Raw genomic sequence first — 52,055 nt, 5'->3', positions numbered from 1 at the left:
ACACACTCGCTCGCTCGCAAACTTAAACTTTCACGCACCTGTGCATGGACGAGCACCCGCATGCACGCAGGGTGAATTAATTCATACTGAAGAGGAATGAAGAAACATAGGGGGGTGGGTGGAGTGTTGTTAAGACTAACACAGTTGGCGGCCTGATTTCTTTAAAACACTCCCTGAAGAAGGCAAAGCACAGATCTCTAATTAACGATAACACAATTCAGTGATGGCTAGCTCGGTGTGAACCCAGGTGGATCAGTGAATCATGTCAAGCACTTCTGACGAATCAGGCTGAGCACATGTATTCTGATGGGAGACAGGCAAGACAGACAGGCAGGCAGGGCCCGGGATATGTTAGGGAAATTAGGACTAAATGTACCAAAAGGAATGAGAGGACAGACTCAAACCAGCAGAACCAAGCACTTCACCCACCCCAACCACACACACACAGACACACACACACACACACCTCCAAATCAAGGACAGAATGATAAATACTGCCAAATATCAGCCAGTGCCATGACTGCCATAAAAACCAGCCATTCCTTAGAAGACAGGATGGAGAATTTAAAAATAAATAAACAAATAAACCAACCAGGGACGATCAACCCCCCTCCTCCTGCCCCCCTCTTTCTCCAAATAATAGGAATAAAAATCAAGCAAAGAAGAAGAGGAACAACATCAAGTTGTGCAAATCAAACAACAGCCTGCTTAGTTTTCCTTTTTCCTAAAATTCTGGTCCCCAGTTTCCATATGTGGTCCCTAGACCTTTCTCCGGCAACAGTGGAATTCTGCTACAGGGGGACACGGGCAGCGGTACCGACGGCACACCGCGGAGAGAGGGGCGCATCCAGGCGGAGAGGCCGAGCATCACCGGTCACACAGCCGGTCGCAGGCAGGAGGAGGACAAGGAGGCATGGACGAAGCTTCCCGGAGCGTCAGAGCCTCTGCCTCCCGCATCCAAACGGTCCTTAGATGGTTATATCACGGTCAGCCGGAGAACATCGAGGGCACACAGACACACACACACGCACACAGCCGTTTACTGTCATCACATGAAAAAAGATCGGAAATCATCAAAAAAAAAAAGGGGGGGGGGAAAGCAGCAATTATTTTATGGCAAGGCTGTCGGGCGTGAGGAGGTGGTGGGGGGTGGGCAGTGTGCGCAAAAAAGGAAGAGGCAAATTTCAAGTCGAGCAACACATCAATCCTCGGTTCCCTCGGTTTCCTTCTTCGCAGCGCCGAGATAGAAGTGGAGAGAGGAGAAAAAGAAGAGGAGGAGGAGGAGGAGGGGGTGGATGATGGTTAGGAGCACAGGATGAAAAAAAAATCGACACAACCAGAAAGCGAGAGAGCGAGGGGGGATGTTCCGTGCGCAGCAGCAGCAGTACTTTACGCAAAAACAAGCGCACTGCAAAAAAAGGAAGAAAAAAACATGCCCTTTACCCACGTCAGTACATCCATCACTTTATTATTTGTCTGAAGCAGTGTGAAAACATGTGCATGTTCCATCAACTCGTTTCTAGAAAGCTTTTCTTTGCACTCCTCTAAGGTTGGGCAACTTACTGACGGTATGACACGGACATGACACTGAAAGTGTACTAAGGAGCACGAGTTTAAAACAAAGGTCAGAAAAATTAGCTGGTGTAGGATAAAACGATAAAAAGTAGATTTTAAAAAAGTAGATATAGGCACGTGTGGTAAAGTAATGAAGCATTTTTGAGTTGTAAGTTTTAAATTTTATGAAGCAACAAAATAATAATAATAATTAGCAGTCTGGAGAAGCAGATGGTTTCTTCCCAGATACCAAAGAATATAGCGTGAACTAGACACGCATGCAGAAGCCACGTTACCAGCAGGGGGGGGGATCATTAAAGCCAAGAGTTCGGTTGTGAGCGAAAGAGAGACAAAGTACATCCCAGGATCCTTAATCGCTAAACAAGATTAAGCTAGGTGGCTAATATGTATTTACATGTAATTACGTTTTCATAATGTCTGTTTAAATGTTTCCCCGTGATTATTTTCAAGTTGGTTTGAAATAAAATATCTCCCTCTGCTGTTACTGCAACTTCTGCATGCATGTCCTGTCACACCGGCTCAGTGATGTCAGTTTGAAATAACCAATTACTGAAGTGAGATTCCTTCCGTTTTAGCTGAAATCCTCCAAATATGTAAAGTCTTTAACTTCAATGATAGCAAGGACACTGTTAAAGTAACAAATGACAATGAATTACAAAAGCAGTCTGTAGCTTTTTTAGCACTCGGGGTCAGATGCCATTTAAAAAGAAATGTTATTGTTGTTTTTTTTCTGCCATATTGTAACTCCCCCACCCCCCATACACACACACACACACACACACACACACACACACACACACACACACACACACACACACACACACATTTCTATAGTAAATGTTGGAAAAACAGGACATCTCACATCACCTCAGGTTTATCCATTACTTCATTACTGTGGTGTCATATGACTGGTGACAGGGGAAGTCTTTGTCAGTAGAAAAACTTGTAAAATGTGTTAAAATATATTTAACAAAATGTATCCTCTCTTTCACGTTTTCTAAAGCCATCCAGTGGGCCGGATTGAAGTCTTTGGCAGGCTGATTCTGGTCCCCGGGTGGCATCACAGTGGCTGTATTTCATCAGGCAGCGTATGTTTGTGTGTTTTTATTTTTTCTTTAAACCAAGTTCATGTCCTGCAGACCCAAAAGCCTCTAGTTTACTGCAGGAGTGCTGCTGTGATGTGACCTCCACCTTCTAGCCTTTTCTATGAGCAGGGGAAGCGAGAAAAAAAATCTGACAGGGATCAATAAAGTGTCACATTATTGTCATCATCAGTGCGTTATTATTATTATTTTCCAGCGAGCTGGTGTGCTCATTCATTTCCTGGGGAGAGGCAGATTCGAGACACAAATGATGAAAGGGGTGAGCAGAGTGTGTAAAACACCTGAGCGAGCAGTTAAGAGCTTGGATGGTTTCTACAGAAATAGATTGGTTAGGTTGTAAAACTCACTGATCCGTGGTCAGTATGTCTGACTCTGTCATATGTTTCACATCCCCTCGCCTTGCAGAAACTACAGTGATTCTAATGCTGTCAGAGCCACTCGTATATACATCATGTTATATGTAGCTGCACGTTAAAAATACCCTAACGAAAGGAGTTTTTCAACACAGGTCATGAAAGCTTTAAAGGCCAAATACTTTTGAGGAATTCCTGCAAATAGGTGGCTGAAGGCCACATATAGCAAGTGGAAATACAGTGCAGTACGTGGAATCTTAGTAAACATATCTAATGTTTTGTTTTATATTATCCACCTAAATATGGAACGTTTCAATAGGAACATCTGTGGCTTCTGCTGCCTCATCGTGGTGCTGAAATGGACAGCTCCTCCAGTGACTCCACAAGCACGGCAACTGTCTCCCTCTTGTGATAGGCTGCACTGTATCCACATGGTATTTTCATGGGTACTGCTAGTAAATAGACACAGATTCATGTGTATATACACACAAACACACGTAGAAAGAAAAAAAACTGAGTGTTGCCTGAAGGCAGCAGGAGTTTTGTTCCTCTGAGAAGGCGAAGGAACGGATGCTTCTCTTCTTGGCCAGGATTTTCTTCAAAAGGCGATGTTTAATCTCAAAACTGATTAACTGATTAAAGCGAAGAGAATCCGTATCTTCGGATTCACCTGGATTTCATTGGATTGGACATTATTTCTCAATGCTAGATTGAAAAGGCATCACACAGAACATCACGACGCACACTAAGATGAAGCTGATGATATCGGCAGTACTGTGTTTTTTCTAACTTTGGAAAGTTTGTGAACTTAAGGGGTGCAATCACATCTGCTAATTACTGCCATGTAAGAAACTGATAAAACAAAACAATCTCACTTGCCAGAACTGAAAACACCAACTTTTAGGACAGACTGTACCACACAGCAGCCCATAATATCAGATCGTTAAAGTAAATAAAATGCTCCAAAAAGCACAGAGAGCACAAACACATTAGTGAGGTGGGGTTCATGGACTCTAATTTAGCAGAGTTGAAGCCCAGCAGACTTCTATTAGCTAAAAGCTGCCAGTGTCGAACACCTGCCAATCAATGCTATTATCCAGATGGATGAGTCAGAAAAACAAAAATAAAAACTCTCCCATTGTGCACTGCAATGAAGAGGAAAACTATCAATAAAGGCCAAATTAGTTTTTTGCCCAAGGCTGTAAATATGCTTCTTTAATTGTCTGATTTGGGGCATTTCAAAATGTTTATATCTGCAGCAGAACAACCATCATCTATCCATCCTTTCATTTTCTGTTGCTTATTTAATTCAGGGTCACCAGGGTGGCTGGAGCCAATCCTAGCTGCCGTAGGGTGAAAGGAGCGCATCCTCGATAGGTTGGCAGTCTGTCCCAGGGCTAACACACAGAGACTATGGATGAGAATCAAGAACTGCTTCTTGCAGAAAACCAGTTCCCAGTAGTCCAGTTCTTTGGAATTGTTAGTCTACCTGCATATCGATCCCGCTCATCGGTTCTTGCATTTGCCCTACAATCAGCTGATTTTAGTTCGCATGTCAGAGGAAAATAATGACACAGTCCAGAGCATGGATATGAACATTTATTTTATTGCAAAAAAGGACAAGATAAATGGTAAAGTTGAAATCTGCATCCATGATGGAAACAACTGCAGTATGTTGCTAACACAACTTTGGTTCTTTGCATGCAATTGCACAAACAGCATGCTAACGCTAAGTTAGCCAACAAGAAAGTGCTGAGTGCAGCAGCCAGACCCCGAACTTCGACAGATAACAAGCAGATGAACAGTCGGGCTGCAGCCCCGCTTTCTCCCTGTTCATGTCTCTAAAGCAGAATCACTGTGGTGATCGCTATTTTGTGCTGGTTCTCATCTTTGCTTTGCGCGGTCAGCTTTGTATTCTACTAAGAGAAAGATCTTCGAGATGTGTGTCCTCATTAGGGATTTGTGTTGGTGTGTGGGGTTGTAGCCTCAGGTTTCTGTTGTTAATTGGTGATTACAAGACAGTGTACTTCAACCCGCCAGCTATGATTGACAACAAATTGATACCACGGGTGCATCTTCTTAAATTCTCGGACGAGCTCCAATCTCAATGATCTCGACCAGAGGTCAAGTTTTCTGAAACTCAATAACTCCTGTAGGTAGTCACCAAAGATTTTTATACCATACTGTAGGTTCATCAAGGTATATTTTTATATAACTAGCATGTTAAAGCACATGAGAATTTACAGCTATATACATTATATACATTATTAGGGGCACAGTTACTCTGAGTGACATGTTGGTCCTGACTAGCCCTCTACCTGTCTGCTAATCTGGACCTCAGGTAATGTTTCACTAAACCTCACAACCGTCTCCAGTGTTACCATAGTGATTTACTGCATATAATATGGTTTCCCATGTGGTTTATTGGAGAAATAGAACAAACTGATGCAAGAAGCCTGTCCAACACACACATGCAGTCAATGAATCCTGGTTTCTAACCAGAATTTTCTCAGGTGAGATGAATTCTGAACTTTCAGATGGATACAGCTGAGCTATGTGGTGCAAAGGCTAGCTCACAGAGTGCCATATGAAACATTTCATGATTTGTAAGTACATTAAGACTTTTTATAGTGACCCTCCTATATGTAGAGTTATTTGCTGCAGCGTTAGCTAAAAGGGCTGTAGCTGTTTTAAAGCCTGAAAGAGGCATTTAAAAGATTAGTGTGAATGTATATACAGTGTAGCAAATGGTTCCACCTATATATACATTTCTACATATATCCAGCATGTTTCAGGTGATGCCAGAGACACACTACTGCAGAAAAAACTTGGAGCAATGGTCTTTGACACGGTTCCAGTATTTTGAAATTATAATAAGCTGCCTGTTGGGGATTCTCAAATTAAATGTCAAAACTTCAGACGCTGAAAGGCCATACACTGCAGCACTAGTCAGATCTGGATGTAATGAGGGAAGCTCTACCTTCTTGCTGATCCCCCTGCAGCTGCCTGCACCATTTGTGGGTGATGACATGCACAGTATGCTTCTTTTGTCTTTCTCCACAGACAGTCCATAGATTATGTGCTCCTGTCAAAGTCTACAGCTTTAGTATGCATGCAACAGTGCTGGCACCCCACGTTAGCTTATGTTCTACTCTGGAAATCCACTGCATTAGTATACCTCTGATTTACTATGGAGTAAACAAACAACACGTTACATAGCTGTTTGAGAGTCTGGGTTGTTTTTTTGCCTTTGCCTTTTACCAAAGCAAACCAGCTGCTGGTTTTAGCTTCATAATCTGTACAATCTACATATGAAACAACAAAGGACTGAACCGTTGGTATTACCAGGATTTCTGAACTGATTACTGACATAATCTGGTCTGATGTTCATCCAAGTTAGAGTTACAGACAAACATAATGTACCTGATTGTCTATGTGTTGGTACAAGTGACACAAATAGTTATACACCAACCAGGCATAACATTATGTGGCTGACAGGTGATGTGAATAACACTGATTATCTCTTCATCATGGCACCTGTTAGGAGGTGGGATATATTAGGGAGCGAGAAATCATTTTCTCCTTAAAGTTGATGAGTTAGAAGCAGGAAAAATGATCAAACATAACGATATGCCTTGGCCAGTTTTACCTTTGCCAGATTGTAATTGTTAGATGACTGGGTCCAAAACTGCAGTTCTTGTGGGTTGTTCCCGCTCTGCAGTGGTCAGTATCTATCAAAAGTGGTCCAAGAAAATAACCAGCGTAATGGTTGAGGACGCCCAAGGCTCAGTGATGATGTGTGGAGTGAAGACTGGCCTGTGTGGTCCAATCCAACAGACGTGCTTCTGTATGTCAAACTGCCCAAAAAAATATGCTGGTTCTGTTAAAACGGTGCCAGAATACACAAAGTATTGCGGTTTGTTATGGGGCTGCATAGCTATGACCAGTCAGGGTGCCCATGCTGACCCTTGACCACCTGAAAGTGCTAACACGCATTAGAACTGGATCACAGAGCAATGGAAGAAGGAAGCCTGATCTGATGAATCACATCTTCTTTTGAATGAGCATTGCTTACCTGGAGAACACGTGGCACCAGGATGCACTATGGGAAGAAGGGAATCCAGCAGAGGCAGTGTGATGCTTCGGGCAATGTTCTGATGGGAAATCTTGGGTCCTGCACCAGCTACTTAAAAACTGTTACAGCATTGTTGTACACCCTTTAATGGAAACAGTATTCCCTGATGGCGGTGGCCTCTTCCAGTAGGATAATGCTCCCTGCCAAAAAGCAAACGTGGTCCAGGAATGGTTTGAGGAGCAGAACAACGAGTTTGAGGTGTTGACTCGGCCTACAACTTCCCCAAATCTCAATCCAATCAAGCATCTGTGGGAAGTGCTGGACAGACCATGGCCCTACCTCGCAACTTCCAATATTTAAAGGATCTGTTGCTAACATTTTGGTGCCAGGTATCACAGCACACCTTCAGGGATCTAATGGAATTCATACCTCAACAGGTCAAGGCTGTTTTGACATCAAGTGGGGCCAACACAATATTCAGCAGATGGTCATAATGTTATGACTGATCAGTGTAATCTGCATATCAATACTGAACACACGGGATAATAACTGTACATGATCAGCTTCAACAGTGACAACCCCCATTAGGGCATTACCTTGAGTAGGTTGTGTGTATTAATGGCGTTAGGTGCTTCCTAACTATCACATTCACATGTCAGTGGATGCAATTGTAAGGTTTAGTATCTTGCTTAAGGACTATTTGATATGCAGACTGGAGTAGTCATGGATTGAACCACAGAACCTTGCATTAGTAGATAACCAGCTCTACCTCCTGAGCTGCAGCTGCCCATCAGTAGTCTTGATGAAACAGCTGCCTCCAAGCCAGTGCATCTAAATGTGTCTATGGTAAGGACTCTGACATTTCCAAAACACAACTGTTTTTCCTTTTTCCAAAAGTTCTGTTGTTGATTTGCTTGTGTACTTTGTGTCACTGCATATTTGCATCAACCAGATTCTCCTAAGCTTCAGGTCATGGACTGCTGCCCTGACATTCACCTGTAAAATGTCTGGATACGAGCTTTAATTAACCGTTTCTATGACAATCTAGGCCCTGAGGTAACGAAGCAGCACCAAACCACAAGGCTCCATGCTTCAAAGTGGTTTCCTTCACGGTGTCTTTAAAGTTACATGATCGTTATTTTTTTTCTATTTTTAAACACAGTTTTTAGATTTTTTTGGGTCTAGATTTTTAGATTTTTGCAATTCTGTTACCACCGGGTTGCCGCTAGTCTGCTGTGATCTTTGATTCTCAATGTGTGGATAGTAGCAGCAATACCGAGGGGCACTTCTTATTATCCACACTTCCAATATGACTGACTGAAAATGGCTTTTGAAAAAGTTGTTAGCAAAATTGACTTTTTTTCAGCCTGGACTGTGAGTTGTCTGTAAGTATTAAAGCCAAATCACATTTATCTGCAACTATGTCACAAAACACACACTTTGATCAATTGCTGCAGAAATTCTGATGCATGTTTTGATATAGCTGACATTCTTAAATTGTATTAAGGAACAACGGTGTGTACATTTAGGGGCATGGTTGCTTTGAGTGACAACGTTACAGAAATCCTGTTAATATGCAAATGTTTTCTTGCACTAGTTCCCAAAATGTAAAACCATGCCTTTACCACTAAATGTAAACATTTAGTTTATAGCAGGACTACAAGTGTTATGTGGTTATTAATATGTTGTTCTTTTCCACAATGTGTCTTTTGTCATGACACGCTGCCCCTCCCTGATCCTGGTCTGCTGGAGGTTTCTTCCTGTTTAAAGGGAGTTTTTCTCTCTCACTGTTGCCAAGTACTTGCTCATAGGGGGTCATCTGATAGTTGTTTTTTAGTGATAGTTGTCTGATAGTTGTTTTTTCTCTGTATTATTGCACTGTCTTTACCTTACCTTACAATATAACTACTGTTGTTGTGATTTGATGATATAGAAATAAAACTGAATTGAACTGAAATTGCTCAGCATCAACAGCAAACATACGTGATATCAGGTTGTGACTGCGATTTAGTTTATTTCCATTCTTTAAATCATGTTACAACAATCACTGCAGTCTAATCTCTACTGGGTTAAAGTTTGCCTCGGAGGCCTGTTAGTAATATAATACTGTGCAAAAGAAATTGTGATTTGTTAAATTAAGGCATGTAACTTTCCTGACCCATTCAGAAAGAACAGCAAGGTATTATGGTATTGCACTTTCAGTCATTCTGAAAGAATAGAATGAGCATTACCTCATTTGGTGACGCAAATCCTAATGCCTAATAACAGCTGGTACACTGACTGAATTACAATAAGAGTGACAAACAAAATTTGAGCGATTCAGAGCAACTCACAGGGTGACAAGTATGAACGGTTTCCAAATTAAAGACAAAAAATCTCCAAACAAGAGATAAGAGTGGGAGGAAGAAAGTGAGGGAAAGTGATACAGAGGGATGGAGACTGAGCCATAGAGGCACAGAACGAGCAGTCTGCCATGTTGGCCGCCCTCCCTCCTCCTCCTCTGGGGTCTAGAGGACATGTTTAACATTCCGCTCTACTCCTCCTCCTCTCCTCTCATCCAGCCACAGCCTCAAGTCCCTGCTGCACTCGGGTTACTGATGGCCAGAGACGAGAGGAGCGGCACAGAAAATCCCTTAATCATGACCAGCACGGCATTGTTACTGCATTGTTGTTGCTGCATCTCATGAACCCTCTCTGCACAGGCAACAGCCGACTCCAGTTTGGCATTTTCATCTTAAAAGACCTTTAGATCAAAGCTTGTTCTGCCGAGCAACGGATTCAATGCGGCACCAAATATCCAGCATAAATCTAAAGATTTGTCCCTTTTGCCAGTTAATGAAGACTGCGTTTTGTGTACGTGTGTGTGTCTTCAGATTCTGGAGATCAAAGTCTTAGTGTGTTTTCACATTGCGGTAGGGTCTGGACTGTGAACACGTCCACTTGTTTTTCTGGGCTTGGTCACTCGGAAAGTGGCGCAGGAGCTAAATTCTTTCACGCGTTATTGCATTTATGCGCACCAAAATCTTGCAAGGTTGACAGCCTAATCAGGAAACACAGTTACACATCTACATAATCGTGGCTGCACAACTGATCTCTAACCACGTCCCAATGCGTTTGTACTGGGACTTAACCAGAGAAGTGACAACATCAGCGTTGCTATATCAACAGTTCTTATAAACCACTATAAAAAAGTCAAACCAGAAACTGTATATAAAGACACATTAAAAATGTTTTCAAATGTATTTCTTTACCATTTCAGAAGAGGGTGACTCCTTTGATTGCAAAAAGAATTCAGATTCTCTGTGGGGAAAGTGACCCCATTGCTCACTTGATGTATGACCTCAGTAAACACTTTCCTGCTGACTTTATGATCTCAATCAATAGCAGATGGGTACAGAGGGATGCACACTGCATTTAAAGTGCTTTAATGTGACCCTGATTCCAAAACATTTGCTTTCTGTGTAGATTTTCCTCTGCAAATCATCTAAACTCTATTATTAGAGTACTGGATTGTATAAAGTACAAGGAATTTCCAAGAAAGTTGATTCGGTTCATCTGGAAGTGGGTTTTATGAGAGTGGAAAATATAAAATAATAAGTTTCCTTTTTGTTTGATGGAAGGCTTAAAAAGAAGAAGCTGGTTCAAAGACATCTTTTTTCACGTCTTTTAACAACACTCTGATTGGGAACTGAGGAAACCATCTCTGTAGATTTACAAATGTTTCCCATTCTTCCCAGACAGGATTTCAGCTGAACCTCTGTTTTCATTTCATAATGCACCAAATGTCTTCAGTGGGTGACAGGTCCGACCTCCATGCAGGCCAGTTTAGCACCCAGACTCTTTTTCTGCTGAGCCATGTTATCGGAGTACATGTAGATAACACGTGATGCAGCTTTGTCTCGCTGAAATAAGCAAATCCTGCATAAGAAGTGCAACGCGCGTTTGCGTACATAAGATTTTCTGGAGGAGGACAGACATTTGCTTAGAACTCTTAAAGATGTCGAAGAAGCTCCTTTAAGCAATTACTTTGGTGTTCCTCCACCTCCAAAGAAATGTCAGAAGGAGTGCGAACCCCAAGCGCGTATTCTTGGAAAAGTGGTTGCAGGAAGTGAGCTGGCTTCAAAAAAAGGATGAACGCACAGAGATGTGGTGCAGAATGTGCCGTGAAAATCCCACTCCAGCGGACAAAAACACTGCCTTTTATATGTATGCGAACACGCGTTGCAGCTTCTTATCTGGTCCACTTATGTGCACCCCTGACTGTAGAATCATATTTGATTATAATGCAGTGTCTCTACAGAGCCCAGGATTACAAATAATTAGTATTGGTTTTGGGACTTTTCCCTTGAGTTCTGACATTTCTCTAGATTCATGGTTTTTTTAATGATATAAGTGCGATTGAAAATGAAGTCCACTAATTAGAATAAATTGTTGAACCCCTGGGCAGCAGTGTGGCAAGGCAAGGCAAGGCAAATTTATTTGTATAGCACAATTCAACAACAAGGTGATTCAAAGTGCTTTACAGAGACATTAGAAACAAAAACAAATAAAAAGCATGATTTAAAATTGATTAAAACAAGCAAACAAACAAACTAACTAAACACACACATTTCACACCTGTTCGTGCGATCTGAACCCTTATCGTAAGGGGAGCTACCAGTCCTTCTGTGGACGAGCTACTTTCTATTTTAAATTCCCTGAATTTAAAATACTCTCTAGACCCAGTCTAGACCCAGTTGGGGAGCTACCCAGAGCTCTAATCCCACACCTGTTCGCGCGATCTGAACCCTTATCGTAAGGGGAGCTACCAGTCCTTCTGTGGACGAGCTACTTTCTATTTTAAATTCCCTGAATTTAAAATACTCTCTAGACCCAGTCTAGACCCAGTTGGGGAGCTACCCAGAGCTCTAAACCCACTTAACAAACAAACAAACAAACAAACAAACAAAACAGTATATAAAATCAAAACAGATAAAATCAGAACAGTAGATAAAATCAGTAGTTAATGTAAGTTTTGAAATTTAAGCTTAACAAACAAACAAACAAAACAGTATATAAAATCAAAACAGATAAAATCAGAACAGTAGATAAAATCAGTAGTTAAAATGTAAGTTTTGAAGTTTAAGCTTAAAAGTGTGGATTTGGTGCTTTATTCAAATACAGCTGAGAACAGGTGAGTCTTCAACCTGGATTTAAATAAACTGAGTGTTTCAGCTGATCTGAGGCTTTCTGGGAGTTTGTTCCAGATATAAGGAGCATAAAAGCTGAATGCAGCTTCTCCGTGTCTGGTTCTGACTCTGGGAACTGATAAAAGACCGGATCCAGATGACCTGAGGGATCTGGAAGGTTCATACTGGGTCAGGAGGTCACTGATGTATTTTGGTCCTAAACCATTCAGAGCTTTATAGGCCAGCATCAGAACTTTAAAGTCTATCCTCTGACGGACAGGCAGCCAGTGTAAAGACCTCAGAGCTGGACTGATGTGGTCCACTTTTTTGGTCTTAGTGAGGACACGAGCAGCAGAGTTCTGGATGAGCTGTAGTTGTCTGACTGATTTTTTAGGTAGACCTGTAAAGATGCTGTTACAGTAATCAAGCCTACTAAAGATGAATGCATGGACTAGTTTTTCCAGGTCCTGTTGAGACATCAGATCTTTTATCCTTGATATATTCTTGAGGTGATAGTAAGCTGATTTTGTTATTGTCTTAATGTGTTTTTCTAAGTTTAGGTCTGCATCCATCACTACACCCAAATTTCTCGCCTGGTTTGTGGTTTTTAGATGTATAGATTGAAGTTCTCTGGTGACCTGTAATCGTTTTTCTTTGGCACCAAAGACTATTACTTCAGTTTTGTTTTTGTTTAGTTGGAGAAAATTGTGGCACAACCAGTCATTAATTTCCTCAATGCATTTACCAAGAGCCTGTACAGGGCCTCGGTCTCCTGGTGACATTGTGATATATATTTGTGTGTCATCTGCATAGCTGTGATAGTTTATTTTGTTGTTCTTTATAATCTGTGCCAGTGGGAGCATGTAAATGTTAAACAGAGGGGGTCCCAAGATGGAACCTTGGGGAACTCCACATGTGATGCTTGTCTGCTCAGATGTGAAGTTACCTATTGATACAAAGTATTTCCTGTTTTCTAAGTATGTTTTGAACCAGTTTAGTACAGTTCCTGAAAGACCTGCCCAGTTCTCCAGTCGTTTGAGTAATATGTTGTGGTCAACTGTATCAAATGCTGCACTGAGATCCAGTAGAACTAAGACTGACATTTTCCCACTGTCTGTATCACTCCCTCCAGTTAATACACGACACCACGGTTCTTCATTCACAGATGGATTTATTCTTCTGTCACACTTCTCCTCAGAAACACCATAAAATCCACCGTCAAACTGTTATTACATAAAAGTACAGAATGACCAACATAAATATTACAAATAAACATTTAAACCCAAGTTAACAAATACGCGATAAACAAACACAGTTAACGTACCTCGCTGGCTGCACGTAACCGTGAGGGAATGAGTCCGCTTCAGGAACAAAACTTAACAAAAATAATTCCCAATTTCTTCTTCTTTGCAGCTTTCTTTTACTTTAAACTGCTTATTTATTCCTTCTTCTGCCTTAGTTAACTTATTAACTTAGCTTCTTGCACATGCTTTTTACTTCCCTTTACGTCACTTAAAAAGGCCTGTGTGCAACACAGAATGAACCTTAGTTCCTACCCCAAAAGGAACAATAAATAAAGAAAATAAATAACATAAATGAACACAATAAATTAAACAAACTGACATAATTTACATTTATGGCAGTTAAAGTCTGTATTCAGACATATGTCATTAAACACTTTGGTCAGAGCGGTTTCAGTGCTGTGGTTCTGTCTAAAACCTGACTGGAAGGCATCGTAGCAGTTATTCTGTTTTAAGAAGTAACTGAGCTGTTGAGAAACTGCTTTTTCAATGATCTTACTTAAAAATGGGAGATTTGAGATCGGCCTGTAGTTGTTCATTTGTGTCTTGTCAAGATTGTCCTTTTTCAGTATAGGTTTGATTACAGCAGTTTTTAGTGATTCTGGAAACACACCTGATATTAAAGAAAAGTTGACGATCTGTAACAGGTCTGACTCTAAAGTCTTTGAGACCTTTTTGAAAAAACTTGTTGGCAGGACAGCTAAACAGCAAGAGGAGGAGTTCAGTTGACCTAAGATGTCCTCCAGGTCTTTGCTGTTAATAGGGTGAAACTTTTTCATGGTGTTTAAACAGTTTTTCGGTGGACACAGTACATATCCTGGATCTGCTGTTGATGTACCAATTGCTTGTATAATCTTTTGGATTTTGTCTGTGAAGAATTTGGCAAAGTCATTGCAGGCCATGGTTGAATGAAGTTCAGCTGCCACTGGCACAGGAGGGTTTGTTAGCCTGTCAACTGTAGAAAATAAGACCCGAGCATTATGACTGTTTTTAGTGATGATGTCAGAGAAGTAGGACCTTCTTGCACTCCTCAGTTGTAAATTATAATTGTGAAGTTTCTCTTTATAGATGTCATAGTGAACCTGGAGGTTTGTTTTTCTCCATCTGCGCTCAGCTTTCCTACACTCTCTTTTTTCATTTTTCACCAGTGTGGAGTTTCTCCATGGAGACTTTTTCCTTCCAGAGATAACCTTCACCTTAATGGGGGCAATAGTATCCATTACATTTAACATTTTTGCATTAAAGCTATTGACGAGCTCATTGACTGAACCTTTGGACAGGTCAGGTGTTAATGGGAAGACCTGGTTAAAGATCTCACTACTGTCTTCAGTTATACACCGTTTTGTGATCACTGCTGTTGATATATTTGTGTGGGCTGAGATTTTACTTTCAAAGAAAACACAGTAATGATCAGACAGGCCCACATCAGACACAGTAATGTTTGAAATGCTCAGGCTCTTGGAGATCAGTAGGTCAAGAGTGTGTCCTCTATTATGTGTGGCCTCTGTTACATGCTGAGTCAGCCCAAAGTTGCCCAGAGTGTTACTCAGGTCTTTAGTCCCTTTGTCCTGAGGGTTGTCCACATGGATGTTAAAATCCCCAGCAATAATTACACAGTCGAAATCAACACAGATCACAGACAGCAGTTCACTGAGGTCATTGAAAAAGTCTGTGCAGTATTTGGGAGGCCTGTAAACATTAAGAAACACAACTTCAACTGTAAAGCCACATATTCAAAAGACTGAAAACTTCCAGGAGATAGCTGCTTACATTGAAATGATTCATTAAATAAGACAGCAACCCCTCCTCCTCTCCTGCTCACCCTGGCCTCACTGATAAAACTGTAGTTAGGAGGGGTCGTCTCGATGAGAACAGCTCCACTGTTATTTTGGTCCAACCAAGTTTCAGTTAAAAACATAAAATCAAGGCTGTGCTCAGTGATTAAATCATTAATTAAAAATGTTTTCCCAGCTAAAGATCTAACGTTTAATAAAGCCAACTTAAGTGTTTTAGAGGCATTACTTGTCCCCTCGTGTTTGGGAGCAGTCTGTGGCACACAAGGTATGTTTACTATGTTTAAAGATCTTTTAGAGTGCAGCTCTCTGTGTTTTGACCAGGCCACATGTCTCCTTCTGTCACCTAAAAGTACAGAAATTTTAAAACCTTCTAGTAAACAGGGTCCCAGCTTCTCCTGGGAAAAGTCACCACTGCCATAATCCTCGCAGCCCGGACCCTCCACACATCACACATCAGACTGCGGAGACAAAGCATGAAGGTGGTAAGGAGGAACTAAGGGGGGCGAGGCTGGGCAATGTGACTTCGATTGCTCTGTTGAGGGTGGGGCTCGGTGGCGAACCTTTGGCTGCTTTGGTGGGGGGTTTATGGGGGACAAAGAGGGATTGGGCCGGGGGGTAGATCTGAGCCCAGCATTGACCCGCTCCATCATCTCTTCAGTGAATTTCAGGTGTGGGGAGGAGGGAGAAAGGGAGGGGGAGGAGGGTGATGGGGGTGATGGCCTGTCAGGGGTTTGGGGGACTGGGGAAGATCCTGGTCCTGGTCGTTGGTGTTGTTGAGAGAGTTGGAGGCAAATAGGGACCCCTCTTCTTGCCTCTTCTTGCCTCAGATGTCTCTCCTTTCTGAGGCTCTTCCCGGGTGGGGGCAGATGGAGCTCCTCCTCAAGGTTTCTGCTGGGCTTTGTCTGTTCTTGGAGTACTGTTTGTTCCTCTTTATGAGATAACTCCTCGTTTATCTCAGCCTTGGCTCCAAGCACAGATGGATGATGTATGGAATAAAACAAGTTGGAGGTGAACAGTTTCACCCCTGACTTGTTAAAATTAAATCCATTTGCTTTAAACAGATGCCTGCGTTCCCAAAAAATATTAAAGTTGTTGATAAAATGCACTGAGTGGTCAGCACATGCTGATATAAGCTATTTATTCAGTGTAAACAGCCTGCTGAATCTCTCATCTCCTCCTCTGACCGGCGGTACAGGTCCACTGATGAATACAGCTGCATTCAGAGAGTTTACAGTGTTTAATAATCCAATAAAGTCCCGTTTCAGAACCTCCGATTGTTGTTTGGACACATCGTTTGACCCTGTATGCAGGACAATGTTTGTCACAGTTGGATATTCATCTGCAATTTGAAGAATTCTCTCCTTCAGGATGTTGACCATATCGTTAGGAAAGCAGAGGACTTTAGTGTTCTTACCGCACATGCTTTGTACATCCTTTACAGCAGAGTCACCCACAATCAGCGTTTCAGGCCTAGCCTTTAGCTTTCCCCGTGGATTTTCAGGCCTTACTTCGCTACTTTTAGATGGATGGTTGTCTGATATAGATCCAGGGTCCTTTGATAGTGGAGCAAATCTGTTCTGCAGTTTCACATTCAGTTGTTTTGAAGGTTTGTTGTTAACCTTCCTATTCACGGTTGTCCAGTCCTGTTTCCTCTCGTATACAGGGGTAGAAGAGCTTCTCTGTCTCGTAGGAAGTGAAGGCCAGTCGGTTTCAGAGATTTCAGCTCGCTGTGCCCTGCCTGTGGTACGTCCTCCCCCTTCCAGGAGACATGATTTATGTCTTGGTTTTGCACCAAGACAGTCCAAGGGGGGATTATCGCTTGAGGATTTATAGTAGTGCACAAAGTCTACTTTCTTGGTCATGTTATCTGTGCTCCTTAGCTGTGTGCTAGCTTGCTCATCGCCATTGTTTTGAGTCAAAGGCAAGGTTGTTTCATTTCCACACAGTCCATTTACCTCCACGTTTACTTCTAAGCGATGAATTTTTGTCTCCAGTGCTGCAATCTTCTGCAGGAGGCTGTGGTAGTCATCTGTGGAGAGGGAAGGCATCTTGTTGCTAGTTAGCCTAGCGGTTAGCACCTTTCTAGGCTATCGAGGCTGCTCGGTGCCCAGACGCTGTAATCAGGCTTCAGCTGTGTCTAGGTCACAGACACACGGAGCGCTGAGGATAAGGTAACTATAAAAATGTTGCTGTTTCTGTTAAGAACACTTTAGTCCTAATGATCTATAAGTGTCCAGAAGCTATCGCAGGTAAGCTCATATGGAAAAAAAGGGAAAAAATTAGCATAAAAATTGGTAAAAATCAATAAAAGAAGCAAAGCATTTAGAGAGCAAAGAGATGAAGCGTCCACACTCACAAAGGGGGAGGAGTAGGAGTGTGGTATTTGAAGTTGCTGCCTTCAATACAAGAAGGTCCTGGATTCACATCCACCAGTGGGCTGGGGCCTTTCTGTGTGGGGTTTGCATGTTCTTTGTGCCTCTGTGCATGGATTCCTCCCATAGACGTGCACGTAAATCACAATGATTATTCTAAACTGGCTGTGGGTGTGAATGTGTCAGTCTGAACTGTTGACCTATCTGGTCTGCACTCTGCCTTTTGCCTTATAATGCTTAGTATAGGGCTCAGCCCTGCAATCCTGAATTAGAAAAACAATTAAGAATTTTTTTATTCTTTAAATTTCTTTATACTTTGCTTGGAAAATAGGAAATAGGTACACTTGTACTTTTTAGGGGTGGGGGAACTCCAGGCCTCAAGGGCCGGTGTCCTGCAGGTTTTAGATGTGTCCTTGATCCAACGCAGCTGATTTAAATGGCTAAATTAAGTCCCCAGCATGTCTTGAAGTTCTCCAGAAGCCTGGTAATGAACAAATCACTTGATTCAGGTGTGCTGATCCAGAGTGATATCTAAAACCTGCAGGACACCGGCCTTGAGGCCTGGAGTTCCCCTTTACGGAGATCTGCAAACATAAATGAAAATGCAGTAAAGCTTCAAAGTCAATGTTTTTATTCTCCAATGCAGCCTGAACTCTCTTTGGCAAAAGCTATCTTCTCATTTCGTTGGGTAGTCTTCAGGAATAGTTGTCCAGGCTTCTTGAAAGACATTTAAAGCTTTTCTTTGGATGTTGGCTGCCTGTTGTTGCATCTCTATCAAGATACTATATCAGCAGTATGTTTGGGATCATTGTCATGCTGAACAGTGAAGCCAGTGCCAATCTACACTCTCCTTTGCATAGTGGATCAAATTAGACGATACATTTCTGTGTTTATAATCATCTCTGACAAACCATGACAGAGACTCCATCATGTTTTATAGATGGATGCAGATGCACCGCTGTACCTCTCTCCTGACCTGCTCTGTACATATTGACAGATAAACCAAAAATTTCAAATTTGGATTCATCACTCCATGAGACTTGCTGCCACTGATTTTCAGTCCAGGTTTTGGTGTAATTTTCTCCAGGTTTCTTAGAAAGCGCTTCTTCACAGCTTCCCTTCCACTGAGCCTGTTTCTGACGAGGCTTCAGTGAACAGTAGATGCACATCTCAGGTGCTGTTTTAGGTCTTTGCTAGATTTTTCCTTTTTCTTACAAAAATGACTTTCAGATACTGTACTCAATCCATCCATCCATTCTCTTCCACTTATCTGGAGCCTATCCTAGATGCCATAGGGCGAGGCGCAGAGTACATCTGGACATGTTTGCCAGTCAGTTTGCTCTCTGCTGTAAATACTTTTTTTTGACCGGCCACTTCTCTTGTCCTCAACTTGGAGTTTTCTCAAATATTTTTAAGGACTCACCACATAATGTGCTGAAATGTGGCAGGTTTTGACTGACAGCTCTTTCTTTTTCACAGTGTAGTGTGAAAATACCGTTGTATGTCTGTCAAACTGTTACCTTTAGCATTTTTCATAGATTCACCTGGAGAAATGGGAAAAAGTGATTCTTTTTTGCAATATTTTTCTAGCAATAAAGTTCCTAAAGCTACAATTTCAAGTTGGTCATGTGTAAACAAATGTGAAAAAGCAATCAATGTCCAAATAAACCCTGTGAACAATCTTCAGAAAGCCTGGAGTGCCAAAGACCACGTTAGAAAAGTGTCTCCTTGGAAACAAAACAAAATCAAAGAGAATTTTGCACATCTCTGAGTTTTTGATGAATTTGCTTAAATGAAAAGAAATTCAGTCTTTAAAACATCTGTATTTAAAATATTGAAATCCATTTTTCACATTTTCTCATAAAACCTCCCAAAATTTTTATGAAATAAACTCATTTCTGCACAAGTATTTTTCAAAAATGTGCATCCATGTGCCTTATTTGTAAACACCAAATTGAGACTAATGCAGCCACCTTCTTTCCTCTCTTTCCATCTCTCATTGCACTTTTTTCTCCTTTTTAACACACATTTTATACATTTCTTTTTGGCCACGTCCCCAAAGATTTCCACTATCCCATCTCCTGCTTTTCTTTCCCCCTGCCCTTCACCTCTTTCCCTTCTGCCTCTCGTTGCCCAAGGCTGATCCAGGGTGTCCTGTTCCTCTCGTTCTCATCACAAGCTTCCAGTTTGCATGAATGACTCTGCGTTACCTGCTGCAACCTGGCCTACTTTGAAAGTTCCTCCTCTGCTCTGTTCCAGCGCCACGAGCAAAGTCACAGGCAGACAGAGGGAGGCGGTGGGCTGGTGAATTAGCAATGTGGAGGGAGGAAGAGAGCGAAGAAGAGAGGAGAAAGGAAATAAAATGACACAAAACCTGGGTGAACTTCTCCCCAGAGCCGATGTAAGGAGCTTCATGCAGCAGCGACAAAGAAAAAAGAAAGGCAGAGGAAAGTTTCTTATCCACATCTGTTTGTCCATCTGTTCTTCTTTTTGACCTCTTCTTCGTGTTTTGGGGAGTAAAAAGGGCATAACATTATTATCATTGTTATCATTTACAGGGGAAACATCCAGAGTCCAATCATTTAAATAAACCATACTCTGTTTCATTTTCAGACATTCACACATTAAACCATCATTAAGATCACAGGAAGTCCTGCACGCTGAATTAAAATGGGTCGAAAACTGTGTGGAATCTGCTGCAGATCCCCAAAGTTTGCCTGAATTTAATATTTTAATCTCATCAGTGTTTTCTAACTTTACAGATGATGGGTGACTCATAACCTATAAAAAGCCTCGCATCCGCAGTCGGGGCTGTGGGTCAAAAAGCTAATCACCGGAGAACATGTATGCCATCCATCCTTAAGCCACGGGTGCTTTTTGAATAATCAGATAAGTGCAGGGATGGGCGTGATGAAGGGAAAAAAGGGAGAGACGGGCTAATTGCTGTGGATCTTCAGTCCTCTGAGGTATTGTCTCGGCAGACCCTGCTGTTAGTGAGGTGAAACTTCTCTCTCCTCTCATCTCCTGGGTGAAGGAGGAAGGTCCCAGGGTGGCTCTCTCTCTGCAGAAGTCATCATTAACGGTGCAGAGGAGAACAGAAAGAGAGCATTTTGGCCCCTCTTTCTCTTTCTTAATTTTCCACTCTTACTTCTGATTTCCTGTTGGAGTGTGTTTGTTTTTGCGGTGTGGTGGCGTGTTGGCGAGTCCTCGAGAGTGTGGATGATACTGACAAAACAGCACGCTCGTCCAAGAACACGAGCCTACACGGAGATTACGGTGCCTCATCCGCTGTCACCTGTTCATCCTTCGCTTTAATCACAGTTATTGTGCAGGAATGCGAGCATTTAAAAAGAAAGAAAGAAAACAGCCCGTCCTTTAAAGTTGCATAGCGGGTTATTTTGGGCTCCCTCGGTTCCATGAAATTCATTTTCGATTCATTTTCTGCATGAACAATGTTAGGTGACTAGCAGCTGGAGCGCATCCAAAGCTTGGCTGGGTACAAAGCTGTCCCCGCTGATTTATCAGCACAAATAATCAGCAGCTTTGCTAGAAAAATATCTAAGACACGGCTTAAGCAAAAGTACTAAGATGTGCACCGAGTACAAACATCAAAGAATCACAAGGCTAAAAATTCCTTATTAATGGAGGTATATGTATCTGGCAATCATTAGCAACGTGCAACTGTGAAGTGTTTAGGAAACACTACATTTCCATGATTCGCAGTTTTTGGCCGGCTTTGTCTTTACAGCAAGTGCAAACATGCAACACAAGACGGGAATAAATACAGTGGGGACAAATACATCTCAGATGTGTGGTGTTGTTTCTGTAGCGAGCGCCTGAATGCAAACCATTACAAATGATGGACGAGACATGGTGTAAATCAAAATACACAGTTTATTATTGCCATATTTTTGTGTCACCCCATAGGAAGAAGATCCTGGGGTTTGACTCCACCATCTGGCCCTTCTGTATGGAGTTTGCATGTTCTCCCTGTGTCTCCTGGGTTCTCTCTCTGAGTACTCTGACTTCCTCCCACAGTCCAAAGATATGCAATTAATGGGGTTAGGTTAACTGTTGATTCTAAATTGGTCATAGATGGTTGAAGGTCTTTGTGCGTTAGTCCTGCAACAGACTAGCGACCTGTCCAGGGTGTACCCACCTCTCACCCTATGGCAGCTGTAATAGGTTCCAGCCACCCTGAACTGGATAAGAAGATGGATGGCTATAAGGATGGAGGTTTGAGTTTTGGCCTTTGTTGATAGATTTCCTCTTTATTTCGATGCACAATGGGTGCAAACGAGACCCTTAATTGGAACAGCTGAAGAAAATGGATGGATTGATATTCTTACCGGTATGTCAGCAGTTGCATTAAGTAGAAAGATGCAAAGACAGCCAGTGATGAAGGTTGAGCAACATGATTGATATCAGTTTAACTGACTGACTGACCAACTTTGGGTCGATGCTGAATAAAGTTGTAAATGTTACATTGTTCCTCATTATTCCACAATGCTGAGTGGATTTGTAGAGGTTTAAGGGGAGATGAAAGACAAGAGTGAGAAATCACACCTTAGACAGCCTGGATTTGTCCACCTCGTGTGGTCTGCAATGAAACTGCAAAGACATGTTTCGCAGATTTTTCGTAGCTGCATATAGAAATCTTTAGCTGAAGTCCACGTTTACCCGCTTCTTCTTCTTCTTCCTCTCTCTGCTTCTTCCTCTGTCTCTCTCTGGAAGTTAAAGGGCCAGCGGAGGCTGATTAGAATGCAGAGGACGAAGGCTCTGCTGCAAATTGAAAACATATTGATTCTCCTCATGCTTCCGGGGAGAGAGAGACAGAGGGAGAGAGACAGAGGGAGATGGGAGCAAAGGGAGAGAAAAGAAGGATAAAAGCTGGTGAAGAAACGGAGGGAGCAAGACATGCTCCCACACCACCCCCCACCCCACCATGCCTGTAGCAACTTGTGTGTCTGGTGTCTATCTTTCTCACACTCCCTCTCTGTTTCACACTCAAACAAATATGAACTGTTTCACATGGGCTACCAAGATAACATCTCACACAGGCTGAGGTCTCTGTCGCTATGGCAATCAGGTCAGGGCAAGCAGTCGTACATGACTGCATGTGTGTGTTTGCGTGTGTTTGCGTGTCTTCTACATGCGAGCGCGTGCTGTCATGTCCAGCTGTGTTGGCGAGAGGCCGCGGGATGCCAATGAGAGAGGACAGCACACAACACGTACAGATGTGCTGACTGCACAGTTTCTATGGGAACCAGCCCCCACCCACCCCTCCCCTTCCCACTACCACCAACATATCCCTCCTCCTTCCATCGCTCCTCATTGCTCCTGCAAGAGCTTGACAAGCTCCTCTAATGCCTCTCGCTTCGTCTTTATGCGAGTCCAAGCATTCCTGGTGGAGCTCTCACATCAGCTACAGCTCAATCTGTCTCCCCCGCTTCCCCCCAAGTGTGCATGTCAAGTGCGTGTGCATGGGTAAGAGCCTGCGTGTGTGGATATTCAGTGGACACGTGCGACAGGCTTGTCTTCTTCTTTAATCAAGAATGGGGGTGAAGGCAGGCGAAGTGTGAAGTAGGTGGTGAATATTATCAAAGAGACTGGCCCTTCTGTCATCCGCACAGAAACAACGCACAAGCACAAATAACACACACATGGAGCAAACACAATTTGTGTGCACAATCGCAGACATTGCTGGCACCCTGTTGACAGGGCTTGATTTATTGTGCGTGTGTGTGTGTGTTATAACTACCAGAGCTGATCATAAACAATACCGCTGTCTGCTGAATAAAAGCTGCCATCATATGGCTGCCTGCTGCCATTGCATGTCTGATTGTTTCACACAAGTCTAGATTTCGGAATATTTGTGTGTGTGTATGTTACATACATGAGCAGCTGCTTAGAATTTCATGTTTCCGTCTGATGTTTTAAAAAAAGACACAAATCATGAAAAATTGGAAATTTTACAGCAAAGTAAAATAAACTACACCTTCCCAAAAAATTACATCTAAATTAAAGGTAATGAAAAAACTGCACATAAAAATGACATATGCTTTATGTGTGATTAAAAAATAGAAATGTCATTGACTTAAACATGCTTTTTGCCAATTTCAGATAATCTGGCAGGTTTTTTTTTTTGTTTGTTTGTTTGTTTGCCAAATCCCAAAGTTAAGTTATTGAAGTTTAAGTCCAGGCATTTTTTAAAATAAAAAGTCCATATGTGATTGCCTTTTGCAGTTTCCTGATTGACTGACTTTTGTTGCGGGGCACTTCCTGTACTTTAGCGTTTTAGCATGATATGCACTTAAGCAAACAATGCAAAACCATGGAACTATAAAATGAGCTTAGTGTAAATTTAGCTCTATGAGGATTTTTGACAAATACACAATTTTTGCAGTGTTGAATCTACACATCACCACAGTGGATTTTAAATGAAACAATCAATTGCAGATTGCAGATGTTCAGCATTAATTCAAGGGTCTAACAAAAGTATTGCTTTAAGAGTTTAGGAATTACATCTGCTTTTTGAAACCAGGTTTTCAGAGGTTCAGATGCAACTGGCCAAACGAACATAATTTTAAATGTGATTGTTTTTTATATATACTTAAATAAAAATCAATCAATCAAACATCATCACATGCTGTGTTTCCTACCTTGTGATGCTCTGCCAGGCCTTGACATATTTGAGGGTCTCTCTCCTTCTCTTCTGTCTTCAGTGTGTGAATGTGTGTGTGAATGGGTGGATGACAGGTTGTGTAAAGCACTTTGGGGTCCTTAGGGACTAGAAAAGCGCTATACAAATACAGGCCATTTACCATTTACCATTCAGTGACTGTAACTCTGTTGGGTTGAGACCAAGTGACTGACTTTGACACTGAAGAATACTCAGTTTCTTTGCCTTAAAAAACTCTTCTATTGCTTTTGCAGTATTCTTTGGGTCATTATCCATTTGAACTGTGAAACAGCATCTACATGAATCTGAGCAGAGTATAGCCCTGTTCATAAAGCTACTTCTATGAGCAGTCAAATCATCAATAAACACTATTATTTCATGGAACAAAACCTGAACAGCCATCATCTGACAGTTAAACTGCTTTCCATGCAACAGTCATGTGGATATAATACATACATATTCTTTTTTTTTTTTTTGGCCTGTCCCGTTTGGCTCTTTTGCCCTCAGAATTGTTGTCTAAAGGCAAAGAAAGATGCCCAACGGATTTACTTTACCAAACTGACCATCCCAGCCTTGCCGTAATGGTCCATTTGATTCACCTTTTATTGTTTATTTTATTTTCACTTACTGAATACGGGACAGACTTGACTGGGGGAAAGAAGGGGAGAAAGAAAGAGGGAAAGAGAAACAGCTGAGAAGAGGGACGGGGGAGAAGGGCAAAAGACAAAAACCAACAGAACGGGCAGAGAAAAAAAAATGCATATATCAATCACCTGGATCACCTGCTGAGAAAGAAAAAAGAAAGCAAGCAGAAGAGAACAAGAGTAATAATAAACAACATCACAATGATATATGGGAATATGACAGTAAATACTAAATATTAAACATTATTGTGCAGCACATAAGATCAACAGAACACAGTGTGCTTTGAGGTAGGAGCCAAAAAGGGTGTAGTTTGTGGGTGTGATCACCCGTGTGTACACCTGTGAGCATGGACGCGCTTGTTTTTTGTTTTTTAAAAGGTTCCTTCATGTAATAATCTGCTAGAGGGTGTGGGGGGGCCACAGCCCCGTCCTCCAGGGCGTGAAGCAGGTGTGGAGGAGATCAAAACTCCAGACATCCAGAGGCCCCCAGAACACAAGAGACCAAGGAAGACCAACAGAGGGGCAGCTGCGCCACTGTCCCGGAAAGAGCTGAGGAGAGTCCCAGATGAGGGCTCACTCAGCAGCCGCGGAGCAGAAGCCAGGGGGAGTTGCAGTGACGCGCAACATATTCAAGGTCAGGTACAACTATTAAATACAATATATTTAATATATATGGGGAATATTATAAGCTACAAGATTTGTTTTAGTTGTTGTTAAGTGTGTTTTCTGTCAGACGTAGGGGCTGTTGTGGCTCATTTGGCTGAGCATGTGGCCTACCTATGAGAAGGTTTCTTCCAGTGCATTCACTGGGGTAAATGCTTGTGTGTGAGTGTTAGATAAAACCAATGTGTGTGTAAATGATGAAATTAAACTTATAAGATAGTAGAAATTATAGAAAAGTAACTAATTAGAAATTATTATTTATTTATTTTCCCGAAATTCAGAAAAAAAAATTAATAAATGCAGAAATGTGAATTTGAATTCCAATTCCGTCTAGTCCGCTGTCACGCAACATGCATGTCAGGGGCTTTTATTTTGAAAGGTAGGGACAGGAAGGTTTACAGGAGGTTTCCTGTAGGGGTTGGGCAGTGACAGACTGCGGTTAGAAGGTAAGTTGCAAGGAATTTACATTATAGCAACACTTTGCAATCCAGCTGAACAACTTATCAGAGCGTTTTAGTGAGTCTGCCGTGCCGTGTTGCTCTTTCACACACTCACGAGCTTCTGCCGACGCCCAGCAGCTAACAGCTAACTGTGGTTACTAGCAGTGCAATGCTAAACACAACTCACCTGCAAGTTCAAACCCTAAGCATGCAACCCGGCTGCAGCATTTCTACAGCCCGTTCTCTTAAATTATGGTCTGCTTTGTTGAGTGGAGCGTGTTGAATGCAAAAGTGGGGAAGTTAACAGAGACTTTCATGGTGTTTGCATGGTGTGACAAGCTGCTTCAAGTACTAACCCTTATGTAACTCTGTTTAGACACATTACAACAAAGGGGGGAAAGCCTAAGCTTCGTGTGTCTCACCTGCTCAGGCAATGCGCATTGGTTTGCCCACAGCAGAGACACTACAGGGTGGATCCTTAAAAGCTTTGCTTTTGGTGAGTGTGCGATTTCCTCTAACACTTGGCTCATCAAGTTAGGTAAAATGAAAAAAGAAAACATGCTTTGCTCTAACGTTTATTCATTTCTCTCCTCAGACAGTGCTCCTGAGCCTGTTTATGTTCCAGCTGCTGAGGACCGTGGGACTGAGGGCCTTCTCCATGGCATCTGAGACGTACACATCAGGCACACACTCTGCTGCCTTTGTCACCTGTCCTAATGACACAGTTGCTAGAGATTTAGCCAGGTGATTCAAATGGCACAATAACAGTTCTGTTTATAATATATGCACACTAGACACTTTGTTAGGTACACCTTACAACTACTTGGTTGGACCTGTTTTTTTGGCAATAATTGAACAAGCTGCTGGAAACATTCTTCAGAGATTTTGGCCTGTGTTGACGAGATGGTTGCTGCAGAACATTCGTGCAAATTTCCTGGTCCACCACTTTCCAAAGGTGTTCTACTGGATCGATAGCTTGTGAATGTGGAGGCCTCTTGTGTACATTGAACTCACCGTCACCTGTTCAGTAAAACCATCTTGAGATGATTTGAGGTTTGTGATGCAGTTTGTTGCCATCAGGTGTCATGAAGGGTCTGAAATGGTCAGCTGCAATATTCAGGCAGGCTGTGATGTTTAAACCATTTCTTTTTGAAGCTAAGTGCTCCAGAGTATATCCCCCACACTATTAGACCACCACTAGTCTGAACCATTGATACAAGGCAGGATGGATCCTTGCACAAATGTGCACGTTCAAGTAAAAACTCTCTGTCTTCATTAGCTGGATACAAGGACCATGAGATGTTTTTCATCTGTGCTCATTTCATTCTTTTATTCTTTCTCACAGGGGTATTGTGGAAAAGAAGCTAGCAGCTTGTGTCAACATTGTCCCAGCGATCAAATCTATGTATGTTTCACATTAGCTATTCTTTAGTATCATGTTGCACTGAGCTTTCTTTGCCAGTGTTGTTTTTTGTAAATTATAGACTATATTTATACTGTTCTAACTAGCAGAAGTCTTCCTGCCTTTGAAGCTAGTACTTAATAACCAAAAATAATTGTGTGCTGTTCCTTCAGATATGAATGGCAGGGGAAGATTGAGGAGGACAATGAGGTGCTTCTGGTGAGTGCTTTCTGGGTACTGTTATATATTGCTTAGATGCAGCTAAAATCCATTTGTATGTCTTGGGGGCAAAATGTAATGCAAGACTGTTATTATTTCAGATCCTATTATTGATATAGTTTAATTTATTGGTGAAATATTTAAAAGAAAAAATTCCTAATTTACAGAAGTATTTAGACCCTTTGATGTGATACTCCAAGTTGTTGTCCGATTTCTAAAGTCTTGAGTGCTCCCCACAGCAAGCAGCATCAGTAATTGTGAGATGGAAGACGTTAAGAACCACAGAGACTCTTCCAAGAGTGAAATCAGTCACAAAATCATGTTGGTACTTGGTTACAGGGGCGATCAAGACTCTGTCCCTCCAAAAGAGTTTCAGAAGACCTCAGGAGAGAATTGTGAAACCTTTTGAAAGGTGGCTCAACTGAGCTCCAACAGTTAGTTGTTGTTGTTTTTTTTGGTTGAGTAGTTCAATGGAAAACAATATAAGTAAATGCTATTATCTAAACTTCAACCAAATGATTTGTAAGAGCAAAACCAAAAAAGACAAACTCTAATATTTTTTGCATTTAAGTCCAAATTCTGTTACCGGTGAACACAAAGCACTGATTATTGGCTACGGTATCATCCCTGCGATGTAGCATGGTGGTGGTAGCATCATGCTCCGGGAATACTTCACAGCAAACAGGGATGGGAAATGTATCACAATCGGGGGGAGAATGAAAGCTACTAAATAAACAGAGGTCCTTGAAGTAAACCTGCTGCAGAATGGGACGTGAAGGAGGGCAATGGTTCAAAAAAGTAGTGCGAGACACTTCTAGAGTAACTTGAGGACAGAAAATTGAACCTGGAAATAAGATTATTCTATAGAAGAGCTATAGTTTTTAAGCTTAGGTTGTGACTAAATGACTGTCAATATGAGCTGTTAGTAGATAGACTCAGTCCTACTTTCTGTAGTCACTGTTAGAGGGAACAGCACTGATAACCATTCTCAGCTGTGGGCAACATTTCAGTATTTAATATAAAGGCAAGTTTCAGGATAGATCCCATTATTTGTCTGCTTACTGTGACATATTAGGTCATGGTCTCTTAGAACATGGCAAACTATATTTTAAACTGTTCAGCATGAGCTTTCTCCTTCATGAAGTTGATTAAATGGAAAGGTAGTATGTCTGAAGTCCTGTTTGACACAGTGTCTTTCCAAATCTAGATGATCAAAACAAGAAGTTCCAAGGTACCCGCTCTTGCTGAATATGTCCGGTAAGTTTGTTTTAATATTCAACACATAAAACAGATTGCACTAGAACATTGCGTTCATCATTTGCTCCATTATGTCATGATTCATGCAGTCGCAGTTTTAAGTACTGGCTTTTCTCTGTTTATTTGACTCATAATGGATTGTCCTCCACAGCTCTAACCATCCCTATGAGGTGGCTGAGGTCATCAGCCTGCCTATTGACCAGGGTAACCCGCCTTACCTTAAGTGGATTGGAGACATTGTTCCTGAGTAAAGGTGGACAGTTAGATTAGTGGAAGAATTTTGGGATAATTGATGGATGTAAAAAAAATTATATAATACAAAAGTTCATTCTTTTCAAACACACCCCCGTTACAAAAAAAACCTGTCCAGATTTGTAATTATTATTACAAACTGCATTAAATGTTGGGATTAAAAACATGTTCTGAAATATTTGCAATGCTTCTTTCTCCTAGCAATGAGCTGAGGCTTGTAAATAACTGCCTTCCCTCTAGTATGTGGACCTCTAGAGGGCAGCAATGTTTTGTCCTTTTTCAAAGTTAAACTGGTGCAGAATTTAACTTTGTCTCGGTGAACCCTGAAATGTTTAATGTGAACAGACATCTGTTACATCTGTTATGTCTTTAATTAATTTTGCATTGTGAAATAAAGCCAACGGTTTTTCATTGGTTTTAAGCATTTTTTTGGTGAGCACGTTATGACGGCGTGACACTTACATACATGCTACATACATATGTTAGGCACATACTATATACATGTCCATATGTTGTGAAGTAGGTTACATGACTTTTTTTTCATACAATACCTTTTCTTTCTTTCTTTTTTTAAACATTCTAGTTGGTTACAGTAAACATTTATTTAGCCTACTGTCACTACTTGGCTTTAATACTTCACCATAGCATTAAAAACATCACTGATAATACAAAGTTTTGATAGTGGAAAAAAGACTTAAACAAGACGTAAAACACCAAGATCACAATAAATGACAAAACGTCCTAATTTTTCAATGTGACTCAGTTTCTTTACACTGACTAACACTGTGTAATGCTGAAAACTATGCTGCTCATTATGCTAAAGTTAAAGGAACACTGTAATCAAAGTACAAAATAAGGTTTTAAACTTGTGGGCTATTGATCTGGTTAGTTAAGCAACAGAGGGGGTTGTTCATCAGTTTCAGCTGCTTTGGTGTTAATAAAATTAACAACAGGTGCACTAGAGGGGTAACAATGAGGCAGGCACAAAAACAGGAATCTTGTCTTTGCGGACTGTTTTTCACTGGTTTTGCACCTGGAAAGTGTCAGTGTCACTACTGGTAGCATGAGGTGATACCAGGACCTAACAGAGATGCAGTCCAGCTCCTTCATAATGGCACAGTGGGTGTGGGGAGACATAACCATGGAGGGATGCACAGACCTCTACAGACTAAGCAACAGCACCCTGACTGCCTTTAGGTATCAGGATGAAATCCTTGGACCCACTGTCAGCCCCCACGCTGCTGCAGTAGGACCTGGGTTCCTCTTGCAGTGAGAGTATGCAGGCAGTTTCCTGACAGAATTAATACTCTTGACTGGTCCTATGCTTGGCAGAGCCTTTGAATTCAGTCCTCTGTAGGCTGATAATTTCCATCAATTGATATGGTATTCTTTATCTCTAACACGTTACCCAGTCCTTATCAGCTGAGATCTGATGTGCTTTCAAAGTGTTCCTTTATTTTTGAGCACTCTAAATATATAGCTTTACAAAATTAACAAAAATTGCACTTCGACTTATTAAACTCATTAAACATTCAAAGTTGAATAAAAATCACAATTAATGTAGAGATTTTTAACAACAGTCTATTTAGGTCACTAGCAAGTACATTTATTTTTACACTTGTTCTTAAGCTGCGACCTAAAGCATGGTTTTAGTTAACCTTAAAAAAGAAAAGTAATTGGTTGATCTCCACACATGTACACTAATTCAGGTGAAAATGATGCACACAAGCCTGACTGAGACGCGTGTTTTCTGAAAACAGTGCTAATTATCTTTGTGGGCTGCTCTCAAAAGCCAACGCAATAAAAGTAAACAGCTGACATTTTTTCATTCCACAGTGGGTCATTAGTCATGTGGTTTCCCACTGGGGCATGATTCATTTAGTGCATTAGCCATTTCAGCACAAGAAGTTTCAGAAGTAACAGTCTGGTTCAAAATAACAGCGATACTTACAAACAGTGGTCATTCAGGCATCTTTGTGTGTTTGTTGTGTCCTTCAGGTTTCATTGTGCCTGCCGCTATAGTTTCTCATGGTTAGATTAAGTTGTTACCCTTTTATTTTGTGGCAAAACACTTGCATTAATGATGCCAGACTGTTACCATAAACTGGCATTAAAACCAACTTCAAAGACGCTGTAATACAGCAGGTACCCAAATCCACTGAAAATGGGCAAATTTCTGTTACAGGTAGCTGATATCAAGCACAGAGTTTTGGTCCAGGAATTCTTCAGGTGACCTACTTCTCTTACTGGCCAAAGAGGACACTCCCTCAGCAGGATCAAAGCTTGCACCCTGGTCACGTGTACCCCTCTGTGTGACCTGTGTCCTTGAGTCCTCTTTCACTCCGTTCTGATTCCCATTCTGTGATGTCTTACAGATTTCTCTCATCTGTATAGCACCTTCTATCCCACCTATTTCCTCCTCTTCTTCATTTCTACTACTTTCTTTCCCATGCACGTGAGTGATTCCCTCACTTATTTGCTGTCGGAGAACAATGCCGCCCCACTCCTCCGTGGGCCTCTGGGCCTCGATGCCGGTTCTGTCGTTGCTGTTCACTCTGCGCGACGTGCGGCACAGCGCCTTCCTGAAGCCCCTCTTGAAGTTGTCAGACAGAAATCCGTAGAGTATGGGGTTGGCGCAGCTGTTGGCATATGAAAGAACAACAACAAAGAAGTAGAGGCCCCTGAAGTCTCCAGGCAGGACCACAAGGAGGTTGAGAATGTTGAGAACATAGAACGGCAGCCAGCAGAAGATGAACACCGCCACAACAACAACTACCATCCGGGTGATTTTACGCTCTGACTTCTTGCGTCTGGAGGATGTGGCCTGTGCCCGTTTTCCAACACTTCTTACCTTTAAAGGAGAGGAAAGCAAATACCCTCAATTTAAAAACAGGTTAATGAGAAAGTCTGTCCAAAATGTATGCAGGCTCAAATGAAACTGATAACACAAATGTTTGCAGACACAGATGTTTTTTTTACAGAAAGAAAGAGACTAGTGTACCAGATTAATCCTGTTTTCTGGCCTGTCCGAGGTCTACCCCGCCCTTTGCCTAATGACAGCTGGGATAGGCTTCAGCCTCCTTAATGACCCAGTAGTTAAAAAGATGGATGGAGGAATGGATGGATGAATAGATGGATGGATTTCCTGAAATAGAAAAGTCACTGAAATAACGTAAACTGTCAAACAGTATACAACTATGACAAACAGACAACACTATCTGAGATCCTGCTGGTGGTTAGAGAGGATAAATGGTAAATGGCCTGTATTTGTATAGTGCTTTACTAGTCCCTAAGGACCCCAAAGCGCTTTACACATTCAGTCATCCACCCATTCACACACACTGTTGATGGCAAGCCACAGCCACCCTGGGGTGCACTGACAGAGGCGAGGCTGCCGGACACTGGCGCCACCAGGCCCTCTGACCAGTAGGCAATGGGTGAAGTGTCTTGCCCAAAGACACAACGACTGAGACTGTCCAAGCCGGGGCTCAAACCGGAAACCTTATGGCGAACTCCCAACTCTTGAGACACGATCGCCCCATATACATGATTCTGTTTGTTGTTTAAACATATTTATAGAGTTAAGAGTTCAGATTGCTGGAAGAACAACATTCACGCAGTCTGATTGCTGTTTTTCTCCCAAAATGTAGAAACACCTGCTAACCATGGCACACTCTGCTTTTCCATTAGGTCTGTGCAAATACTACTTAAGTACACTCATCCTCCTGTGCCATTAGTGATATTAACAGAGTGTAGTCCATTTACGTTGGGCTTCAGCATCTACGCACATGTTGGCAGATTTTCTGAGTAATGTAAGTTTAGGAGGACGTCACTGTGGAGAGGAGTGAGGTTCTTTTTTTTAAACAAAAATAACCGAGACAGAGTTTTAGTGTGGAAGGAGCCATTATGTTCCCAAAGTTCATTTATGTTTCCCACAGATGCAGCAACATGATTCACAATGAGTCAACATGAGCAATGTTAATCATGACTGCAAAAAGATTAGCAACTGTGAAAGTGGAAGATGAAAAGTTATAACCTTGTTTACATATAAACAAGTTACAGTAACAGTGTACACACACACTCATGCAGATACCGATCAGGGATAACATTATGACCACAGGCCACAGGTCCCCCTTTTGATACCAAAACAGCCCTGAAGAATGGACTCCACTGGAGCCCTGAAGGTGTGCTGTATCTGCAACAAGATTCTAGCAACAGATCCTTTAAGTTCTGGAAGTTGCGAGGTGGGGCCTCGGAGCTTCTCAACCTTAAACATGTTGTTGTACTCCTCAAACCAGTCCTGAAACATGTTTGCTTTGCTGAAAGACGGCACAGCTTTAGAGGCCATGTATTTCTGTTGCTCCATGGTTCAGTTCTGATGCTCATGTGCCCATTTTCGGTGCTTTCATGAATGGACAGAGGTCAGCACGGGCACCCTGACTGGTCTGCAGCTATGCAGCCTCATGCGCTGCACATGACCCTGTTGCTGGTTCACCACTTTTGGATAGATACTACTGCAAGCCGGGAACCCCCCACAAGAGCTGCAGTTTTGGAGATGATCCAGCCATCACAATATTAATATTATTAAGCAGGCCCTAGCAGGGCCTCCTCCTGAAGGTGCCAGTGTGGGCGTGTCCCACCACCTCTTCTGCCTGAGGTGCCACCTTTCCCTCCTGTACAGCTGACTCCCATCAGCAATTAAGGGTATTTAAGCCCAGAGCAGGGTGAGCTCTGGGCCAGAGTGCCATTTTGTGTGTGTACAGCTAGTGAGCTGAGTGTTTGCGGTAGTTTCCAGCTAGTGAGCTGTGTAGTGTGTTGTCCAGCTAGTGAGCTGTGTAGTGTGTTGTCCAGCTAGTGAGCTGCGCTTTCCTTTTGACTTTTTGCTTTATTTGACCAACGCCTGAGTTTTGTTTGTGTTTTGTTGGTGTTTTATGGTGATAACGGCTTGTCCGTCTCTTTTAGTTGACTTACTTCAATAAAACTGTTTTATTTAAACTGTTTCGCCTCCTTGACTCCTTTTTCTGACCCGGTCACTTTTGTTACTTCCCCCTCACCGCCTAGACCCCCCCCAGGGGAACGTAACACAGACTCACTCAAATCCCTGTGCTCGCCGATTTTTCTGCTTCTAACTCATAAACTTTGACTACAAAATGTTCAGTTGCTCCGTAATATATCCCACCCACTAACAGGTGCCCCGATAAAGAAATAATCAGTGTTATTCACTTCACCTATCAGTGATCATAATATTAAGCCTCATTGGTGTATACTGTTAAAATTAGATACTCATGTTAAACATGGCCCAAATTTGTAAACCTTGTGGCCAATGCATGTGCAAGTAATCGCTGTGCACAGTGAGGTTTAGGACAGTGTTTACTGCTTGTTTATCTGTGTAATATGTGGGGACATCGTTAATATGGTCATCTCACAGCTCTGGCTGTGAACACAGCCACCGCCTGCTCTTTCAACCTGTTTATAATGAACAGAAGAAAGCTGGCGTAAAGTGAGGGTGGCTGTTATAACCCTAGCAGGCTCCCACAGGTTCAGCTGCTGCCCATTTCTCCTGAGGAGCCAGTGTATAGCTGGATACAAGCTTGTGGAGAGCTCCTCGGTGTACGCCAGTGTCAGTACTGTGGTGACCTTAGGTGTTTGTTTCCCAGCCTGCAGAGGCTTGTGTAGTGATGTGCTTTGACGTATTTGACGATGAGTTTAGCGCTGTGTTTGAGCTAGTAGTGAGCAGCCAGTGCCCTATGTGAGAGTGAAGTTTTTCTTTGATTACCCATTTCTTGTCTTTTCAGCAGATTCTAGTCTGTTGACATCCTTTGTTGGAGTGATATAACAGTATAGTTGACTCGTTATCTGTCCCCTGAGCTTATCATTGTTAATCCCCTCATCCCCTAGCCCTTTCCTGAGGGTGTAAGAGTGGCCTTAAAGGAAATGGCTTTTTTTAGACAGTGGATGAACAGTTAAATGTCAATCATAAAATGTCAATCAAGTACATCAACATTAGTTGACTGAAGCCACAATACTCTTAAAACAGTTTGCAGCCTCATACTTCCTCCTTTATCTTAAAAACTCAAATTATTTCAGTGTTACTCTAAAAGTCATACCTTGATGACGATCAGCAGGTAGCACAAGCAGATGACCAGCAGGGGGCAGAAGAATCCAACAGTGCACGTGTAGACAATAAACGATGTCTTCCACACTTCTGCTGGTTCAGGCCACACGATGCTGCAGTTCCCATCATCCTTCAGCACATCCGCGAACACCACTACCGGCAGCACCACCACAAAGGACCCCGCCCAAACGGTGCCACTGATAGCCTTAGCCACGTGGGGGCGCCGCCACCAAGAAGAGCGGATGGGATGCACCACAGCCAGGTATCGGTCCACTGACATCACAGTTAGACAAAAGATGCTGGTAAACTGGTTGATGGCATCCACTGTCATAACCACTCGGCACATCAGAGAGCCGAAAGGCCACGAGAGCAAAGCGTTCTGTACCGCCAAGAAGGGTAGGCCCAGCATGAAAAGCTCATCTGCAATGGCTAGATTGAGGATGTAGATGTTTGTGACTGACTCGTGTTTTGTGTAGTTGACAACAACATGGATGACCAGAGTGTTTCCCACCAAGCCAACGACACAAACGATGCCATAAATGAGTGGGATGAAGATTCCAGCCAAGCCAGGGAGGGATCCTGGTTTACTTTTGGTGCAATTTTGACAGGAGCTGTTAAGGAGAAACGAAGTGTCATCTTGGTTGAAGCTGTGAAGCGGTTCGGAGGGAGTAGAAAGGAGCAGGAAATGAGAGTAGGAGGGGGCAGAGGTGTTGCTCCAGGTAGCTGTAGGGACTTCCTGAGGCAGCAAAGCAAACTGGACGAGCTCCATCGAGGCGTTAACGACTATCAGGCAACAGTTGTTGGTAAGCTCACATCAGTAGAAGATCAGCAGCCCTACAGAAAGCAAAGTTAATTAATTTAGCACACTTCATGTGGACATGAAATATAAAGCAATTAATGCATTAAAGGTGTATTCTAACATTTCGGAGATGTCCAGTTAATCAACTCTTCCAACAAATCAGCCGTGTTGGTTGTTCGTCCACTGAAATGTGTCTGTAAAGCTATAAAGTTTCTTCTGGGACCTTTTCTGAGTTCTGTTTTCAGTTTCTGTTCGAGCAGATCTGTTGTTGGAGAAAATGCTTCATCCTTTGTAGCATCCTTTACATCAGGGGTCCCCAATCCCAGTCCACGAGGGCCGGTGTCCCTGCAGGTTTTAGATGTGTCCTTGATCCATCACAGCTGATTTAAATGGATAAATTACCTTCTTAACATGTCCTGAAGTTCTCCAGAGGCCTGGTAATGAACTAATCATGTGATTCAGGTGTGTTGACCCAGAGTGAGATCTAAAACCTGCAGGGACACCGGCCCCCGTGGACTGGGATTGGGGAACCCTGCTTTACATGGTGGAATAGACACAGCACACAGTTTGCATGCAATTATACACACTGCAGCAAACTTGTTGCTTAACTTTAAAATATAAATATAGTACATAATAATAGTTTTTGTCAAAGTATAGAATTTATGTAAAACCCTTAGGAGTAAGAAAGGTGCTCGGTGTTATTTAGCACCTGGATTATCGTTAATGTAACGTTAATCCAGGTCCATGAAACTTCAACTAAACTGCATTATAATTGTGTTTTAGAGTTTTAGAGGAAACATCTAGGCTGACTGTGTAAAGGTAACAGATTTCCCATCACGTCTTAGATTGTTCTTTGCTAGTATGGACTTTAAATTATTATTGGATAGACAGCAACTTGGGAAGTCTTGTTACCTTGAGGTTGCCTGGAGACAGCCGGCACTCAAGTGCTGTATTGTTCTTGGTTTCAAGTGGGCAGGAGACTTTTGCTGCATGTTTAGTGTTTATGTCTTCTCTGTAAAACTCACAAGTGACATTTTTTTGCATCTAGACAACAATACTATATAACTAGCTAATGTGAGCTTTAGGGGTATTTAAATGTTTTAACAGGCTTCTGTCAAAAATAGACGTGCAAGCACTATTACATTTTTCATCTGACTATTGGCAAGAGAATGAGTGAGCCAGTTTAATAAAATATTTAATGTCTCTAAAAGATATGTAGCAAAGAAAGATAAAACATAGAAAACAATGGCATACACAGCAGTAAGAGAGAATGAACAGGCAACAACATGTATTGACAAAGACACACTTTTCTATGTACACATAACGTTGACTGCTGCTGATGTTGGACAACACCTAAAAGTTTCAAAAGTTTGGCCATATCTGCCCAGTGGCTTGATGAATACTAAGCTATTAATAAACATAACAACCTTCCTTCCGTCACAACAAAGCAAGCGAGCACCAGAACACAGACATAAGGTATTTAGTTTTATTAGTACGAGACTTGTTTATGAAGCCATCCCAGCTTCTTAATCACCACTGTTCCACACACAGGCACACCCTCATCCCTCACAGCGATGGTTAATAATTGGTGGAACAAAATGCACTGACCTATGGGGGAAAAATAGCAGAGGCATATCTTCTGCGACCTCAACTGAGTAAAGTACATTAATGCAGATGTGAAGATGAGCGGAAGAGCGGGGAAGGTAAGGTGAATTATATACACCACTAAAGAATCCCCCAGAGACAGTTACTTTAGATTAAAATAAGTACAAATATTGGCAGCACACAGGAAATGTACACACTTTGAAGCATGACTGAATTCTCTTTCAGTGTTTGGAGATTTTTTTTGCTTTGCTTTAATTACATTTCATTCATTACAACCTAAAGGGCACCAGTACCACCAGTGGAGAATAAGACCACAGTGTTCACTGGTCAAACACGTGATCAAATCATGGTGAATGTCAATCTTTATGTACAGTTTTTAGACCAAACCTAAGAGCCATCCATAGGTCATGACCTCAGTTACTAAATGTGAATGCCAGAGGATGGTATATGCCGTGGATCTCAACTGCTTAATGCTGCTACTGCTTTTATGAAGCAACAGGGTAAAGACAAGAAGTCGATAAATATAGAAATATTAACTTGTACCTAATATCGAATTACACTTATACTTGGGGTTATTTAGGCTTTTAAAACCTCATGTTTAAATCAGAAATTATTCAAATGAAAGAAGGCTAAGATGGATTTTTTTATAATGTGTGCACATTGTGTAAGGAGTCTTTAGTGAAGAGATCCTATTGTGACATCATCATATAAGGGAGTAGTGATATATTGAGCTATACTGGAAAAATCCCCTGGAGGGAGTCTAGATGGTGGTGATAGCAGCGCAGGGGTGAAGGATGATGCTGGAGATCTGGATGGATGTGATGTGGAGCATGACAAATGGTGAGATTAATGGATGGACCTGAGGACAGAGGTCCTGATTAAAAGTGAGGATGAATGGGGTGGAAGAGTTTTCCATCAATCTGACAAGGAAATGACCACAGAGAGCAGCAGAGGCTTAGACATTTTTTAAATGACCACAGTGCAAAAAATTGGATAAGAGACAGAAACTATGATAAACACAGAGAGGAACATCATCAGTCAGTCGCCTTTATAAACTAGGTGCTGTGTGAGAGGGAACATGAATGGGTGGTATAAACGTGAGACAGTCTTCTTGACTAACCTTTGACAGGCTTCGTATCACAAACAGTGCTGTGATTGTGAATATGGAGTTGTACAACGTTCAGGTGTCACACTGTACAAAGACACGGAGCTAAAATGGTTCAACAGATTAAATCGAGGCACCAATTATTTCTCTGGCCTCAGTCATTGATTTTTTTTTTCCAGTCAGCGAACTTGAGTGACGTATAAAGTCTCAATAAGTCCTTTTCAATAAAGCGTATCAGGAGTACACAAAAGAAAAGAATGTTGTAATGCAGTAAAAGTGGTTCAGCAAAATATTAAAAATCAGCTGAGGCACAAGAGCCAGTGTTCACTCTTAAATCCTGTCTCCATAAATAAAAAATATAAAAAAAATTATCGTTCTGGTTTTTATGGTTCCAAAATTTATTAAAAAAACAGTTTTGGATAGATAATGAACAAATAGTAGGAAACCAAAACCTTTCTGTGGTTACACATTGTGACTATTTGGAGTGCATTCTCTTTGTAATCCAACCTTGTGGCTAGTATGTGCATCATTTATTAAGCTTAAAAAAATCCACAATTACCTTTAAGTTCTGTCCTTGTCTCTCTATGCTCCCTTTTCCTCCTTCTCTTTCCTCTCATTCAGCAGCCAGTCACAGCACAAGGCTGCCCCTTCCTCAGCCTGGTTCTGCCACATGTTGCCTCTTATTAAAATGAGTTCTTCCTCCCCTCTGTTGCCATGTGGTTGCTCACAGTGAATTGCTGGGTTTTTCTCTATGATATTGTAGGATCTTTGTCTTGTGATAGAAAGCGCCTTGAGGCAACTGTGGCTGTGAATTGGCACTATAATAATAAAATGGAATTGAACATATAAAAACTATAGTAATGCAATTCACATCCATGGTTAGTGAAGACAAATGATTTTCTAACATATCACAGGCTTCACATCACTGTCATAACGAGAATATCTGTTAATTAATATATAAAAGGGGAAATAAGAAGTTTAATGGTTCCATAACATAAACTGGAGTGGTTGCAGGTATCTTTTGTTTTTTTTACTCACACCATACATTAGATAGTCACTGAATGTCCCACTGAGATGTGAACAGTCAGCAAGGCTAACCTAATCACACACACACTCCCCTACACTCTCCTCATTTTGCCTTTGCTATTGCCTCCCACCCTAATCTCTGATAAACACAATAAGAGCAGACTGACAATTTTTCTTCCTGAAGTGCATCACTTCTCTCGTCTGCCATTGCACGAGCAGCTCTGTGAAAACCCTCCCAGGAGGTGTTGCTATGGTAACATAAGGTCAAGACAAGGCTTAAAGGTCCCTGCATGGAGCAAATTGACGAGATAAGTGAGAGTCTGAATGACTGCTGATTGAAGAGTCCTTGCATTTACATTCAAATACAAAGAGTATTGTGTGTGAGAGGCCAGGTGTGTGACAAATGCATTTGTGCATGTGTGTACACAAAACCTGCCCTCTGTGCATCTGCAGAGTGAAGATAATATAGTCTTAGAGATCTCAGGGTAAATTTATGTTAACTGGTTGTTATTTAAAGTCTGATGCTAGCTGAAGTGATGATTACAATTCTAAATGTTCACTTGTTTGCTATACATATCTATATTTATGTGCCATTTGTGGCATAGAATGGAATATGTATAGTTTTCAAAGCAAATCTTAAAATAATAGGTTCAACACAAAATATGATTGAGCTGCTGGTTTGGCAAATTTTGCATAGTCTGTTCTCTCCTAATGCAGACATCCGGAGAAACAGAAGCTAGAAAGTTTGTTAAAAATAGGAAGGTACTTACTTTTTTATTATTTCACATCTCAAGGATTACTCTATCATTCTGGCAAACAAGGTTATCCAGTCATATGGCTTACTAATTCAGTGTTCTGGTTCACTTTCCCCACTTTTTACCTCATTTTGTGGCTGCAGCAGGGAAAAGCAAATGCCAAGCATACAAATTTGAATATCAAACACATTTGGAAAAGACTCAAGACTGGATCGAGGGCGTGAAACGGTAATCTTCTGTGGTTTCGTAACCTTATCATTCTGTGCAAGCAGGAAAAAACTTAAATGACGTTGAAGCTGTGCTGAAAAAAATAAATATAAAAAAAAATCTCATGTGTAACTGAAATATGTATTTTGCCTGATCATTAAACTTTAATGGTAACTTACTGGTTGTCATTTACAGTAATTTAACTATTAATAATAAGTGAATGCCATATGCCACATATGAGACTGAATTAAAAATATAATATATATTAATTTTACAAAGTGACACAATGAAAAAGAATAAAAAATTAAATTTAAAACCTTGATTTGCAGTTTTTTTTTTTAAATTAATAAATTGAATGTAAATATATTTAAAAAACTGAAAAAAGTCTAGAAAAAAAACTCTGTTTAAGTGAGACAGCACAGGGTTTACAAATGAACTGGTGAAATTGTACCTATTTGCTGAGGCAGTACAATGAGAGGCCTGGGTGGGGTGACTGCAGCTCCGGAGGTAGAGCAGATCACCTACTGATCGGAAGGTTGGTGGTTCGATCCCTGGCTCATGTATCCTTGGGCAAGATACTAACCCCAGGTTGCTCTCGATGCATCCATCGGAGCATGAATGTGTGTGAATGTCGATAGAAAGCACTCAGTTTAGAGACAGTGCTTGTGAGATTGGGTGATTGTGGCATGTTGTATAGAGCGCTTTGAGTACTCCGGGAGAGTAGAAAAGCGAAAGCTATATAAGAATCAGTCCATTTGTACAGTATAATGTGAGGCAACAGCAGCAGTTCATAACCTACCAAAATTATGCAACGCTTTCAAACTGTCGGTGGTCTAAGCAGCAGTCCTTTCTATCCACTTGTTCACTACACACTTTAACGACATTACAGTTCAATGTGTTTTTTCTTAATCTCATCAGTCCCATGTTTTCCTGTGCTGGCTTGAACACCTTTAGGCTTTCACGTCAGAGACTTTCTCACTGCTCTAATTCAACTCTGACTAAACTCAATGCTGCAAACTCAGTTTGTGATTACCAACAAATGCATGTCACTTTGTTCCTCATGAATCAGTAGAAAATAAAATCCACTTTCACTGAAGCCTCAGTGTATTTCAGCATAGGCTTTACAGTTAGCCTTTGAATTAGCTGAAGCCAAGATGTCATCTTGAGATTTTCAGAGCCTTTTCCAGAGGAAAGACTATTATACTGAGTCATGCACCACCTCAGCAGTTATTGTCCCTCGATGGAATTCACTGAAGGTGTGTGTACTCATAACTGGATGCCACGGCTGACACTGCAGGACAACACACTTCTCTACTCCCATATCGATCATTCCAGCTGTTCATCCACAACATCACTGAATCCCAAATTCAGTTATTTCCATAATGATGCTTGCTCATAACTGCAAAGCGACACTAGCAGTATTGTTCTGAGAGATTAGCTGGTGAAGCGACAATTGCTTGGCACATAATAACCCTGGATACTATTGTTATGGTTTCTGCTAATGAAAATAGCTTGCACCTGCTGTGAGCTTCAGCTGTTGTGTCTTTCAAAGGAACAAGCTGAAAACTTTCAAAAATAGACATTCATGCTGACAGCGGTTTGGTGCACGATGCTTTAATAAACACTTTTAACATCAGTTTCCATGTTTTTTTATGTTTTTGTTTTTTTCCTATCACCATTACGTGTTGTACAACCATCAATTTGGCTTTAACCTCTCATATTTCTGGTGTGATTAACCTCTCTTAAAGACAAAAGAGAGCATAAGAGATGGAAAAGAGATGTCCTTGAATAAAATTCAATAGTTGAATTATTGGAAAGCATTTATACAAACATTAATGGTGACTCTCTTTATAAGAGGCCTGGTGATGATTACATGGTTGATACTGGTGGTAAATACATGTTTCCTCCTCACTGAAAACTCTGTTGACGCCTGCGTAATACCTCGTAATTGTTCAATCCACAGCTTGGAACAAACAACCTCCTGATACAATCTAGAGGCCACAAGGTACCCATTAACACAGACGCCTGTCTGGCAACTGTTTCGTTGGGGAAGTGAATGCCTGCTGATTGCCCAAAGGGCCGCTCATTATTGTTACATTCACTAAGTGCATTTTAGGGCATTTCTATTGTTTCTTTTAATGTCAGTCTGGTCTTTTCTTTTTTTTGCCACCCTTATTCCTAGCATATAAAAAATAGGACAGGAAAAAGCAAAGACTGTTGGTGGTGTGGCCACCAGGCTGCAGAGGGTATCTCATAAAGGGTCATGGGAAATGGGGAAGAGTAACCATCACTCACTGCACAAAATAGATTTCAAAGCCTTACTTATCACGCTGTCATTAAGAAGGTGCCAAGGAATTGCAGCATAAACTATATACATTTATGTGCATCTGTCCATTTATTTCATATGGTTTATAATGTTAGTTATAATTGTGGATACAACTGATCATCACACGACGATGATGCTGCACAAAATCATCACTTGAATTCCTTGCTGCGACGCTTTGAGCTTGGACATGAACACACCTAAGTATATGTACACTTCGTGTAGACAAAACATTTAGAGACTGGAGCTTGAAACACACTCCTGCATCTGTGAATTTGCATTGTATGCCAATAAAATACAACAATAATGTTAATGACACACACATTTAAAAAAAAGCTTACCAAAGTCAGTACATTCTAGGTTGGCAGCAGTCTCCAGGGTTAGGGTCGCTAAAGCTGCTAGCAAATGCTAGGTAACGCCTCAGCTAGTTAAAAATCACTGAACATGTTTGTGCTCTTTTGGACCATTTTAACGAGTTTATCTGGCAAATTATATGTCTTCTGTCACAAAAAGGTCTGTGACTTAAATTGTAATACTGTATGAATATGCTTCAGTCTATGTATGCAAGTTGCTAATCAAGATAAACCACATTAGCTTCTAACTAGCTGCTAGCACTACAGCCTCTCATCCAAATATGGCCATTGTTTACTTCCAAAGAAAAACAATGGTGACAGCCAAAATGACAAACTTGAAGCTTCAAAGCAGTAGTCCACAAAAGAGTATGTGCTCTTGTTGTGATTGGGTCCAAATTTTATGTAGAGTGTTTGACTTTAGGTAACATTTAAATAGTGATAATATTATCAGTGTGAAATATTGTACTTTTTGTTTACTAAATTTCGCCTATTCAATATCTACAGTTACTAAAGCCCCATCTTTGCAAGATAGACCAGTAAACATTTGTGAGTTACTTTAGCCCAAAGTACAAAGATCCTAAGCTTGTATTTTCACAAAAACACATATATGCTTTCAGCAAGGCAAATATTTGGACTATAAATATTCATTTGTGATATTTCTTTGGGGAAAATAGTGGGTTTGTGATGTGTGTACACTGTTTATGACATGTAATACACAGTAATGTTCTTTTTTTTCCCATCCATCCATCCATCCATCTTCATCCGCTTTATCCGGAGCCGGGTCGCGGGGGCAGCAGCCTAAGCAAAGAGGCCCAGACCTCCCTCTCCCCAGCCACCTCCAGCTCATCCGGGGGAACACCAAGGCGTTCCCAGGCCAGCCGAGAGATATAACCTCTCCAGCGTGTCCTGGGTCTGCCCCGGGGCCTCCTCCCGGTGGGACATGCCTGGAACACCTCACCCAGGAGGCGCCCAGGGGGCATCCTTGTCAGATGCCCGAACCACCTCAGCTGGCTCCTTTCGATGTGGAGCAGCAGCTGCTCTACTCTGAGCCCCTCCCGGATGGCCGAACTTCTCACCCTATCTCTAAGGGAGAGGCCAGCCACCCTTCGGAGGAAGCTCATTTCCGCCGCTTGTATCCGCGATCTCGTTCTTTCGGTCACTACCCACAGCTCGTGGCCATAGGTGAGGGTAGGGACGTAGATCGACCGGTAAATTGAGAGCTTCGCTTTTACACTCAGCTCCCTCTTCACCACGACGGACCGGTGCAGCGTCCGCATTACTGCAGCCGCAGCCCCAATCCGTCTGTCGATCTCCGGCTCCCTTCTCCCATCACTCGCGAACAAGACCCCGAGATACTTGAGCTCCTCCACTTGGGGCAGGAACTCATCCCCGACCCGGAGTGGGCACTCCACCCTTTTCCGGCTGAGAACCATGGCCTCAGATTTGGAGGTGCTGATCCTCATTCCCGCTGCTTCACACTCGGCTGCGAACCGTTCCAGTGCGAGCTGGAGGCCCTCACCCGATGAAGCCAACAGAACCACATCATCTGCAAAAATCAGAGATGAGATTCTGAGGCCACCGAAGCGAAAGCCCTCCGCCACTTGGCTGCGCCTAGAAATCCTGTCCATAAAAATTATGAACAGAACCGGAGACAAAGGGCAGCCCTGGCGGAGCCCATCACCCACCGGGAACGAGTCCGACTTATTGCCGGCAATGCGAACCAAGCTCTTGCAACGGTTGTATAGGGATCGAATGGCCCGTAGCAATGGGCCAGACACCCCATACTCCCGCAACACCTCCCACAGGACACCCCGAGGGACACGGTCGAATGCCTTCTCCAAGTCCACAAAACACATGTAGACTGGTTGGGCAAACTCCCATGCACCCTCAAGTATCCTGGAGAAGATAAAGAGCTGGTCCAGTGTTCCGCAACCAGGACGAAAACCGCATTGTTCCTCCTGTATCCGAGGTTCGACTAGTGGACGAACTCTCCTTTCCAGCACCCTGGCATAGACTTTCCCAGGGAGGCTGAGGAGTGTGATCCCCCTGTAGTTGGAACACACCCTCCGGTCCCCCTTCTTAAAGATGGGGACCACCACCCCGGTCTGCCAGTCCACAGGTACTGCCCCTGATCTCCACGCAACATTGCAGAGGCGTGTCAACCAGGACAGCCCTACAACGTCCAGAGCCTTCAGGAACTCGGGGCGGACCTCATCAACACCAGGGGCTCTGCCACCAAGGAGTTGTTTAACTGCCTCAGTGACCTCGCCCCCGGAAATTGGCGGGTCATTCCCCTCATCCCCAGACTCTGCTTCCTCCTCGGAAGACGTGTCAGTAGGATTAAGGAGGTCCTCGAAGTATTCCTTCCACCGCCTGACAATTTTCTCAGTCGACGTCAGTAGCGCTCCGCCAGCACTATACACAGTGCAGGTAGAGCACCGCTTTCCCCTCCTGAGATGCCTGACGGTTTGCCAGAATCTCTTCGAGGCAGTCCGAAAGTCTTTTTCCATGGCCTCTCCGAACTCCTCCCACACCCGAGTTTTTGCTTCAGCCACTGCCCGAGCCGCATTCCGCTTGGCCTGTCGATACCTGTCCGCTGCCTCCGGAGTCCCACAGGCTAACCAAGCCTGATAGGACTCCTTCTTCAGCCTGGTGGCTCCCTTCACCTCTGGTGTCCACCATTTGGTTCGGGGATTACCACCGCGGCAGGCACCAACCACCTTGCGGCCGCAGCTCAATGCAGCAGCTTCGGCAATGGAGACGCTGAACACGGTCCATTCGGACTCAATGTCCCCAGTCTCCCTCGGAATGCTGTTGAAGCTCTGCCGGAGGTGTGCGTTGAAGATCTCGCGGACTGGGGCCTCTGCTAGACGTTCCCAGCACACCCTCACTACGCGTTTAGGTGCACCAGGTCTGTCCAGCGTCCTCCCCCGCCACCTGATCCAACTCACCACCAGGTGGTGATCAGTTGACAGCTCAGCCCCTCTCTTTACCCGAGTATCCAGAACATATGGTCGCAGGTCTGCTGATACGATTACAAAATCGATCATCGACCTACGGCCTAGAGCGTCCTGGTGCCACGTGCACTTATGGACACTCTTATGTTCGAACAGGGTGTTCGTTATGGCCAAACTGTGATTAGCACAGAAGTCCAATAACAAAGCACCGCTCGGGTTCAGATCAGGGAGGCCGTTCCTCCCAATCACGCCCCTCCAGGTCTCGCTGTCGTTACCCACGTGAGCATTGAAGTCTCCCAGCAGGACAACAGAGTCTCCAGGTGGAGCACCCTCCAGCACCCCCCCCCCCCCCCCCCAGGGACTCTAAGAAGGCTGGGTACTCTGAACTGCCACTCGGTGCATAAGCGCAGATGACAGTCAGGACCCGTTCCCCGACCCTAAGGCGCAGGGAACAAACCCTCTCGTCCACCGTTCTTTTTTTTTTTTTTAAAGCAATTTCACTCGAAGCAGGAGAGCATAGATTGAGCAGAGATACACCATCAGCTAATTGGCTATCCATTAGTCCTACTCCCTCAGGGAATCTACTTCCTCTGTTGCGGTTTAATAAACAGATTTGGACTGGATCCAGTCACCTCCACACCGCTGCCCGCCTCCACACTTTTTATTACAAAGCTGACAAGTGCTCACAGATTGCACAGAGTGTGATCAATAATCTTACAAGCATGTCATGTGGATCAAAGATCTGCAAATGCAAACATGGTCACAGAATGGTTTTGGTTGTATTTCAGTTTTTCCGAACGACACATATGGATGGACTTATCTATGGATAGATAAACACGCAGAGAGGTGTTCGTGTGCACACATGAGTCATTTGGCCCTAAGGCAGTGACTGAAGTTAAAAAACACAGGAGACTCTGCAGCACCCACAGTGTCACACTGCTTGTGGAGGGTAGATTTTTGGGAAGGTATACAGGAATTTGTGGGGGGTGCATTAATGCTTACATGCATTGCCACAGTTCTGCTAAAACCAATATCAGCAACACTTTTATCCTCTTCCTACACAGCGTGCAGGACACATGCAGTTTATGAAAAAAAAAACGTACCACAGGTGAACAGACGAGAATGAAAAGCTTTAAAAGCTAAAGAGCGGTGACCAATTAAATTAAAAGCTCTGTTTCCTCGGACAGTGAAAGAAAGAGAAAACAAAGGGTCACATAGAGGTTAATTTTTTTTTTACCTGTTTCACAGCAGTCCATTAATTCAAGCAGCAGGGCTTCAATAACAGTGTTCTAAACCTTATCAGTGATAGTGGAGCAGATTTCATATTCCTTCCTCTTCTTTCCTCTTTCTTTTATTTCCTCTCTACCCTGTTGTTGTTTTCCCCTCATCTCTTCTTCTATCTCCTACACTGCATGTCACCCTTCTTCATCTCACTTGGTTTCTCCTCATCTCTTCTCTCGTGACTCCTATTCCTCTTAATTCTGCATTTTTTGTTTTTAGTTTGAGTTCAATTTCTATTCCAGTCCCCTTTTTGTATGTGTGACCCTTTAGAGCAAATCAAGGCCTCCACTTCCACCTGTATCGTTTTTAAAAGCCACATACACAAAAATCCTCATTTTTACAGTAATTCCAGGAGTTCTGTATCAGCAGCAGACAGATGAGCACCGTGACTGATAATGTTTTTGGCTTGCTGCACCTCCAGAGACACGGCGCGAAATATATCTCACATTAATAAAGAGTATTAGAGATTAAAATAAATCCCACCAATACACAGCAACAACTAGGACAAAACAGAAAGACACGAGCAACACACAAAGCACAGACTGCTGAAGTGAACCTAAACACGACACCAGCCACCTTCACCTGATGTATTTACATGTAAGCATGAGTTTATGGCTGTGTGTTGTCCGCTATCACAGGTGAATTCTGCAAATAAAAATGTATCCAGCTGACGGCAATGGCTGCTGTTGTTTGGACGAGCCATCAAGTTTATGTTACTAAGTAAGACAAACTTAACGACGCTTCATTTTCACAGGCTTGTGTTAGCGGCAGTGTGGATTAAAAAGGCTGTCCTGCACACTCTAAACAGAGACTAAAGACATGACGAAGGGAAAAAAATACTTACAACTATCCGCTCACTGTGTTTCACCGGTCTGCACTTCAGCTGAGAACAGACTCACTCGGAGCCGTGAACAGCGGAGACTGTCTCAGAGCTCTGAGAGCTGAGGGGGTTTGTAAGAACAGCCTCCACCTACAATACCCACGCGCGCACACACGCGCACGTGTTTCTTTTTTTTTCTTTCCTTCTGTTTTTTGTTGGAATGTCGAGGACCCTGCAGACACGACGTATTAGCAACTCTCTTAACCAATAGAAACCACAACCCTAGTTCTAGAAACAGTTTTAGATGTTTTATATATACATTATATTATAATGGTTATGCTCGGCTTAATCACATCCTGTATTATCCTCTCTCGTAGCTGAGAGCAAATGTTGTGGAAATCTGAAATAAATCAGGTTTTCTCTGCGACTTTAATTTGACTTTGCATTGGTTCAAATTACCAGCAGGTCCATGTGCTTTTTTACAAAGCACCTCCAATATTTACACATCACTGCCACGATCACACAATACGGTCAGAACACTGTGTGCGAAAGATAACTGATGCATGAGCGTGTGGTATACCTGAAAGATTATTCTTTGCCCTCATAACAATAAATAAAATCTGTTTATTTATTCAAATTATTAGGAAGATATGCTCATAATAAATTGAATACATACCAATCAAGTACATTTCTTTTGGCCAGATTCCATTAAACTTTTTTCATGGACTTAAAAAAACAAAGACACAGAAAGTTGACATGTAATTAAATTAAAATCAGCATTTTGAGCATAAATATTTTCTGAGTGCATGAAGACAGAATGACAAAACATGGAGCCTTTCACTGAGTCAGGTCAGCTTCACACAGTCTTAAAATTTCCCATTACACTAATCAGTTGTTAATACCTTTGCGGGGAGTGCACAAATGAACAAACAGCTAAGCACCTGAATCTCTGGAGCCATTACTCATAGCAGCAGCTTTGGAAAACCATCACTTTATGCTTTTTAAACAAGTGCCATTAACATGGGTTCATTTTTTACTTTTTGTGCACTTAAATTTGAGTCCTCAAGACAAATTGGCGGTAAGAAGTACTGTATAACAAAGTACAGGGATAGTGCAATCACAGTGTCACATATTTTACACAAAGCAATTTTAAAATGCTGTGTTTGTTTAGACATTTAATTCTGATTCAGAAATGCAAACAAAGTGTTCAAAAATAGAGATTCATACGAACATAGCAGGCACTTTGCTTTGCTCTCTCGTCTTTCTGCCTCTGTGAATAGCTGTAAGTAAAAATGGAGGGGCCATTGACTAACAGTCCATGTTCAGACCAGACTTTTTAACTGAACGAGGCAGTCACTTTACGACCGTCAGCCAGTGCATTTCACCTTCCTCCTTAGCAATAACTAAGGCAAAAATGCAGTTCAACCCAAGGCATAGTGAAAATGGGCTTCATGAACATGGCTGAAGCAAATGTCATGTTCACAGTGTGAGATATGCTGAGTGGTGCATAAGTAGTTTGGGTCTCCTTAGAGAGTACTCTGAAGGTGTGCCTGCATGTGTGTGTTCTTCTATTGTCTGTCATTCCAGCACACAGTTCCAACATTGTTACTTTTCAAGCACCTACACCTGTGCGGCAGACTCACACCCAAGCTCCTGCAGTGGGAACTCTAACCTTTAGTACGTGTGTCCCCACTCAGCCAGGTGAGATATAGCAGAACAATTCAGAGTCTGACAGTAAGGGTGAAGACGAGCCTGACTGTTGGTCTGCTCCAAACAAGCCCATAAGCAAGCTTTGAAATATTATGTTACAAAATTGTGAAACTGGGACATGAAATTTGATTTGAAAATGAAATTCATCCTGATCAGGAGCTGTTATGATCTAAATGGTGTTCTAGATCCAGTAAGCAAACAGGAAGAGCTGCAATGTATGTGCTTTTTCATTAATGAATAAATAATACAAAGCTATAGTGCAGACTACAGCGCCATCCAGCTGGTGTTCGCTCTCTCTGCGGTAGAGTATCACTTCCTGTTCCAACACATAGTGGTGTTTTTGTGTAGCTTATCTGCGTAGCAGTTTAATTATAACCTTATATATAACTTCTTATTTCATAGGATTAGGGTTAATCGTCCTGCTTGACAATGACGTGCCCAAAGTGAATTGACTATTTCGCTTTGGACGTCTGCTTTCAGCACCTGACGGCATATCCGGGTGAATGAGCCGCGCTTTGTGTTTACATCTTTTTGCGGATTCTGTTTACACATTCAAAATAAAGAGAGAGAAGTTTGTTTGTTTTTTGTTTCTTTAACTTTCATCAGAGTCAGAAGTATGCATACACTTCCTTATTATTTGGTAAAATTGCCCCAAAACTGTTTCACTTGGGCCACACGCTTCAGGTGTCCTTACACCAGCTTTCTGCAACAGTTTGCTGGAATCTTGGCCCACTGCTCTTGACAGAACTGGTGTAACTGGGTCAGGTTTGTAGGTCTCCTTCCTGAGCAGTATGATGGTTGTACATTCCTGTACTTTTTATTCTCTCGTATTATTGTCTGAATGGATGAATGTGGGACCTTCAGGCATCTGAAAATTGCACCTAAAGATGAGCCACACTTGTGGAGTCTACAATTCATTTCCTGATGTCTTGGTTGATTTTCCTATGATGTCAAAGAAAGAAGCTCTGTGTTTGGGGGTGTGGTTTTACATGCATCCACAAGTGTGCCACAAATGAACTCAAATGGACTTAATTAACTGATCGAATCATCTTAAGCTCAAAATAGAAAATATCTGGAGTTTAGCTTTTGTTTAAAGACACTTGCTTTTACTTTACTTGAGAGATACTGACCTCAACAAACAGCTTGGGTTCTTCAACTGTATCTTATGGACACTCAGGTGAAGAACAGAGCTGAGCTATGAACTGATGGTCACCTGATGGTGAGTTGGGTCAGGTGGTGGGGGAGGATGCTGGACACCCCTTTAACTGCCAGTTCGACAGCATTCTGAGGGAGGCTTTGGACACTGAGTCAGAATGGACAATGTTCTGCTCCTCCATAGCTGAGCCTGCTGCAAGGAGCTGTGGCAGCAAGGTGCTTGGTGCCTGTCGTGGTGGTAACCTCCCAGAAAGGAGCCATTAAACTGAAGGCGGAGTTCTATCGGGCTTGGTTGGCCATCACTCAGCGGCCTCCAGCTCACACTGGAGGGGTTCACAGCAGGGCTGTGCGATATACTGAATATACTCAATGTATCGCAAGTTTTTCCACAAAAAGTGAAACACTGCCTGGACTGACAAACAAACCATCCTTAAAGATATTAGAACACACCAAGCTTCTGTGTTATTTGAGCCAGAGACTGCACTTGTGGATGAACAATAAAACCATTTTATATTTATTATATCAGTAATGTAACTTGCAAT

General features: G+C 42.3%; 2 protein-coding genes across 4 annotated transcripts; one reads left to right on the top strand and one right to left on the bottom strand.

Moving 5' to 3' along the window:
• Nucleotides 1-26,117: 26,117 nt before the first annotated feature.
• LOC146707256 (protein CutA homolog) lies at nt 26,118-29,713 on the top strand. Of its 3 annotated transcripts, none has more exons than XM_085458575.1 (7): nt 26,118-26,178; nt 26,603-26,668; nt 26,768-26,916; nt 27,518-27,577; nt 27,748-27,793; nt 29,001-29,050; nt 29,202-29,713. In XM_085458575.1, the coding sequence occupies exons 2-7, from the start codon at nt 26,606-26,608 to the stop codon at nt 29,299-29,301; spliced, it is 468 nt and encodes a 155-aa protein (XP_085314701.1). In that variant the 5' UTR covers nt 26,118-26,178; nt 26,603-26,605; the 3' UTR covers nt 29,302-29,713. The 3 variants fall into 3 exon arrangements, with proteins under 3 accessions (XP_085314701.1, XP_085314700.1, XP_085314702.1); XM_085458574.1 differs by having other exon boundaries at nt 26,549-26,668; XM_085458576.1 differs by lacking the exon at nt 26,603-26,668.
• Nucleotides 29,340-48,773, bottom strand: sstr3b (somatostatin receptor 3b). The gene is made up of 3 exons (XM_085458577.1): nt 48,673-48,773; nt 35,410-36,251; nt 29,340-32,153 (listed from the first exon to the last, which is right to left on the bottom strand). The coding sequence occupies exons 2-3, from the start codon at nt 36,184-36,186 to the stop codon at nt 31,482-31,484; spliced, it is 1,449 nt and encodes a 482-aa protein (XP_085314703.1). The 5' UTR covers nt 36,187-36,251; nt 48,673-48,773; the 3' UTR covers nt 29,340-31,481.
• Nucleotides 48,774-52,055: the final 3,282 nt, after the last annotated feature.

The sequence above is a fragment of the Copadichromis virginalis genome, linkage group LG6, assembly GCF_057382275.1.
Source record: "Copadichromis virginalis isolate Kocher_CV1m ecotype Utaka linkage group LG6, C_Virginalis_male_GT1.1, whole genome shotgun sequence".
In the NCBI taxonomy this organism is placed as follows: Eukaryota; Metazoa; Chordata; class Actinopteri; order Cichliformes; family Cichlidae; genus Copadichromis; species Copadichromis virginalis.
Note: the sequence above shows the minus strand (reverse complement) of the source record. Positions and strands in the feature narration are given on the sequence as shown.

Coding starts and splice junctions, on each gene's coding strand:
- LOC146707256 (XM_085458575.1), top strand. CDS start 26,606: ATGCGCATTGGTTTGCCCACAGCAGAGACACTACAGGGTGGATCCTTA. Junction 26,669..26,767: donor CCTTAAAAGCTTTGCTTTTG/GTGAGTGTGCGA, acceptor TTCTCTCCTCAG/ACAGTGCTCCTGAGCCTGTT. Junction 27,794..29,000: donor AGGACAATGAGGTGCTTCTG/GTGAGTGCTTTC, acceptor TTCCAAATCTAG/ATGATCAAAACAAGAAGTTC.
- sstr3b (XM_085458577.1), bottom strand. CDS start 36,186: ATGGAGCTCGTCCAGTTTGCTTTGCTGCCTCAGGAAGTCCCTACAGCT. Junction 32,154..35,409: donor ACCTGCTGATCGTCATCAAG/GTATGACTTTTA, acceptor TCTCCTTTAAAG/GTAAGAAGTGTTGGAAAACG.